Source organism: Gopherus flavomarginatus, chromosome 6 (genome assembly GCF_025201925.1).
Source record: "Gopherus flavomarginatus isolate rGopFla2 chromosome 6, rGopFla2.mat.asm, whole genome shotgun sequence".
In the NCBI taxonomy this organism is placed as follows: Eukaryota; Metazoa; Chordata; order Testudines; family Testudinidae; genus Gopherus; species Gopherus flavomarginatus.
The window spans coordinates 96,804,635-96,876,723 of record NC_066622.1 but is presented as its reverse complement, the minus strand read 5'-3'; the positions used below and the strand labels follow the sequence as shown (position 1 = coordinate 96,876,723).

The window sequence follows — 72,089 nt, the reverse complement described above, 5'->3', positions numbered from 1 at the left end:
ATGGCATAGGGGTTATTGACCATCTCATAGCAGCTTCAAAATTGGTTCTAATTTTGCCACATTGTTGGCATCTTATTGTTAGAGATGAGAAGAATGACCCAGACAAGGATTGAGTAAACAGGCTTCTTTATTACAGTACTTGTTTCCCTCGACCCAGTTGTTGAGTAAGCACTGAGTTAATCACATCACGTTCTTTTATCTAAGTTAATATGTAAATACCCACATTTACTACAACAACTCCAAAACCCTTATTTAGTAATATAAATGCTCATATAATGAATATTAATAACTATATATTGAATATAATTATACCCGCCCCTGTTTACTGTATTAAGCATATTATATAGACATGTTTAACTTGAAGATACATTTCTTTGCAGTAATTGTAGCCACAAGTTCCCTTAATCCAGGGGTGAAAGTAACTTACAGGACTTACCGGTACTGCTGGAGTCCTGAGGGGGCACGGCCTCATCTCAAGATTTAAAGGCCCTGGGGAACCAGCTGTGGCTGGGAGAGCCAGAGCCTTTAAATCAACCAGGGACTCCCAGCTGCAGAGGTGGTTGGGAGCCCTCCGGCGCTCATGGGCAAATTAAAGAGCTCAGGGCTGTTGCCATCAGGGGGAGCCCCAAGCTTTGCAGGGCTGGGGCAGGGATTTAAAGGGCCCAGAGCTCCTGCCACTGAGGGAAGCCCGGAGCCCTTTAAGTCCTGGCCCCAGCCCGGCCGCCAGAGCTGTGGCTGAGATTCAAAGAGCTCTGGGCTGCCCACAGCGGCGAGGAGCTCTGAGCCCTTTAAATCCCGGCCCCAGCCCAGCCGCCAGAGCCACGGCCGGGATTTAAAGGGCTCTGGGCTGCCCACAGCAGCGGGCAGCCCAGAGCCCTTTCAATCCCCGCCGTGGAAGTCGATGCGGTCCAGCACGGTATACTGGCTCTTGCCAGTACGCAGTACCGGACCGTACTGGCTTACTTTCCCCTCTGCCTTAATCAGCAGTTCACAGGGGAGGGAGGAAGAGGCCATGACCCTGAGCTCATTTATGTAGCTGGGAAAGGAAGGGAGGGGGGAGATAACACTTCTTCTCTTAAAGGGTATCCCTCAGACAACCACATTTCTTATGCAACTGCAACACTTATCTATCCTTAACAAGCAGAAAGGGCGGGAAAAGGGTGGCAACTTTATCTATCAAGCGAAGGGATAGTGCCTGACTGTGCCTTCCTCCCTATGGGGGTTAGCCAAGTTTTTACTTAACCCTTACATACTCCAACACTTATATATAGAGCTATATCTATGACTATATATATACACATTAAATATTTGAAAATACATACATTTAAAGTGTGTATTTAAGAATATGTATGAAAAGTGTATTTTCATATGCTGAATATAAATGTCTGGGCAAAGTGTAAGATCAAATATAAGATCTATGAGCTAAAATCAAGTGTAAGTAGTCTCTTGGCCTATCCAAGGCCGTGATCAAGTGTCTTGATGTTTTTGGTCTTTTGGCCTCAAGATGAAAACCTTGTCTGTGTCTCTGGGACCTTGAGGTAAAAATATACTTCCACAGCAAGTATTAGGATTTAGTAGCGATTTAAAAATAAATGTATAATATTAGTAGTATAATAGCAGCTAGAGCCCCAGCTGAGATCAAAGCCCCATTGCGCTAGGCACAGTACAGACAAACTGCAAGAGACAGCTCTGCCTCAACGGTCTTCAAAACTAAATGGACAAGACAGACAAAGGGCAGGAGAAAGGAGGATTAACACCATTTTGCCAATGTAAAACTGAGCAAGATTAAGGGACTTGCCTGAAGTCATACAGAAATTTTGGCATAGTTAGGAACCAAATCCAGATTTCTCAAGTCTCCAGTCCAGGGTCTTAACTATATAACTATTGTTCGTCTTAATTTAGCTTGAAAATATATACTTTAGCCATACATACATGAGGCAGGCCTTCTAATATACTAGTATATATTAAACTAAGTAAAAATAACAACTGATCTGTTAGATTTTTTAAATGCAAAACTGCTGTGACTTCAATGGAAGCTGTGTACACGTAAGGACTAAATGGATGATACTAACTTTCTTTAGAAAAAAAGCAAAGAAACTGAATCTAATAACAATACTTTCTTGTCTATAATACATTTAATCTTAAAGATTTCCAAAGTGCTTTACAAACTATGGCAAACATTTTCAGAGGTCGAGGCCTAAGGTTTGGCACCTAAATCCATAGGGAAGTACTTAAGTGACAGGTCTGATTTTCAGGGCTTGAGCATTCACAGATCCAACTGAAACCTAAGTTTAGGAACTCAGGTCTGAAATATTGGACTGTGAACATCCAGTACCACTGAAATGCAGCTATTTCTGGGGTGGAAGGTATTAGACAATAGTATAACGCACAACAGCAAAGAAAGAAGACAATTTAGGCAAAAACACCTGGACAAACTTCTACTCTCATAAAAAGAGATGTGGGATCTTTAATATCCACACATAGCAGACTGGACCTGAGTCTTAAGAGTCTCATCCTGAAGAACCTCTCACAGTAAAGTGAGTGGCACTCAGTTTGTCTACACTGAAAGGATAGTTCCAGAAAGCTCACCTTGCAAGACTATTTGTGAAACAGAGACCCCTTGGCAAAGGGTTCCCTGTTCCTTGCACACAGCTCTCATCTCAGACCTGGCATACTCACTATACCAAACACATGTCTTACAAGATACTTATCCATAAAGAGTAACACTTAAGGTATCTATAGAAAGCTCAGAACTTTTCAAGACTCATAATCATTGCAAGATGTATGGATGGATAATATTTAAGGAATAATGTATTTATATTAAAAGCATGCTTTATGGACTTGGAGTAGAAATTAGTCACTAGTACAGAGGTGGGCAAACTGTGGCCCGCGGGACCGCCCTGCCTGACCCCTGAGCTCCTGGCTGGCCCCTGCCCCTCCCCTGCTGTCCACTTTCCCCCACAGCCTCAGCTCGCCATGCTAGCAGCACTGCGACGTGGCTGGCTCCAGCTGAGTGGCGTGGTTCAGGGGCAGATTTACAAGTGAAAACAGGGTGCCCTGACACGGGTCCCCCAACAACAGGGGGACCCAGGGCTGGGCACTCAGGCAGCTCAGCACCAATGAACCCCCTGTGATGGGAGGGGCTGCGCTGCACAGGGAGGGGAGCAGGCGGGCAGTGCGACTGATGGGAGCACGGGGAACGTGGGCAGAGGACTCAGGAGGAGCACCAGGCAGCCGTGCAGGCGGCAGGAGAGAAGCAGCACTTTGAAGAGGAACCCACTGCTTCTCTCCAGCTGCGCAGCCACCCTTGCTCCTCCTGAGTCCTCTGCCCATGTTCACAGGGCCACATTCTGAAAGGGGCTGGGGGGGCGGTGAGTAGCTGGTGAGGTCTCAAGGGGGAAGGCAGTTAGGGATGGGGGTCCCAGAATGGGCAGTCAGAGGACGGGGGCGGGGGATTGGATAGGGAGCGGGGTCCTGGGGGGGCAATTAGGGACAGGGGGTCCTGGGAGGGGGCGATCAGGGGACAGGGAGCGGGGGGTTGGATAGGGGGTGGGGTCCCAGGGGGCGGTTAGGAGCAGGGATCCCAGGAGGGCGCAGTCAGGGGACAAGGAGCAGGGGAGTTGGACGGGTTGGGGGTTCTGAGGGGGACAATCGGGGCAGGAAGTGGGAGGGGGCAGATAGGGGGCTGGAGGCAGGCTGTTTCGGGGGGGAGCACAGCCTTCCCTACCTGGCCCTCCATACCATTTCACAACCCTGATGTGGCCCTTGGGCCAAAAAGTTTGCCCACCCCTGCACTAATAGGTGATATGCCTCTGTGATGACCCATTCAAGCAAAAGTCCATTGTCACCCCTCCCAAATCAGCTGGACAGGTAATGCAAGATTCTATTGTCTACTCTTGCCACAGCTAAGGGAAAACCATCAGAGAAAATGTGAAACAATCCCAACCACTTAAAGGTAGGAATGAAACTCTACAAGGCAGGGGTTCTCCCTGTCAGTGAATAAACACAAAAAACTGTTTTCAGTATAACAGAGCATAGGGAAAGGCATTCTGGATGCATTCACTGAGGAAACCCCCAGTTGAACGGGTGCTTTCCTGAATATTTGGCTCCTTGTTCTGAGAAACCAGCCAGCTCTGAAACAGACTGAACTTTGGGGGGGAAATCTACTTTATAGGCAGGAAAGATAACTATTGATAACTGTAGACCCAGGTTCATGTTTTATGTTTTTGGTTTGTATTGTAACCACTTGTTTCCACTGCTCTCTCATTAATTTTTATTCTTTCTTAAATAAACCTTCTTTTGTTTAATTTTAAGTGCTCACAAGTGCTGTGTGATTTACAGGAGTGGGGATTTAAGGTAAAACTGGTGAACTGGGGTATGCTGCATGTTTGGGTATAGAGGTTCTGAGAAGCCAGTGTCAGGGGCTGAATATCACAGGGAACTCAAAGGGACTCAAGGATTGGCATGCACCTAGTGTTAACCTATCTGGCAAAGAAAGGGCTGGCATAAGCCCAAAGGAGGGTGCTTGACTGGCCAAAGCACTGGCAGTGTGAGGGAGTTGACACCCAGATACCACAAGAAAGACTCACTCTCATTGGAGATAGAGGGGTAACAAGGTGAATCACAGTCCTGGGTGCCCCAACAACTGATACACTACCCTTCCTGTGGCGTGTGAAGAATCCTCAAATTATACACGACTTTACTCTGAAAAACATCTGAATGAAAATGGTATCTCTTTACTTACTGGATGTGCTCTTTGTGTGTCAATTCAGAGTCACATCTGCTGATTCTAGTGTCAAACGTACATTTTTAGTACCTTTAGTTAGCCCTGCAGAGCAAAGAAAGCTAAGAAGGAGTGAGCTGAATTCTGTTCCATCTTCTGCATCATCAACAAAACTGGCTGCTAAATTCCAGTGATAGATATAAACAGTTACCCTGGTGCAGCTGTAGAACTGATAAATGAAATTGTTTTTAATTGTTCACTTTATTAATGTAACTTCTGTTCACCATTCACTACACTTGCCTATACTGTAACTTCTGCTCCATATTGTAATTCAAACCCCATTTTAAAACACTCACTCCATTTTGTAAAAGCTTCCTCCAACCTTCATTTTTGCAAACCCTGCTGTAATCTTATTAGTTTAGTTTAGATGTGTGAATGAGGTATGTATGAATGACAGAATCAACCTCCAGCCCCAGCCTGTCCTGATGAGATAAAGTTCAAATACCAATGGCTGAAGACCTAGACAACAGCCCTAAACAAAGTAAGAAGAAAAGGACAACAGAACAACAGAAGGAAGATCAAAGCCAGGTTTAAGGCTGAAAGTCAAGCCTGCAATTGATGAGTGATCAATCTAAACCCAGAGGCAGCATGACACAGCAAGACCTATAGACTTTGAATCCAAACTAAAAGCCTATAAAAAAGAAGGGTGAGATGAGAGACTCTGGGTAACATTCTGCTGCCAACATGGAAAGACATCAGTGCCTGCCCAACAGAGATCCAGCTTGTCCTTCTGCCTGGCTTTCCTGGCCAGTTAGCCGCCACAAGCTACGAACCCAAGCTACAAAATCAAGCTATGAACTTAAGCTATCTTCAGGACTGGTAACTATGCAGCAGCTGCAGAACATCTGATGGATGTGTGTGTGTGTGTATGAATGTGTGTGTGTGTGTGTGTGTGTGTGTGTATAGGTATTAGGTATAATGTGTGTGTATAAGAATTAAGATATTAGTTATTAGTCATAAATCAAATTGTTATAATAATAAATGTGGCATCTTTGTCTTGTCCCCTTTAATAAGATCCTGCTGGTTTTTACTGGTCTAATATAATTGGTAAAACACAGCCCCAAAGAAGGCAAACAGAGATTGCACAGTTGTCTGTGAAGGTATAATCTAAAGATAATGGGGTTACATAGATACCATTTGGCCTCCAAAATCTTTATTACTGGTGATAATATATAAGAAGAAAAGAAACTGTTTGATTCTCAAATCCCAGGGTGAGTTTGTAGGGTTGGCAATTAGACAAGGAAATGCATTTTATTGCAAACTGAGAACATTTGATATGGAAATTATTGAGAGACAGTAAACCTGGAACCCATGATAGTACTTTCAATGAGTCGCTTTTCAGAGCAGAACTGCACTTTAAACTTAAACACGTTAAATTCTTCTTTTTCTTCATTCTGACCAGAACTGAAATTGGATGTCTATCATTTCCATATCCATAAGCTTCTACACCATACACAGAAAGACAAGTCTTCATCATATTACTGAGAACTGATCAGCATTCAAAAGATAGCTATCATGGGCTGTGCACAAAAATGTGCTTGTCTAGTTTGTTCCTGCCACTATCGCAGTTATGCACACAAATGGTGAGTTAGGTATCTAACTGGTCATTTGCACATGGATTTGTGGTAATCAGCTCTTTGCTGCTGAACTTGTGAAAATCTAGTATAGCTGATATGTTAAGCCACTAATGAATTTCAATTTTCAGTGCATGTTATGAAAGGCTATAACTCAGAAGAAAATTGACATATTTGTATCATTTAGTCCCAGTTATTTTTTCCATCACCAACATGTCCTAAACTCTGACACACCATTCTGAAATGTTTGCTGCATTTGTCCATCATGAGGAACACTGAACTGTTTCATCTGAACTTTGTATGCGTCTATGTTTGGTTGGTGTGGTAGCCATCCTTCTGAACTGCTGTGAGCCTATGATATATGTCTTATATTTTCTTCTGTGTGAATGCCAAAAATTCTGTTGTGTATGGAAAACACAAGCAAACCTTGCTTACAAAATTAAGTTTCAAGAAACACAGGGTTAGTATTATTTTTACTCACCTAAATCATCAGGTTGTTTTCAACCATGTAATTTTGAGCCTAGCTAAGTTTTCCCCACAGACTGACTCACAGCCATGGTGGGTTTGCTTCTGTGTCACATGGCTTTCCAATGTTCCTGATGAGCTGTTAAACTGTCGACCACTGATACAAACTAGGGGAGCAGATACGGAGTAAAAAAATTCAATGAATTTGCAATGAATATCTTGAAAACATAAAGTACTCAACTGGCAGCTCTGAAATCCTCTATTTACCCACCAAAATGTATACTACAGGGAGCAACCATGGAGCATGACCCTACACTTCAAGTTTTCAAACCTGCTTCACTCCAGATCTGGACAGAACTCCCCTAAAGACAAGAAAATAGTTCCCTCCTGTCTTCATTCACTTTTTGAGCTCTTTGATGAAACTGCCAATAAGGCAGCCAGCTGTGATATGGACAGCTCTCCACTAGCAGAAGAACGGAGACCACCAACTAATTTTAAACAAGCCACTGAGCAGCATGAAATGCTAAATGATTTGCTGTCACTACTGATTTGGGCTGAGTTTGGACTAGTGACAGGTCCTATAGCTCATTACCAAATCCCAGCTATCTGGCCTGACTTTTTCCAAGTGACTATCTCCACAGCCAGACTACCATCCACCATAAATATAAAAGCCAGAAGTGACCACATGCTCAGGACAACCATAAACTTCAGTGACAGAAGCCAGGAGGGAAGCTGAGTGGATTACTCCAACTGCCCTGTTCTGTACACTACCCTGAAGTTCTGGCATTCACCACTGTCGGAGACAGGATACTGGACTAGATGGACCATTGGTCTGACCCAGTGTGGCCGTTCTTATGACTTTAAAGTGAATGAAAAAGTAGGGAAGAACTGAATTTAATCTACACTGCATTTTTATGTATACAATATTTATAAATGCAGTATATTAACCCTGTACTATCATGTAACATCAAAAAGCCTTTTAAGGAAAGTACAGAGTGAGGACTATTTGGATGTATATAAACTGTTCTGCTATCCTATGCAGTCGGTATGGAATACAGGTTCCTGTATCTGGACAAATTCATGCAGTAGCTTGGATAGGATTAAATACCAGTTGGGTAAGGGTTAATTTAAAAACAGCCAGCACTTTTAAAAATAAAACTGAGTGATGTTGCAGACACATCATCAGCTTGGACCAAGTGCAGGTATCCAGAGCTCCAGCTAGATAATTGGAATCAGCTGGGGTCCCTTCTCACACAAGACCCAAGCATTCCAGTTTCTGAAACAACTTGTTCCCCATGCCTCTCATCTGATGTAATTCTTGGAGGGCATTGCTTTGGAATGTAGTAGGGACCGTAGCTGGGATAAGGAGGTGTGATGCCTGGAAATAAAGCCCGTAAACCTGCTTTCTGGGCTTTGGGGAGATTTTATGTTTGAATCCAGACTCCAAGAACACAGTTCCTGCAGGAACTGAAAGATGATCACTTTATCAGGGACACTGAAGGCTTGTCCAGCAGAGCGGAGAGCTGTTGTTCTCATTTGAAGGCTGAGTAGTTTAGGAAAGGAGTATGATGTAGTGGCTAGAATAGGACAGTAGAAATCCAAACTCCTGTGCTCTTTTCTCAGTGCTAGCCAGCCCTAATCTACTTTTTGGAAAAATCACTTAAGCCTCCTGGGCTTCAGTTTACTCATCAGTAAAATGGGGGAAGTTATGTCACAGGGGGGATTGCTAGACTTAAAACATGTTTGTAAAGTACTATAAGATCCTCAGAAAGAGGGTTCTATAAATGGGAAGATAATTGTTATTTTTGTGACTGAAAATACATTGAGAAGAGGCTTGCTCTCAGTATTTCCATATTAAGTGAGTTGAAATCTGGCAAGAATTGTGCAGATTTAAAAGTGAAATAAAGCAAGGGCACGCATTCTGACCTAACAGAACCTGAGCTCCAAAAGATTTTGGCTCTCCTTCAACTCCCCACATATACTGCTACTACTGTTGATAGTGTACTAAAAGCCTACACAGGCCATCACTCTCAGATAACATGCGTGGCCAATTACAGACCCTCTTCCTTCTGCATTCATTTAAAAATTATAATAATTTTAAAATATATATTTTGATTAGAATCTTTAACCACAACATATACGACATATCCCCTTGTTACAATGGAAACAATAAGAGAGAAGTTCAAAAATCCTGCAAGTTTAACTATGTCTAGAAATCACATACAAATTCCAATGGTGTGCAGTCAATCCAGATAACCATCATTTTTAACATATATCTAATTTCATTATTTACGTAGACCCAATCCTGCAAGCCTTCTGTATAACTCCCACTTGATTCAATGGGAACACTATACATAAAAGGCTTACAGGATCAGGCCACATATGTCTTTCATTCTTTAAATATAAACCTACAAAGATATAGTCCGTCTCTCTCACTCTCCCCACCAGCAGTCTGTACAAGACTCTGATGACTGCATAGTGTCCAACCACACCATTACAGTACCAGAATTTTATTTGTGCACCATATCTAACTGCAATGTCATTCAATACGAACATTTTGGCTCCTTGGTTTGAACTGAAGATGAAGAAAGCAAAATAATATAACCAGTAGTAGGTTCACTGGTCCAACAAGGTGGGTGTGACATGAATGAAGAGGCAGGGTCTAAGAAAACAGCACTGGCTGTAATGTAGACAGGAAGGGTAAAGAAGCCAAGCTAAGAAGCAGGTGGTTGTTAGAGGATGTGGAAATATCTTGATGCTTTCCATCTAATACAACAAACCCTTTCCCTAACATGCTCCCCATTACCTGAATCCATTAAACAGCCTTTTTTTGTGGAAGACAAGGCTAGTGAGCTGCTAATAACCAACCAGCACTAATAGGTGGAGACTGTAACCTGACACGCAGTATGCTGAGGCTTGTCATATACACACTCGCACATTATTATGTATGCACTCACCAACCATCTATGCAGACACCCGTGTATACCTCCATGTAGAAACACACAAACCTAAACACATACCTAAAGACACCTTCATAGTGCACACTGTTCCTAAAGGCACACATGCTTACATTAAACACACATACACACAAACATAGATTTTATCAGCCTGAGTTTGGGATGGGTGCCCTACCCAGGAGTAGCAAAACCACTAGTAAATTATGCTGTTCATCCCAAATGAATGCCAGTAAAACCTTCATTCCGCTCCACGCTATTAGGTACATGCATTCTGCATATGCCATGTGTGTTACAGAAAAAATATTTTAGGAATGTTAAAGAGTGCTTAAATTTTTTACTGGGACTATATGTTGTATCCCTCTCTCTATAAAGCCAGATGCCTTATTTACCATGGGTCCAATCATACAGGGTTCAGAGGGAGCTCGTTAAACAAGATCTAAAATGCCTTTTTTATACAAAGAAACATTGGAGCTTTAAAGTCTGATATTTTGTGGCTCTGCAAGGCTAGAAATGAGTGCTGTACCCCCATTAGTAAGCTGGGAATCTCTCTTTCTCCCTGTGGGGCTGCAACATTTTTATGTACAGAAAAGCTGTCACTGGCTCAGGACTTAATCTAGCCTGTCCTAGGCCTCAGGCTGGAGTACTTTGCGTGGAGGAAGCAGAGAACATTCTTGTGGCACATGGATTTAAAAAAAAAAGAAGTTGTTAGCAACTGTTCAAGGCGTTGGATGTTAGAATAAATCCTGGGGAAGATAGATTAGTGGGCAGACGGCAGGTAATGCAGCCCTAAGTGAATGATAACTAAATGTATCATGTCTGTGCTATTTATCACACATATATATATACCAAAACCACACATTCACATACACACTTGCACAAATACACACACTTGCATACTACTCGTGCACACATACATATGCAGTTACAAACTCGTTTATGTATACACCCCCCCCACAAAGATATGCTCACACATACACACACATTCCATGTGCATAACTGTGAACATATACAAAGCAGTGTACGCATATAAAGCTGCATATGAATTAACACCCACATAAAGTCTCATACAATCTCATTTACAGTGAGAAACTGATGCAGCGATTTCAGAAAAAATATTACCATACAATATGTTTCAGCAGCTTGCTTAGCTTCTGCATTTGGAGCCAGAAGCCAATTTAAATAGGAGCTAGGGAGATAAATTGAATTTCCTGACCTCCTGGTGGAGCAGTTTTCCATGTGGTTTATTTATTTATTTATGTGAGGATCTCACCTCATTGTGTTTGCAGACTGAGTTTACAGTAAAAGGAGGGGAGAGTGGCAGCGAGTTTACAATCTCTGGAGGGTTTTTACAAAAAACTACAAGGATTTGAGGCTCATGCATTTGCTGAATCTTTGGCGTACACCCAGCTGTTCCAGAATAACTGACTTGCTGCAGTGTCACACAAACAAATTCCATCTCACACAGGTATTGGTGATCTGAATGCTGCTTTGTAGTTTATAATGTAATCTGAATGCTCAAGTGGAATTAAAGTTGCGCATACATGGTTATATACCTATTAGTGTTATCCCCTTAAGTCTTTCAATAAATGGGGTGAATATACCTTATAGTGCTAGGAGTATAATGTGACAATGCAAGATATTTTTAATAACTACAGGATTTGGGTCACCACATCAGTAACAACTAAAAATGGCCCTGAATCTAAACTCTGTCTCTAAATGTCCATCAACTCTGGGATGTTTGAAATTCAGATCTGCATCCTGCATCTGCTCCGTCCAGGTATTAGACTAAAACCACACCTGAGTGCAAGGAAGTGTCTCTTCCAAGAGCAGTTGCTGATCTAACACCCTGCACTCCACTGGAAAAAAAGAACTTTCACAGTACTGTATCTGATCCTCTTGCTCTGGAATGGAAACAGTGGAAGCATTATCACCATGAATTGCCAAAAGTTGAGCAAGAAGGGCTACAATTCAGTCCATCATCTATAATCAAAAGAGCCCAGGAGCAACAGAAAATACACAATAATGAAAATACGAAATAAAACCCAGCCACACTAATATGGAAACTGTTTAGTCACAAATGCTCTTTCCTTAAAAAAAGAGAGACGACAATTTCCCCCTTTTACTTCTATGTAACCTCTTTCCCTTTGTGCATGCTACAGAGAGAAGGGCGTCAAATCCCACCCATAATCCGTGCGCAAAATTACCATTGATACAATTGCAACAAATGGGGTAGACAACGGCCTTGGAATATTCAGATTGAAAAGGAGCTTGAAATCTGTTCTGCTACAGTGGGAAGTCACGATCCGAGTGACTTCAGAGATTTGGCTCTCATCGACGTGCGATTTCCTCCTAAATTATTTCCTCGCTTGCAGAGGGGAGGGCTAATGAAATCAGAAGTGCGGAGATAACACAGATGGAGTCTGTCCTGTCCTTTCGCTCCATCCTCCCCACCCCCCTTGTCGTCCCCTCCTCCCCCCACGTTTCCTTTCGTGCAGCCACTGCACCCCCTGCCTCTCTGGCCAGACGCGCACTCGGCCATCTCTGCCAGCGCGGAGCGCAGCTTTCCGCCTGGCAAGCACCAAGCGCACGACCTCCCCGAGAGCCGGCAAGCGGCAGAGACGCGAAGGGCGGCGTTGCGCGGAGTGTCTCGAACAAAGCCAACAGAAGGGTCCTTGTTAGCGGGCTGCTCCCAGGAGGGGGCGAGCGGAGCGGAGCGGCGAGGCGAGGGGGCGGGGCAGGCGGCGCTCCCTTCCCCCGTCTCCTCCCCTAGCCCGCCGCAGCGGGACCCGCTGGTGACTTTGGCTCACTTGAGAACTCTCCTGCGCCGCCCGTCGCGGGCTCGCCCGCTACCTCCGGCCCAGCAGCGACTTTCCGAGCGGCCGGGGTGCAGGCGGCGGCGTGAGGCGCGTGTGCCGGTGCCGGGGGGAGGCCAGCTCACTCCTCCGCCCCCGGGGGCTGCTCTGAAACCGGCCCGACCCCCCCGTCCATTGCACCGCCCGGCCCCCAGCCCAGTGCCCGCCAGGGGCGAGAGCCCGGCCGCCGGCTGCGGGGGCGGGGGCAGCGAACCCCAGCCTGGCACGGGGAAGCGGCGGCGCTTTCCCCGGAGCAGGCGCTGCGCCGCTGGAGGAGCGAGCGCGGATGGTGCCCTGGCCGCAGCCCGTCCCGCCGGGCAGAGCTCCCCGCGGCCGTCCCCGGAGGAGCGAGCCGGGTAAGGCAACCGGTCGCGTGCACGGTCCCGGCGCCGCCGCTTTTGTTCTTTGGCGGGGCGGGGGGACCCTTCGTGCGCTGATGCCCGCGGCGCGCTCAGCCCCAGCCGGTACCCTGCGCCCTGAGCAGGGCAGGAAACGTGCCCCGAGGAGCGCGGCTGGGCCCCTTGCACCCCCCCTCCAGACACGCCCAGGGGTCGTGACAAGAGCGAGCACAGGCCGGGCGCGGTGGGCCGGGGAGAGCCGGGCTGCGCCGGCTGGGGGCAATCCGGGGGGCGCGCGGCCCCTGCTCTGTCTGTAAGTCCCGCGGCGCTCCGCGTGCTCCTAGCGTCCCCCTAGGGACGGACCAGACGGCCAGAAGGAAGGGAGAGGACAGAGCCCAAGAGCAAGCTAGACACGGTGGGTCCGGGGAGCAACTAGCCGGATTTTGGCTTTGCAAAGGCCACGCTGCAAAAAGGAATAAGCTGCATGAAACAGAAAGAGGAGAAGATAAACAGCCCTTCACCCCAAAGCCAGGCTGCGAGTTGGAGGGTCAGGCTCTCCTGCAAAGCCAGGAGCAGTGGTTGCAGCCCGCGCCGGGCAAGAGTCATTGCATTAATTGTCCTTCCAACTTTGGGATACAATCCGGGAAAACTTGTGTGTGTGCTGTGCAACGCGGCCTGTTCAGATGGAAGTTTTAGGGAATGATTCATGGAACCTCCTTCCAGAATGTAAATTGCCAGCAGATTTAAAATGAAGCAGCATTGCTGGGAGTGAAAGGCAGTTCAGAGCCCAGGCTAAAATGCTTGTCTTGAATATGCTGGGTCAGCACAGAGCTATGCTAGTTACACCAGCTGAGGATCTGGCCAGTTAAGGAATTAAGGAAGATCCACACATCCAGGTAGGTGGAAACAAAGAGACCGGTGCCAAGTATGGTTTCTTTTTCCATGACATGAAGATCAAGGAAGTGCAGCTAGATCAGAAACCCAGCAGTCCATTTATCTACAGTAGTGTAATATCCTTTTTTTGGCAATGGGCAGATGCTTTAGAGGAAGGTGTAAAACCTCCTTAATGCATCATATAGTGTTATACAGGGAGAGGGAGAAGGGATTTCTTCCTGATTTCAGCAGAAAAATTGGTGATCTTTGTAACTATATCGTAGCTAGGGTAGCTGCAGATGTGATTCCTATTTAATATTGATAGCTAAAACATTGTATTTTCCCGCTTAAGTCTTTACTTTCTTCAGTTTCTATCATGGGCTCACCCACCTCTGCCAATTCACTTCAGTCTTTAGTTGCATCTTTCCTGGTCCTGGCTACTATAGACAGCTTTGACAGTCTGCCTCAGACAATCCACCTCAGGTAGGGCATGTAGCACCCTCTGATAATTCCTGGACTTCTCATGGGCAGAGAATGTAAGCTGCCCTAAACCACATCTTGGTTTTGTAGACAAATGTCCACTGGGGATTTCCATTTCACTATTGGAGTTAGCTAGATCTGAATGCAGTTCTTCACAAGAGAAGATCTTGTTAGCCCAGGAACCTCCCACACCATGTAGTTCAGGGGTTCTCAAACTGGGGGTAGTGACCCCTCAGAGGGGACGCAAGGTTATTACATGGGGGGTTGCAAGCTGTCAGCCTCCACTTCCAAACCCCGCTTTGCCTCCAGCATTTATAATAGTGTTAAATACAAAAAAAAGTGTTTTTAATTTATAAGGGGGGTTGCACTCATGAGTTTGCTGTATGAAAGGGGTCACCATACAAAAGTTTGAAAAACACTGATGTAGTTCTTTTGGTTACTTTGTTAAAAATTAAGGACAGACAGTCCAGCTCTAACTGTGAGTTTCTGTCCAAAAAGAGCAATGTGTCTGGCTCTAGAAAAGGGGATTTACTCATAAGTATCTTGGAAATGCATCATTTTTCTTGTCAACCCTGTTTTCTTGCTCAGAGGTATGGAAAATTCTCCTCACTTACTTCTCTTTCCCTCTGGTGCAGACTGGGGCTGAGCACCAGTCCATGTCTGAAAGTTCCATCCAGAGAGTTCTGATGCAGAGTTGGCATTGGCAGGTCCACCGCAAATTATGCTAATTCCTCCATTTTAGACTTCAGCCACGGTGATTGGAAGCACTGACTCCTGTTGACTTAACTGATTGCTGTAGCCAAACTCCAAGATGGAGAAACAGACACATAGGTGTATTCTTCTGTCAGAGCACGTGAGGCTTTCTGTGGATAATTCCTGTTACTAGTCAGAGGTCTTATCCACATAAATCCCTCATTCATCAGTGGGAGAATAGATCCCTATATGTATAAACCACAGGATTTCATCTTGACTTACTTCATTTCCCCAAGGGATCTAAGTCCCTTTTTGCATTACTTGTCCTTTTCCACTAGGAACTGGAGTGATTTATGGGTCCAGAGCAGGGTGATGAAGAGATAATGATGTTAGTCAGTAACATACACACCTGACTTGTTGCTTTGGGGGGACACTATGTTTCCTGAAAATGTGCTATATGCACACAGCTGCATTCTGGGATATTCATTCCAATTCCCCAGGAGCACAACAACAGATTTATTTACTAGCTGAAATTCTCTGTTTCTTAACACTGCTTCTTGCTTCCTGTCCTATCTGCAGGAGCTTGGATAGTGGGATCAGGGTAACATACTGCTTTGTTTACACAATAAAACTGGAGCAAATGCAGGTCTCAGATTAGCCTGTTGAACAGGCACAGTGCTCAGCAGTTTCTCTGTTCGCTCAATGCAGGAATGGGTCAGGGGGATTATGAGAAATAGAAAAGGACATTCCATTCCCATAGAAGCTGGGCGATTGTCTAGAAGGGCATTTTCCCAGAGTGGGAGAGAGGGAACCTGAGTTGTGGGAGAGTTTGAAAGCAATACATAGAATACATATCCTTGAGAAAGAACTTACTGAGACAAAGACATATATTTGTTGTTCTAAATGTGTTCTGGGACAGAGCGGGAAGAGTGTACACACACCAGTCAACGTTATATCTTGTGCTATAGAGAAACAGCAGCAGCCAGGCACAACTCTTTCCCTCTTTACCTGCACATATGCTGGGGTGTAAGCCAGTAGTTCTCAGGCCTGCTCATGGTGCAGCAGTGCCCCCCTTAACCCTTCTTGGTAGTCTGTAGAGTGAACCACTTTGGTTTGGTGCTTGAGGGTTGGGCTGGGAGCAGAGATGGGTCCAGAAGATGATCTCTCTTACTAAGTAGTCTACAGAATAACTAGTAAAATATATACTAAATCGCTCTTTCCCCTTTCCAAACCATTTCCTGTATCATGCCCTTTTAGAGAAATCACATACCTGGATTATTTCTTCAGGGGTATATGGCCCAAGAGGTGGTCAGGAGAGGCAGCCTCCTGCTACCCTTGCTTTCTAATAGATAGAAGAGTAGAAATTGAAATGTTCATCAAGACTCCCAAACAACTCGCCATCTCATTCCCAGTCCATCCCTGCTGCTCTGTCTGCCCCACAAAGACCTCACAGTTGCAGGGAGTTACATTCTCTGTTAACTTGTGTGGTTTTCATTTCTCCTGCTTAAAAGCTATCTGATTGCAGAGCCCTTAGATTGATTGTGTCCAGGGCACTGAAGGGGTGAGGTAGGGTCTAGCTTTTCATATTTGTAAAACCAGGGGAAACCAAAGCCCTTAACTCTCAATCTCCCTCATCAATTTTTCTCCTATTAAAATTGTTTCCCAGCTCCCCTTACTCCTATTCCTTCTGAGTAAAGGGTTTCTGAGGGCATAATTACATTCCCTGGACTTGTAATGTTATAACATGAAATGACATGGGCAATGCATATAATGAGCTGGTAGGGCACACTGTGTTTTAGTGTTTCCTTTGTTCTGGAGTGGATTTGAGACATTGTGATCTCTTCCACAATTGCAGTTCTTTGTCAGAGCTTCCTGAACGTGAGGTACTTGGTCACTACATTTTTGGTTCCACTTTATACCAGGGTTATAACATAGTGTGTGTCTACACCAGAGGATTTTTAACTCCAATTGGTTGATTATATCAGTTAGCTTAAGTTAGCTAACAGTCTGGATGCTCCCTAAACCTTTGTTCCAGGACACAAACATTTGTTCTAGGATAAACCACAAACATCTGTGGTGTCCAGGCTGACATGCACAAATGTGTTTGCTAACTTGAGTTAATTGGTAATGCTGATGAAGATGTAACCGGAGTGCAATCTGCTAAGGGCTGCCTCCTTTACACCAGTTGGAAGGTATTTACGGAGCCATGAGCAGGATGGAGGATTGGAGAGCAGCTATCAAAATGCGACCTGGAACAAGCCCTCTGTCTAGAGTTGATGTCGTTCCCTGAAAAGTCCATCTTCATTTAACTGTGGTTGAGTCAAGGGAGTATTTTTGGAAGCAGCAAAAATATCCAGTGAGGCACATTTCACTTATAGTCAGATCCAGCAAACTATAACAGGGTTCTGCTTCATTTCAACAGACTTTTTTGGCAAAAAGCCCAGTGGAGGCAACCATAAACGGGGGGCAGATGACAAGCCAAACAGATTTGTTAGAGAAAGCAAAACTGCTAGAGAAAGAAAGGAAAGACAGTTCCCCATCTCAGCTGTGCACCCTAAGTATGTCAGCACGGCATTTTGGAGCAAGCCTGCCAGCCCAGGTTGACAGACTTAGTGGGGCTCGCACTAGTGCTCTAAAAATAGCTATATAGACAGCACTTTGAACTTGTGTCTTGGGCTGGAGGCAGGGCTTGGAAACCCATCCCCTTCCTTAGTCTTCAGAGTCCCAGCTCCAGCCCCAGTTGCAACTTCACAGCGCTGTCTACACAGCTTGTTTTAGAGTGTTAGTGCGAGCCCTGGTAGCCCAGGTCTGTTATCAACTGAGAAAGGGCCAGCATCCTGCCATAGCACAGCACCTTATCAGACTGGCATACTTCTGCTGTAGAGGAAAGAAAACACACAGTGATCCATCTGAACTACAGAGTCATGGCACCACTACCATTATTAATGAAGTCCCTCACGTCTAAGTCATTGCTTAGTGAAGCCTTTTGGGATTCCATGAGTGTAAAAGGCACGATAGAAAAACAAATCTCATTCTGGTTATCAAAGCAATCAGTTCCTATTTCAAGGCAGACACAATAATAAATAATGGGCCTAGAAAGTCCATCTGTATGCTATATTTTCAAGTAAATACATAAAAAGATTGTTATAAAAATGCTAGTACAGATCTGCTGGCATCTACCAGCACTTTTCCCTGTTTCCCCAGTCTGTGCTGTGTTGGGAGCTAGAATGCAGCCTCTTTTCTTACAAATGCTCATCTCACTTGCTTTTCTTTTCTGCGTGGATGCTCCTGTACCCAGCACACTTAGTCAGTTTAACAGGGCAGTGGAAAACCTGTCCAGAGTGATCTGGAGGAGGACGGGGGGGCAAAACGAGGAAAATAAATAAGCAAGTCCCCAGCTTGACCTCCCACAAACCCCAGTGAGTAAACAGGCTAAGAAGAAAACCACTGGCATCTATTTTAAAATTAAGTATAATCCTTGTGCATTCTCTCTCTCTTTACATACACACACCCCCAGAGAAATTCTGGAGTCCTTACTTAGGCACTGAAGTCAATGGGATTTTACCTCCAGGATTTGATTCTTTATGTAACACACAACATAATAAATAATAATAACTACTAAATAGCAGTTTTCATCAGTAGGTCTCGAAGGGATTTACAAAGAAGGTGAATACTATTATCCCTGTGTTTTACAGATGGAGAAACTGAGCCACAAAGTATCAGAGGGGTAGCCGTGTTAGTCTGGATCTGTAAAAGCAGCAAAGAATCCTGTGGCACCTTATAGACTAACAGACGTTTTGGAGCATGAGCTTTCGTAGGTGAATACCCACTTCTTCAGATGCATGTGCCACAAAGAGGGAGGAAGTGACTTGCCACAGGTCACCCAGCAGACCAGTGGCAGAGCTAGAAATAGAACCCAGGCCTCCTGAGTCCCAGTTCAGTGCTCTATTCAGAAATTGTGGTATGCGAGTCAGAAACAAGTCCTTCCTTTTCTCTTTCTACACTCACCAGGGCCAGATGTGTTAGAATGGAGGAAGGGAGGAGGTGGGCTAAGGAGTGAGCCACAGAATGCCCATGCAATTTTCTGGGAAAGCTGCAAAGAGTCAGATGCTATTATGGAATATGGTTGGTTCATGGTTTTATTTGTGAGCTTCATTTCTTGCGGTATGAAAGGTACAATTGGATTATTTTAGTTCTGAGGAACCTTGCGATGTGTGCTCCCTCTCTCTCTCTGCAGGGTAATCTCAACTTTCTCTTCAAACAGCAGTTGATAGGATTTGGGAGCTTAACCAAGACAGGAAAATATTTAATTATTCTTTTCTGACATGTCTCTAAGACCTTCTTCAATTCTGTTGGGAGGGGATTTCCACTGCAAATTTAAAGCTGCTGAGAGTGGGACTTGTAATGTTCTTTTGTCAGCTTTTTCCATAGGCCTTTAAGAAGTCTGCAGTCTTTGTAAGGACAAGGGAGGGTCTGGTCTGCTCATGTAGCGAAGTAGGGGAGAGCAGTGGACAGTTTCTCCTGGTAGTACTGCTAGCATAACCACTAAAGAAAAGAGCAGCTATCAGAGAGGAGTGGGTGGGTAATAAAGACTCTGATGGTGCCTGTCATCTTTGGCCTGGCATGGGGTGCACCTGGAAGGAGAAGATGTCAGTAATGAGTGAGTGAGGAGCCTGGGCAAGGCCATAGCTAACAAGGAGGAGTGAGCCAGAATTTTTCTGTTCTTTTACCATCATAGAGTTTAATGCCTGAAAGGACCATTAGATCCTCTAGTCTGACCTCCTGTATAGCACAGGCCACCAACTCCACTCAGCAGCCACACACTAACCCAGCAACTGACATTAGATCAAAGTATTACTGCCACCAGGAGAATAGACAATTATGTCCCATAGGCAGAGAATAGGGTGGACCAAGGTGCATCAGTGCCTGAGGCTTTCAAAATGGCAGGGAAACAATCAAGATATACCCAGATAATCTTGGCAAGTAACGTGCTGCAGAGTCTGGTGAAAAGAGCCCAAGGTCTCTGCCAATCTGACCGGGGGTGGGGTGGGCTGGATTTCTTTTTGACCCCACATAAGGCGATCAAGTTAGACCCTGAGCATGTGACCAAGAACCGGCCAGCCAGCCAGCCAAGCACTTGAGAGAGGGAGAATGCTCAGTACCACCTCAAAGCATTGACCCACCCCATCCAGTGTCTCATCTCCTGCCATGGCCATCTCTGCTGTTTCAGAGGAATTCATTACAGAACTCCCAAGCAAAGAATTTCCACTTGGAAGGCTCTCTCCACAAGGAGAAGGGTTAGAAACTTATTGAAAAACAACAAAGAAAGCTGAAGTCTGCACCAGTCAACTGATAGCCCTTTACATTCTGTTGGAGCCTGACACCTCATGCTGACAGTCCTTACTTTGCCGGTGAATAGCTGACAAATATGTCTTTCCCTGTGTCAGATTTGGTCCTGCACACTAGACCTTGCCCAAAGCTTCTGAGTAAACTTCATCTGAAGTTTCTAGGAGAAGCTATTTCTGAGATAAGATGTGGCCCAGAGAAAAAAAAGGTTAGACATTTTTAAAAACAGGATTAAAAATTGATTGTCTGAGTTATGAATCTCAAAAACTAATGGCTCAAATCATCTCAAGTTTCAACAGAAATTGTCTGCTGACAATTGCACAGACCATGTACCAAGGTACAGGATGTGAAAACCGCTACCATGGAGTTTTAAAGCAGCTAATTATTATACATTGATAGAAGAAAAGACATGGATATTGGACTGGGCCTCAGGAGATCAGGATTCGATCCCCAGCTCTGCCCCAGACTTCCTGCCTGACTTTGGATAAATCCCAATCTCTCTGGGCCTCAACAGCCATCTGTGAAATAAAAGCCAGAACACGCCCCTTCTCTCACTTGAATTTTTCTTTTAACAATGGCTGCTGCAGTGTCCAGGGCTGTGGAAACCCTATTCAAAGTAGTCTTCCTGTCTCATCTATCCTTACACAATGTGTAAGATCTGTGGGGCATAGACTGTCTTTTGTTGTGTACACATATGGGTTCTAGCACAGCGGGGCTCTGATCTCAACAGGGGCCTCTAGCTGTTACCATAATGCAAATAATAATATTTGATATATTTACCCTAGCAAAATAATGGAACAAATATTAAAAGAGAGGGAAACAGCTGTTAGCCTGTAGTGGATGATAGGAAAATGAGCAGATGAGAAGAACAAGGCAAGCAATATCAAGGAATTAGTAGCTTTTAAAAAAATCTAGTTACAAAATGTATAAATAAATAGACTGCAACATGAGTGACTTGTAGAGCAGTTAATATTCTCTCAATAGTTTGCTTCTGCCCTTCAGAGTACTGCAGAGAATAAAGAGGAAGCAATGGTCCATTCTTCTCTTTTGTGGCCTTGCATGAACTACTTTTATTTGAAAACAAAGCCAAAAACAATGAAAGAAACAAAAAACCTGAACTTCCCCAGATGACAGAGAACCTAGAACTCACGAGAATTGTTAAGCTTTAAGAAAATTAGCAGCATAGAAAGAGGAAGTCAGACTGGTGCGGGGAAGATATGGAGAGAAGAAGGAGTTTTAAAGGTTCAGTTTCTTTTTCTGAGCTTGCTAATAGCAATTTAGAAGTGACAAAAGTCTGCCCGTATCAGACATCTGCTGTGCTCTCAACCCTGGGTGCACATATGCTGTCACTCATATATTGGGGGGGATAGCTTAGCGTTTTGTGCATTGGCCTGCTAAACCTAGAGTTGTGAGTTCAATCCTTGAGAGGTCCATTTGGGGCAAAAGTCTGTCTGAGGATTGGTCCTGCTTTGAGCAGGGAGTTGGACTAGATGACCTCCTGAGGTCCCTTCCAACCCTGATATTCTATCTCTACTAACAAGATTGCCTTTGATCATCCTTTATGCAAGGCCACTGCTGTGTGGCAGCATCCAGACAACTTGTACATTCCCACTCAACCCATCCCATCCACATATATGCCCACCTACATACTCCTTCTCTATATTCCTCTCCTATACATACATATTACCATCCAGCCCTCTAGATGGCTGGCAGCTAGGGAGATCCAAGTTCAACTCATCTCAAAGTTGGGTCAAAACAGAGGAGTCATTGAGAGTCTGAGGACTTACTCAGACTGGATCCTCTGACTCTTTGCTTACTGGAATCAATGCTGTAAATGATGTTTGGAAGTTGTGGGTGTGTGGTGTGGGTGTGTGTGTCTTGTTTGCTTGCGCTAGCCTATACAGAGATACGCCAGAATTCTTTTGCTCAGAGGAGAGATGATATAAATCCGTCCAGTTTCTCTCCCTGTATCAAGAGACTGCGTCAGAACCAAGTAGGAGAGAGAGTGAAAATGCTCTTAACCTAAAGTTACAGAGTCCTGGGAGTTTTCCAGGGATGTCACCTTGAAAATCCCTGAAAGTCAGTCCCCTATATCCATGCTGAGGAGTCATAGGTAGAGTGGGGCAGCAGTTATTTGTACACTCACTAGCTCCAACTTTTCTGCTCTGACTGAGGCTTTCCAGGGGAACACTGTCTACTTAATTTAGATGGGAGCTGGTCCTATTTCAGGAAGCTTTAAAATGTACAGTGAGACAACTTTCTTTTATTCACATACATACTCTTTGATTTTAATTTTTAAATAAAATTCTGCTTGGCCATCATCTTAAAAAAACAAAATGGTTGTGTCAGTCAAATGCAGCCCAAGGCTTTCATCCTGTGACCAAATGACGCTCGTCCCATGTTCATGCTGTTTCATGTTATGCATTTCCTAATGGGACCCCTTTTTGCATGGCTGTTTCCAGCTTAACTGGTAAGATGATGGCTACAGAGTAGATTGTCTGCCTAACTGTAAGAATGGCTTAAAGTGAATATAAATTCACACACACCACTCTCTCTATCTAGTGTTCCTATTTTGGGGGCATGTCGCCATATTTACATGCTTAGAATCCCTACGTCAAGCTGATATTTCTGAGGATGTGTTTTGAAAACAAGCTGTACAATCCACCCAGACTTTATTTTATTTTTACATCAGTAACATCATAACTTGAGAAAGTCTAGAGGCAGCATCAAAGTTTCACTTAGAGAAAGGGAGCGGGAAAAATTTGTCGTGTTTCTGAAGCCAGCGTAGGAGTTTGAACTACCACTAAAGTGGTTAATACAATACAGTCTGAAGAGGCAGTCAGGTTAGAAGCAACTTGTAGGCTACAAGATTTTCTTCAGACTGTGAACAAAAGTAGCACTAGAAACCACAGCTAAGACTACACTTCTTATCACACTATTTTCACAGTGTTTTTTCCTCATTAGCTCTTGTTATTTTTTTAATCTGATAAAGTAAAAAGATGAAATATATATATTATAAGCAACTGAAAACAGAGTATTATAGTGGAAGGAGTTGGTCAGCCTTAACTATTGCAGTGCTACCTGCAGCACTTATAATGTACAGCCAGGAATTAGAAACAAAGCAACTCCCACTTGGCAGGAATATCCTAGTCTATGTATTCTGTTCGATATGATTCTCTGAAGTGGGAATAAGTAGCACAGCGCTTAGTGTGCAAGACTTTCCTGTTGGTGTGCAAGGTTTAAATCCTATTTAGGCTTACAAATTAAATGTTTGCTGATTTCAGCGAATGTTTGCTCACAGCACAAAACTACCATCCAGTTTAGCACTATACATCAGTCTGGTGGTCTGTTTGGTGGAGGCCCAAGCATGAAATAGCAGGAATACTGAAAAAAAGATTGAGCTATGTGGGAGTTATTGCATTCTGCCTGGCTCTGGCTGCTACTAAGTCCTGGAAGAGTCCCCTCAAAAACTACATGCTGAAGGCAAGACCTTTGGGTTGGGGCAGCAGTTCCCTTTGTGGCTGGGTATGTGTTCTAATAAGCCCTCCAGTATACTCCTATTCAAGGGTATTCTTGCCTCAGGTCTTTGTTCCAGGAAATGAATCACATGCAGTCCACACAACTATAAATAGTCAATCCATCCATTAAATGGTCTGCTTTTTTGCCATTTATGGCATTAGGAGAGCCTGTCAAGTGAACTATGCTCTTGCAGTCACTTGAGGCTGTCTCTGAACTTATATATAATGTAAATATTTCCAGGAGCTGTAGCCGCAGTTCCAGTTTGACTGATGGGATGAAATTCAGACTTGGTTCAAGCAGGCTGCAGTTTCTCTGGAGTTACCCCTGTCTTACATGGGTCTGAATTTGGCTAATGTAGTCTGTAGTCAGCCAGTTCAGCTGTGGTTTGAAGAAATATCTCTACCCTGCACTAATCAAGCAATAAAACATCATTGACTATTTAGCCCCTGAGTGCTGCTTATCCCTGGAGAGAGTGTATGAGAGGAGTGGTAGAGATGGAGAATGGAAGGATGGAGAAGTGCACAGCAGAGGAGATGCGGAGTCTATGCAAAATGAACAAATAGAAACCTGTTCAAGATTTCTTATGCTAGATGAATTCCCATACTAAGATAATCCTCGGCCCAACTGACACCAAAGCAGATTCCATTACTCCAAGACAAGGGGAGCCTTCGCCCTGTCTGACACTGGAGTACTCTGATTCTAGAACATTAATACTCTACGGCAGCATTAACCAGCTGGTACCACAGTCAAGTTCAAAGAAATTGCACCAGAGCATTGGAGAGGAGTAATTAGTGCTACACATTCATTTCTATTGAGTTTGAATTTGTCTCCGACTACAGTCATAAAAGCAGGGGTTGGAGGTGAAAGAAAGGATGAATGAATAAAGGAATCCCATAAAGAACGGAGTGGGACCTAGAACTAGAGGCTCATAGTTCACACTCCAGGAGCTCTTTCACTGACCATTGAGTCATTTGGGGAAATGTGACTCCATTTATTCACACCTTCCACTGGTTTGCCCTAGTAATCTGAACTTTACATTTATTTCCATTCCTGTGTGATGTCTCCCATTTATTACTGCCCATAGTCTGCAACACGGAGGAATGGATGGATGAGCAAACTGCCTTTGACTGACTTTGGCAGATGGCTGGCCCATCCAGTCTCTCATTCCATACTTTTCTCCTTGACACCTTTATCTCCCTCCCTTTCCCTATATGACAGCAGTTCCAGCTGTGCATTTTGTGCTTACAAAGAATTACAAGTGATGCTAGTATATAATTGTGCTCAATTAGATGAGGTGGTGCCAGCAGACAGCTTCAAGAGAGAATAAATGAATTCCTCAGGGCTGTAATTATACTATTGGTGCAACCATTTGCTGTTCTGGCCGTAGGAAGAACAGCAGATGGGCTTTGCTGTAAAGTGCTGCTTTCAACCATCAAAAGAGCAGGGAGAACTCACCAAACTTCTTCAACTCTACTTGGTTTGGGGACTTCTTATTTACTGTTGTACTTCTCCCATCCCTTGACCCCCAGAGACACTCAGCACAGGGGAGGTTACGAGTGAGATGACACTGATGGTTGCACAGACAGGGTCAGTAGTGCTGCTGGCCTGTTTCCCCAGCCCAGGAAGGATTAACCACACCAGTGTCTTTCAGGCCCATCCCTCAGGGCACAGTTTATTAATTCACACACAAAACTAGCAAAGGAACCCAAACCAAAACTATTCCTCTGACTGGCACAGATTACAGGATCCTTTCATTCAGCTCCCCTTTCTCACAGAGGCCAACCTTCCTCCTCAACTCTCTCAGCCATTTATGGGTATCACCTGACTCCTTCAAAGTGGGGTCTGACACTCCAGCAGGGCTGGTTGGCCCCAGACCCCTGAAGGAGCAGACCATGCTGTTCCAGGGTCCATCAGCTGGGGTAGATGGAGTATGTGACAGTGAGTGTGCAGCTGCAGAGTAGTAAGTGAGGTGTGTGAATTCATGCATGACTGGGAGAGAGAAGGCAGAGAATCCTCTCCTGGAGCCCTGCCATTCCCAGCCAGGACACTCCACAGGCCTCAGTCCTTTGTCACATGCCACTGTTCCAGTTCTAGCCTCTGTTGCTCAACTGTGCCAATGCACCTCAGTCTTGACTTGCGGCATGCCCTGCAGTCCTGTGTCCCTCCTGAGTTGTACAAAATCATTTGCCACCTTCTGTGATGGGACAGCTGTGCACTGGGGACTCATTTTCACTTCTTACTGAAATGTGGTGCATCCCAGGTGATGCCAGTACATTCAGTATCCTCTATCACTCTTCTGCCAGTTCTTCCTTGGCCTTCCTCACTTTCTTTTTCCTCCTTTGAGTATCCAGTCAGTGCTTGCTTAGCAAATCTCCCATCTTCCACAGGGTATACATGTCCCAGCCACCTGAGCCATCTTTTTTTGATGATATTTTCCAGCATCTCCTGCTCTATCTGCTCCTTTATTTTCACATTTCTTATTGTCCTTCCATTAAATGTTTAGTATCTTCCTCAGCCATCTGTCACAGGCAGCCTCCAATCTCTTTTTATTAGCCACTGTCATTGGCCAAGTCTCTGCTCTATACAGTAGCCTACTCACTATAATCACATGGTATAGTCTGACCTTTAGTTTGATGTGGAGACCTCTGTTTTTTCATCCTTCCAAACATGGTGTTTACTTTCCCTTATCTTGTATGAATATCACAGCCACCTTCAAATGTCATCACACACACAGAGCAGCACACTTCTACCTGTTTCATTTATTTTCCATCCATGTACACGGTTGCATCGGTTGTCCAATTTCCTACATAATCTTGGGTTTCTTTGCATTTAGTTTCAATCCAATTTTTGCTGCGTCCTGTTCTCCCATGTAAGAGCAGTCATTCTGTTTCAGGTCATACTTAGAAAAGCGGTTACATCAGCAAAGTCAATCTTGTGTAATTTGTCTCCACTAACCCATTCTCTAAGGTGCCACCAGTACTCCTGTTCTTTTTGCGTATACAGACTAACATGGCTGCTACTCTGAAACCTGCCATTTTACACTGTCCGTTATACCTTTTGTTGCCTGCTTCATCACCCTGTCTATTGCTAATCCAAAGAGGATTAGTGGTAACACACACCCGTGTCTAACTCCAGCCCCAATATTGAACCACTCACTCAGGGCTGTATCTGTTCTTACTGTGCATCTGTTTCCATCATATACTCCTCATTTTATTGATCAGCTTGTTTGGTGTCTAGCAGTATTCCACAGTATGTGTCTGTGGATATTATCTAATGCTTTCATGAAGTCAATAAAGTTGATTAAGATGGGATTTTGCCAAGCAGTAGCTATTTCAACGATCTGTTAAAGAGTGTACATCTGTCCGCAATGTGATCTACCTGGACAGAACCCATCCAGTTCTTCTCGTAGTATTCCATCCACTGCCACCTTCTTTCTATTCAGTATAATCATAGCCAATACTTTGCCTGGGATTGATAGCAGTACAGTTAACGCACTGATGATGTCACCCTTTTTTGGCAATGCCACGATGATACCGTCTTTCCAGTCTTGTGACGCTTGTTCTTTCACTCATATTTTTTTTTTACAGAGTTTTGTTAGCCGCTCAGTTAGAATTTTGCCACCTGCATTTAGTACTTCTGCTTGAATTCTGTCAACCCAAAGAGCTTATCCCTTGTTTAAGGTCTCTGATGGCTGATTACATTTCACTGATGTTGTTGGTCCTTCTGTTTCTATCTTAGCGTTGTCATTTCTCTCAAGCTAGTACATAAGCCTCAGCTCTAGACAGTTTAATGTGGAATGGAAATGTTCTTTTAATTGGCTTGTTCTTCATCTGTTTCAACATCTGTTTGTGAGAGTCCCTAATGAGGATCACCTGTGACAGTCAGGCTCTTCCTGAGGGGTCTTTCATTATTCTGTAGGATTGCTTTAATCTCCCCTCTGTTCTGCTGCTTCTACCTTTGCAGCCTTTTCTTGAACTCAGGCATTTCTATCTGGCCTGCATCCCTTCTTTATTTCTTTGTCCTTTTCTCTGTATCTTCCATCCATCTCTAATTGTTCTGCCTTCATCATGCACTGTTCCTTTTTTCCCTTCAGAGTTTTCCACTCATCTATTGTTTTCTTTTAGTTTTACCTGCTGTCTTCTAGACTTTAATCAGCCTGGCTCTGTAAACCACTGGAATGGTTGCTAAGTTCAGTCTGGAATCTGATCTGCATTTCTTTGTCCTTGAACTTCTCTATTGCTATAAACACTCCTTTTGTCTGTCTTCGTGATTAAGTTTAAACTGTAGCATGGCCACTAAAATAAAATGATCGGAGGCAACATCTACTCCTCTTCTGACTCTGATGTCTCTCAAAGAAGATGCGCATCTTTTAGTCTGTGTGTATACTTGTCTTGTTAACAGTCACGTTGTCTGGTGATCTCCATGTGAGCTTGTGAGTCCGCTTGTGCTGGAAGAGCCTGTCTCCTGTCTCCGGGGGGTTTGTGCCACAGAGATTCAAGAGCTGTTTGCCATTATCAGCTTGGATGCCTTCCACTACTGTGCCCATGACTCCTTCCCAGCTAGTAGAATTTTTGCCAATATGTGAATTGAAGACACCTGGTTAGGCATGTCATCCTGACCTGCACCTGCTCATAGAATGTATCCTTTTCACTGTCACCTGCTGCATTTGTTGGTGCATATACTTGAATTATTGTACACTTGTCATGTCTTGTTTGCAGCATGACTTATGATTCTGTTGTTCATTGGCTCCTAAGCCAGCAGGGTTTTGATTGTGAAGTTATCCAGTATAATTCCTTCATTTCTTTCATGCATTGTTTCACCTGTGTATAAGATTGTAACAAAATCAGACATCATCATGCCACTCCCTGCCCATTTTGTTTCACTGACACCAAGTATATTCAGATGGTATTTTTTCATTTCTTGTGTAATCTGTGCTGGCTTTCATGTACTATACAACATGCATACATTCCGTGTGCCTACTCTTGTCACAGATTTGGTTGCCAGGATACTTGGTTTTGTGCTCCATCAGCACCTACCATCCTCAAGTTTCGGTTGCAGTATGGTTTTATCTGAGCGTGTTGCAAACCCAACTGCAGAACCCTTCTCTTTTATTCAGGCTTAGGAATGGCATGGCTTAGCTATTTTAAAATAAATAAAAAGCAGACAAAAAAAGAATCTCTACAAATCATTACGCTGTGTAGGCTGCTTAGAACAGTTCTGTAGGCCTGTCTGCAAAACTAAACTCTTCTCAGCCATGTGGATTCAGTGGAGTGGGGATCAGTGTAGACATTGGAGTTAGGGCTGGAGCTCGAGCTATGAACCCCCTCCCCCAGGCTTCAGAAGCCAAGCTCTAGCCCAAGCTTGAATGTATACACAGTTTTAGCACCATAGCGTGAGCCCAGCAAACACAAGTCTGTAGATCTGCACTTTGAGACTCACTGCCGTGGGTTTTAAAACACAGTGTAGACATAGCCTTAGATGCCCTATCATGCAGATGCCATTCTCTCTGAAGGAAGTTTCCCCGAATATGGTGGCAGGAATTCTCAGCTGGTACCATTTTGGCTTTTGTCTTCATGTTCCCATATCAGGAATTCAACTTATTCCTAGTGTAGACACTGCAGTGAAGTGTAAGGGTGGGATCTGGACAAATTGGAGGTGTGGTCATTCAGATCAGATGTTTGGCAAACGTTTTTTCAAGACATTGGCTCTAGCTGCTGTGCAGGTGGAAGCTGAAGAATTCCCAGCACTTTTCAGAAAGTAGAAGCATCGTCTTTGTGGGCAGCCTGGCCAAAATTCTCTCTTGTTAAGGGCCTGCACAGCTAAGACTCTCTAGGCACCTCTCAGGATCAGTCCCGTAAACTAGTTTTAGTATTCAAAGCAGCATGTGAGCCATCACTGAGCACCTAATAATGGGCACTGGTTGTGCCTGTATAGTCGCTGTATGCCCAGTGTCCTTTGTAAGATATTTGGAGGTATAAGAGGTGATCTAGAGGGGAAAAAAAGGTTTCGTTCTAACATTCTTTTTTTCCCCCCATATGTGGCTAAAACCAGTTACATCTGTTTCTTACTATCATCAGTATTATGTTCAGTGTCAACTCTGGCTGACAGCTTTCTAACCCCCAGAGACCTATGAAAGATTGTATGTTCTGGTGCCTGATGTAACCCTTCTCACGCCAACTCCTAGTAACCCATTCCATGGGCTTTTGTGATGATTTTGTTATATCTTTAGTAGTGAGTGTCAGTAATTTTCCACAATGACACTGTACCAGCCTACCCTTTTTTGCCTGGGGATGTATAGCTGTGTGTGTCCCTATCTGCAGGTTTGCTTGTAAGAATGGCATTCCTTTGACTAGGATTTATTAACCCCTTTTTATCTGTAAGTTTATCAAGTCTTGACCTTCTTGTCAATGTCAATTGTAAGAACCTGGGCCATAACTGAATAATATTTCCAGCTCTAGTTGTGGAGAGAGCAGCAGTCAGTAGATGGGTCAATCACAGGACCATCACAATCAGGGGAAAGCTCACCAAACCACCTGTACTTAGTGTTAGGGGATTTCTTTCTATTTCTAATGGTGTACGTTCCTTTTGTTTGCTCTGAGACACCTTGAATAACATGGTATGTGGCTGAGGAAAGCTAACAATGGCTGGATATTTGAGCTGTTGAAACAAAGACTGTCCAGGGGTGTAGTTGATGTGGCAGAAATATTTAACAGGGGTAGACAATGCTAGTTATTTCTGTTACCTTCCAGTAGTGTGAATATACATTTACTTCTGTTTTCAAAACATGAAAAATTCCTGTCATCTGCTAGTACAGAATACAGAGTCCATGTGTAGTTTGTTGCCTAGGGCTTTTGAAATCTTTCTGCTCTCAATGGTGACAGGGCCAAATACAAGGTGAATAAACGAATGTGTTTGCTGGAATCAGTTCATCTTTCCATCTGCCAGGATATCCAGTGAGCCCAAGGTAGTATTAAAAATGGCAAGAAACAAAATATCGGTGGCCTCTCGTTTCCGTGCAAGCAGATAATAGCAATTTTTCATGTATTTTTAATATAGGCACAAATAGAAGTAGAGTCACACCTATTGGAAGGTGATGAAAATAGTTTAGAAATTGGGTACCCTGAGATTAGTTTATACCTTGAAAGAGAAGAAAAGCACAATTCATCCCATTTATTATCCCCTTTTGGGTGCAGTTTGATATCTCTCAGACAGATTTGGGTTAGAAGCATTTAATCAAGTTAGATACAGCCATGTGGGTGCCCATCATTTTCCTTTTCCTGTGATCCCAGACTAGCCAGCCTCTGGGTTTTTACAGATTCACAAATCTGTTGCATTGCACCTCCAATCTGATTAAGCTACCAAGGCTGGCACCCCCACTCCTGAAGTACCAAATCCAAAACCTTCATCAGCAACACGAACTAACTTTGATTTGCAAGAAAACACAATCCTCCTCCACCCAGAAAACTTGAGTCTTGTGGATAAAACTGAGTTAGGAGGTTGAAAGTCAGCTGGAGTAACTTATCCGAGAGGGAAGTGTTAAATGTGCACAGAGACCCTCTCTGTTTCAGCTAACAATGGGCCATTTATGACTTCATTCTGTTTCGTCACCCAGCCGGCAGGCAGGCACACATGCTCAGGATTTACTTCCAGTACTGAAGAAGAGGAAATAAAAAGTTAGAGGGACAGAGTTGGGCCTTGCATTCTTTACTGAGGATGACTGTTAGGAAGACCATCTGTCCCTTGTACCTAGACTTTTCCCTTGGCCCCCTGTCCTCTGTTCTGTAATGAGGCCCCAGTATGCCAGTAATGAGCACAATCTTCTTTTCACCAGTTTTTCCCCCCAGACTACTTACTCATGTGTTGCCCAATCAGAATTTCACTCTCCTTTGTCTCCCCTTTGCATACTATCTACATAGGTATTTTTGCTATGCCGAGTAGGGGAGAAGAGCAGGAGAGCAAATTGTTACTCTTCTGTCTCTCCCCTGCAATCACAGGAACAGCAAGGCCCAGTCTGTGAATGATCATCACTGTGGCAATAGAGGGCTGACCTCTTGGTGCCTTGTGGCTGTGGCTGTCAGTGCAGACTTGTGGTTCATTGGGGCTCGCATCTCATATATATTGACATACAGTTTTCAGTGTCCTAGAAATAGGTGATGATGTAGTCATATTATACGATACCACTCTTTGCATTCCACTAGTGTCTCAGAATGATGTTAAACAGTGACTAAATAAAATATAAATATATGGAGATACACCTATCTCATAGAACGGGAAGGGAGCCTGAAAGATCCAGCCCCCTTCACTAGCAGGACCAAGTACTGATTTTGCCCCAGTTCCCTAAGTGGCCCCCTCAAGGATGGAACACACAACCCTGGGTTTAGCAGGCCTGTGCTCAAACCACTGAACTATCCCTCCACCCACTACTAACATTAGACATTTTAAAAATCAGCAGGTCCAGATAACTTGCATCCAAGAGTTTTTAAAGAGGTGGCTGTGGAGCTCACTCGACTGTTAATGTTGATTTTCATTAAGTTTTGGAACACTGGGGAATTTCCAGAAGACAGGAAGAAAGCTAATGTTGTATTAATATTTTTTAAAGGGTAAATGTGTTGACCTGGGTCATTATAGACCTGTCAGTCTGACATCAATCCTGGGCAAGATAATGGAAAAACTGATACAGGACTCAATAACAAATTAGAGGAGGGTAATATAATTAATGCCAGTCAACATGGATTAATGGAAATAGATCTTGTCAAACTATCTTGAGATCTTTTTTTGATGAAGTTACAAATTTGATTGATAATAGGCAATAATGTCAACATAATAGACTTATGTAAGGTGTGACTTGGTGCTGTAGGATATTTTGACTGAAAAACTCAAAAGATAAAATTAACGTGTCATACACACAGTGTATTAAAAGCTGGCTAACTGTTTCGTCTCACAATGTCATTGCAAATGGCGAATTATCATGTAATGGGTATGTTTCTAGTGAGATGCCATAGCATCAGTTCTTGGCCTTTTGCTATTTAACATTGGTATTAATGATCTGGAAGAAAACAAGATTATCACTGATAAAGTTTGCAGATGACACAAAAAGTAAGGGCGTGGTAAATAATGAAGAGAACAGATCACTGATACAGAGCAATTAGACCACTTGGTATGCTGGGGTCAACCAAATACATGCTTTTAGTATGACTAAATGTAAATGTGTACATCTAGAAACAAAGACTATAAGTCATACTTACATGATGGGGCACTCTGTCCTGGGAAGTAATGATTCTGAAGAAGATTCGGGGGTTATGGTGGACAGTCAGCTGAACATGAGCTGCCAATACAATGCTGTGGCCAAAAAGGCTAATGTGACATGCTGGATCAGAAAGAACACAGCCTGTTTGTGCTAAAAGCTCTTTATCTCTTGGTCTCTGGACAGACCAGTTTGAACCACCTGTGTGAAACCTAAGAATGATTCACATTAATCACAGCTCCCCTGCCCCATACAGAGTTTTAATTCCTATAGGAGCTGTGGTAGCCCTCCCCCATAGAGTAGAACACAATCATACATAAACCATTCATAAGCTATATACAGTATGGTCCCCAAAGATGTAACTTAGATAATTTTTTCACATCTTAGCTCATAGAGCCGAGAAGCAGTTTTAATAAGTGTCACAATCCCTACTCCTGGCAGAGATGACATGGGTGCTAAAAGAATACGAGAAGTCATGACTCTTCCTTTTTATATCTCATCTGGAAGAAAGTGTCTCAACTGTCACTTAATGTTTTCTGAAATTTAGCGCACACAAAGTATACAATGCTCTCCATCACACACGCGCACACACACACACACAATGCTACCAGTAACTATATACTCTGCTTTACTAGATCATTGGCCCATCCAAGCTTGTAGCCTGTCTCCAGAAGTGGTGGGCATCTGATTTTTCATGGCACAAACCATAATGCACTTGGACAGCTGTGTAACTGAGGGATTGAGAGTGGAGATTTCTTCCTGAAAACAAGCTCTATGTGTGTCTGGAATGGCTCCAGTTTCAAAAATTCTTCTGCTGCATATACAGAAAATGAGAGGGTCAGCAGTTCCATTCTAGAGTGAAGTAACATTGGTCCTGAGGCACAGCACTGCTTCCTGTTCTCTCTGGATCATCAACTATCTCAAATTTCTCTGTACAGTTAAAGCGAGGGGGCAATAGTCTACATAACTTTTCTCTCCCACAATACCTGACTCCTCATTCCTTTCCTGGGGTATCAGCATAATCTTCCTCCTGATGGATAGACTGGATGCATATTTTGTAGCAAATAATTTAATTATTGTTGCCTCTTTTTCAGTTTGTGACTTGTCTGTGAATACATCAGTTTTCCCAAACATAGTCATTATTTGAAATAGTTCACTGAATAATTTCAGTGAATAATTTTTGGCTGTGCCTTATTTGCAAGGAGTTTGCTGTGAGTATCAGAAGTTGAAGCATCGTTAATTAGTTTTGACTGTGCAACCAGGATTTATAGTAATGTTCAGTTCCCTGAGTGGATGAGTTTGACACTTAGAATCAAGTTTCTGGTGCAGATATCTGTGATTATGGGTTTGAAATTCATTTTATTTAAATACTCTCCCATATACACTTAGAATGCCCACAAAAACAGTGAATTCTCTGCCAATAAATGCATTTTCAGCAATATCCTCCACAGCAAACAAAAAAGTACCATAAACACAGTCACAGCAAATTTGATTATTTGAGCAACTATTTGCAAAAAATGCTTTTGTATTTGCTCAGCTCAACTGATGTGATGCTCCCCATGCTGCCCTTTGGCCTGCCCACCTAACCCTACCTGAGAAGACAGAAGGAATAAAGCACAGTGTACTTTTGCCCTGTCTTCTTGACTGCATTGGGCTCCTTAACTCCACAATGAGCTATTTTTATTTTTAATAACCTAATGGAAGGGAAAACAAAATTTCTCTCACAACAAAGAAATCGGAGGCTCAGAAGAGATTTTTAAGCCTTACTAAATTTAAGAGCAGAAATAGAGTTAAGGGGTTATTTGGAGAGGTTTTTTATATTTTATTCCTTTTTCAGTTGCTCAAATATTCTGTCAAGTTCTGTCATCACTTAGACACTGAGCAGAACATTGAAAGTTTTACTGTCTGGCTGAAACTGACTGGTGGCAACCTTAGAGTCTAGTAAACCAAAAGGCAGCTGTCCCAAACACACATTCCCTCTAAATGGTTTGCTGACAAATTAAACTAACAAAAGCTTTAAATATACAAACTGATGCATGATTCTTTCACTACTAGTCACCACAAAGGTAAAGCAACCAAAATTTCAGAAACCAAGTGGCAGACATGCACTGAGCTGCTCAATAGACTGCTTTATACGCATGGAACCAGGAAGTGGAAGCACTCTAACAACCTTTGGATCCAGTTCTGTTCAATTGACTAGTACGACCCAAAGTGAAATAACTGCGTATAGTTGTTTCTGCTGCAGCTCTTAAATGAAGTGTTTCTTGAAAGGGCCATGTATCACACTTGGCCAAGATTTGTGGATTGATTGATTATTGGGTAGTTGTGCTGTAGTCTTATGTTTGAAAACTAGAATGTGATTTCCATAAATCATTTGGGTGTATGGAGATCTTGTGCCTATATCAGGTGCCTGTATACTTAGAGCCACAAAGGCAGATTTGCCCTTCAAACAAAATTAATTGAATTAATGGGCTTTTACCACCAATGGAAATAGTTCGTTCATCAGTGATAGTATAAAACTGCACACATTTACACATCTTTGTCAAATCTGAAAATCTCCCAGAATTTCTCCAAAATATATGTGTATTAAGCTAAATATATTTTTGCCAGGCTCATTCTTTAACTGAAATACACTAAACCCAGTTATAGCTCTGATGCACAGCAAAAATCCTGAATTGTTCCCACACATTGCAATGTGTAAAACTACAATTGCAGGACACAGATCCTTCATTTATAGCAGGTTTGTTTTTACACTACTCGTAGCATAATATAAGCAAGCAACTTCCTCTGAGCCAATTGATATTCAAAAGGCTGTATGTAAATATAAACTTTAAACCCAGTAACAACAATCTGTGCAGTTCTGGTAGTTACAGAATACCCATCAGTCAATTTTCCCAAAATACATTGTGTGCACTGCTCCTTTCTTTGGAACAGCCAAACTTCCCATGGCATTAGAGCATCAGTTTATAATGACACAGATTCGTTGATTGATTTTGTGCCTTTCAGTCACAAGTGACAGCTATTTAAAAAGAAACTGAAAGCAAGGAATGGGTTGGGAATCAAAGGGCTCAATTCTCCTTTCACCTGCACCAGTGACTTTGGTCGAGTATGCCGGTTTTATACTAGCACAAGAAGAGAATGGTTTTGGATCTGGGTAGAAAGACAGATACTTGGCTCTGCTTACACAGGATATTATGCCTTGTGCATAAAACTGAACAGTGATGGGAAAAGGATGGGGTGAAACTTGTTGGACCGGGGGAAAAAATGTCCACAAAAATAGTTATTTGCATTCCCCAAAGTTATTTAGTAGACAATCCTTTTGCACAATGGAAAACAAATACTTTACCAGGCATCACACATCTGGTTTGAGAAAAGTTGCCTCCCAGAAGGGAGAACTTCTAATCTCAATTGCTATGCAAATCTTTTTCTTTTGATTAAAATACAAACTGACTATTATATGAATTTTCTTATGTTACAACGGGCTTTCCACCACTGACTTTATTTTGAGAGGAAAGTGTCTGTGTTTTTGTTTTGTTCTGCTTGCCATCCTCAGTTTTCTGTTTACTTCTTCATTACTGAGTAGGGACCTGCTCATGCTTTCTATTCAGTTCAGTGGGAAATCTCCCATTGACTTCACTCATGGTGAACCAAGCCTCTAACACAGTAAATCCTCATGTCTGTCTTTGAAGGTTCTTCTGTAGAGAACAAGGAATCTCCGCTGTTCTGGAGAATTGCAGTTGGTGAATGAACCTTTGTTCTTTCTGCAGCAGCTCAAAATATATCTGTCTTTGTGTTGCCTTTTTTGTGACCTTAAAAAAATATTGCTGTCTTCTAGGAATAGCTCTTTTGCACTGTCCCTTACCTAAGGGTATATATTCACTACCAATGTCAGCGCTTTAACGTAGCTGTGTAGTCACAGCACCAGCTCTGGGAGAGCTAGTGAAAAACAATTCCCACGAAGGGAGTAGCTCACCAGTGCTGGGAGTCATGCCAGAGAGCTTTACAGCTCTGAAACTTGCAGTGCTCTGGGGGGTTCAAACCCCTGAGTGAGAAAGTTTCAGCTCTGTAAAGTGGCAGTGTAGACAAGGCCTGAGTCAGTCTTAACTCTCTTCTTACATTCCTCTCCATCTGACCCTTTGCTCTTTGTTCTCTGCATTGTTTTCTTTCTCTGTTGTTTCTCCTTGACAGCAGAAAGGGTATATAGTGAGTGACAGCTGATATACAATGCCAGAAATGTATTTTTTTGGCTTTAAGACCAAGTACAAGTGTTTTCTGGCCTGATGCAATGTCTAGTAGAGTTTTTTAGTTCACATTCTGCTGCAGGACACAGTCAAACAATAACTATAATACAGGCTTGGTCCTTCCTCTGCTAGATAATGGAAATAACTTATATCCAGTTGCACTATTTCATAAGTGATGACAATATAAACCACAAGGGTAAAGCTCAAATCATTAGAACCTTGAGGTGAAATTGAAGCCATATGTTATATTCATTTTGTATGTGTAACCTTATTTATAATATTTTGTGTAAACAAAACACAGAGAAAGAAAAATGCAATTTTTTTTTATTTAGAGAAGTTAAGGGAAGATTTTCAAACATGTAATGGGAGTGCAAGTCCCATTACAAATCATTGGGACTTAAGCACCTAAGGGAGTTAGGAGCACTAGAAAATCACACCAGTTATATAATATGGTATCTTAGTGTATTTATGTTTCTTTGCTCATCTACACATCTTTCCCTTCCCTTTCCTTCCCCCCAATCTGCCCTCTCCCTCTTGAGAAAAAGTGCTAAATCTGGAGATATTTGAAGATGTTTTATAAAAACTAACTGCACACATATGTAGCACTTTTAATATCAGGGATGCCAAAGCACTTTACAAACCAGAAAAAGCCTCACTGAACTCCACCTGTCTCTGGGGTGGGAGGGGATATTTTGCTACAGCAGAGTGACTGAAATTAGAAACTATTAATAGCCTTAGGAAATACTTGTTGCTTGGGGCATCTGAAACTAGACTGAACAGAGCACAAGAAGTACACTAGGGAGAAATCCTGCCTTGGAAAGGGATGAAATAGATGGTCTTTCCCATTTCTAGAATTTCTGATCCTCATGTAGAATACTGTTTAGAACTACATGATGTGCTAATTATGACATCCTTTTCTGTATCAATTTGTTGCTTTTACAAACTGCAAGCGTGTCACTCAAATCTGCTTTTATAGATATAGATTTCATGAGGTTTTGTAGTCATAGAAACTGGACTCTGTAAATAACTTCTTGGATATGTGTTAGATTGACACACTGTATGACGTTATTCTGTATTGCTGAAGTCCTGCCTGATAAATCAATTCTTCTTTCTTTTGCAACAATTGCTATTTTGCTTCACAGATTGTCTTGATTGTTAACGGAGACTTAGCTTTGTCCCTCCTGTCAGCTGCTGTATCCTGGCATTTTATCTGCATCTCTTCAAAAGGGTCAGATTGTGATACAGAGAAGCATAGTTAATCAGGGGAGTGCAGAGATACAGTATCTCCTTCTGAGCATGTTGGTAGTGATACATTGGTGGAGCTGTGAAAAGGAACTGGAGAATCTGTGTGCAGACTCCTCCCAGAAAGGAACAGTTATAGCTCAGGGCCATTGGAGGAGCAACATGAGCAGAGCTGCATGAACATGGAGAATGAATCTCCTCTGACCACAGCAGAGGATAGCTATTGAATCGTGGGGTCCTTGACTAGTACAACAAAAAGACATGTGAGATTCTCAGAGTCAGTGCTGGAATTTGCCTATTTCTGGACACAGAACTGCTGACAAAACTGGGAATTTTGTTCAGCTGCCACTCCTCTGTGTCCAAATATTTTAAAATACGGTCAGAGGAACAACGGCCTAGGGAAGGTTCTTTCTGGTCACTTGCCCTTGACTTCCTCTTTTTCCTAGGAGAAAAGCTGTTTGGAGGCACATCCTCAAGAAGAGCCTCAAATTAAACTGCAGATCATGTTGCTTTATGAGCCACTGCAGACTTTTAACGATCCATAGTAAAACTCATAAACAGAAATATGACTTTTAAAAGGAGGCCTGTGGTGAGACAGAGGTCAGAGAGGCTAGGCTGCTTTTCTGTGAAACCCTGTCCTGAAACAACAGACCAGGCCAGAAGGATGGGGGCAGAGAGGCGAGTCCAGTTTAAAAGCTTTGGCAAGGTGAGGGGTAGCTAATTTCCTCATGATATGTTCTCTACTCTCTAGAGCTCAGTACTTCACTTTTGACTTGCAAACTTCCCAGCCAACCACAGCTATTGTTTTCCCAAGCTGAGTAAGATATTTATCACTCTGATTTATAAGGAGACCTGAGTTTGGAATTCATCTTCTAGCCATGGCACTTTGTATATGTTACCTGGGTTAGACTTCTTATATGCTACCCATGTTAGACATGTTCTGGCAAGACTGTGAATGGAAAGAAGCAAAACATTCTTGCTGATTGGTTTTTTGTTCCATCCTTAGAGCTGTTCTCTGAAGCAAAGCAGAAGGCCAGAGTTAATTAAAATCAAACTCACCATGAACAACCTGTCTCACCTTAAATTTGTCCTCATTTCAACCGTGACACATGGGATGTTAACTAGCCCCTCTCCCTGCATTAGAGGGAAATTGAGGCTCCATGTTCATTCAGTTCTAGTGTTCTCTCCAGCCCCTGCTGTTGGGGATTTAATCTTTATGCTATCATATCCCTGAATTTCTCATACTACAAGTGTACAATTGAATCTACAAGCCACTGTCCTCTGAGTCTTTCCCCACCTCTCTCTGACACAAAACACTTCCCTCTGAAAATCAATGTAGTCAAAGCAAAGAGTGACTGTCACACTTTTCTAGTCTTTTTGGTTGATCTCTTGCAGGTTTACCAGGTCCGTGTTAGGATTAAGGAAGGACAATATTTTTATTGATTCATTAGATATTTTGAGTGAACCTGGAGAGTATTGAAAAGGCGGCGTGTGTGCATGTGAGAGAGAGAGCTGGGGCACCAAGGAAACTTGCTCTCTATTTTTCAATGATAAAGAGCAGAACACAGGGCAACACAGAGTGTGTTGTACGAGTGAAAATCTGAAATAAGAAACTTAACATTTCAGTCCCTCTCTTTTGCTTTTTAAATGACTTTGTATTCATGGCTATTGTGTGTAACATTGTCTCTGAGACACTAGACAGTGCAAAGCCAAGCAAGTTGCCAAAAGAGACTACTGAATTTGATGTCTCTGTGCTACTTTCTAGATGTTTGTTCTAGGGCCAGGCTATGTCATGTTATCAACAGCAAAAGCTCAGCCTGGGGAGAGAGAGTACAAACACAATGTACAGGACAAGATGTGTGAGCATAATTAGTAAGGAGAGGCTACACATATTATATGGGTGAAAATTGCATTTGTGGTGTTCAGTATAAACAGTTCACGATGTTTGACACATCCTCTTAAGGGTTTTATTTTCTTGTGCAAAAGTCCCTATTTTAGAGATGAAATTATACCCATTATGCTTGTGATTCCAAATAGTGGGTTTTGACTTCATTGTGGATTTCACCGCGGTTTGTTTTGTCTTTTCCTCAGGCTATCAGGAACACCTGGAATTCATTTCAAGTGCATGCACAAAACTGTTACTGCAACCTTAAGGTTGAGATCTTAGGCCTGATCTACACTAGTGGGGGGGGATTGGCCTAAGATACGCAACTTCAGCTATAAGAATAGCGTAGCTGAAGTCGACGTATCTTAGGTCGACTTACCTCACGTCCTCATGGCACGGGGTCGACTGCCACTGTTCCCCCGTCTGCTTCCTCCTCTCGCTACAGTGGAGTACATGAGTCGACGGTAGAGAGATTGGGGATAGATTTATTGCATTTACACTAGACGCAATAAATCGTTCCCCAATAGATCAATCGATACCGGTTGATCCAGCGGGTAGTGTAGACGTACCCTTAGTAGCACAGTAGCCAGAGTAGTCAGAGCCATGGTTTTCACAGCAATTAGAACTCTGTATCCTTGCTTATGTTCTGTACAACAGACTCTTTCACTACTGGAGTTGGTTATGTCATCGTCACAGGCCGGGTGACTAATTAGAAGGCTAAAAGTTGGTTCTCATTGAAAGTCATGCTTAGCAGAATATGGAGGGGCCTCAAGGCTAACACCCTGGTTGTTGATTTGTTGTTCATTTCTTTGTTTTTTAAATCAATACCGTTATTTTAGTTTGAAAATGAGTTTCCCAGCCCTATCTCTGCTTGATGGTTGAGGCAGAGGCTGGAATTGTGCAGTTCTGATTATAGCTGGGCCAGGAAATCAGAGTAGCATCCAGGAGGGGAAAGGCAATCTGGGTCCGGTGTGGGAAGGGGCAGACAAGGCTGCTTTAACCATTAGCAATTTCAGCCTAAAGATAAGTTTCTGAGAAAGTTGTAGGTGATTGGAAAGATAGGATTTAGAATGGAAGTGCCATTGCACTCATAACTAGAGCGCAGCTCCTGAGATGCTGTAATAGCAAGTATATCATTCACTTACTAACTGTAGCAGAAATAACTGTGCATTAGTAATCAGGTGCCTTACGCCAGAATTTCAGTCTTTACAACCAGACCCTTCAGCTTTTAAGTAAACCAGTCTTGGCCCTGTCTCAGCTCACGTTCAGTCCTTACTGAAAAGGGCTTTAGAATTTAATAGGCATAAAAATCAATAATGCAATATAGACTTTAATAAAGAACAATATCCTTCCCATAGGTTTTTTAACCATCCTGTGTAATTTTATAGCAGAGATGTAATTCTCTGTTAAATTCTATCAGATTAATAGAGAGCGATAAACTTTCTGTAGGTTTGGGAATAAATTCCAGACAAGTATTATCAAAAACAGTTTGCAGCAGTTTACAGAATCCAAACGGACTGAAAAATGTCTTCATTATAGAAAATGTGCTACCATTATAACCCAGCCTCCTTGCCATTTTAATGAATATATAGTTCATTTGAAAAGATAATTGAAATGAAATTATTTGAACCTCACAGAATCATAACTGGAATGGTCAGAAGGAATTTCTTTTATTATCTGCTGCAACCCCCTGCCTCAGAACATATGTAAGGTTTTTTGCCTTCCTCTGTAGCATGGGGCAGGGTCACTTGCAGGTTTAAACAAGTGTACATGGTGGATTCGCTGTAACTTCAGGTCTTTAAACCATGATTTAAGGACTTCAGTAACTCAGAGGTTGTGGGTCTATTACAGGAGTGGGTGGGTGAGGTTCTGTGGCTGGCGACATGCAGGAGATCAGACTAGATGATCATGAATAGTCCCTTCTGATCTTAAAGTCTATGAGTCTCTGTGTCATTTTCTCCAGCAAACATATCTAACTTTTATTTAAAGATGGCTAGTGATTGACTCTCTTAGGCAAACTGTTCCACTCTTTGTCCCTGACACACTTACTCCTTTTCTTTTAGTTTTAAACACTGAGGGTGTGATTCTCAGTTGCTCTGTGTAGGCATGGTGCATAGGTAGATGCAAAATACCAACCATTCCAATTTGGCAGCAGTTTATATCCACTTTTCATTTATGCTGCACTGGTGTGAACAGGGCAATGGAGAATCAAGCCTAAATAAATAAATAAATCTAGGTGACATTTACCCCCAGAACATAGAGGGGCAAATGTTTTTTCCATGTACTGTCAATAATTATTTTATTAATTATTTGTTTATGGAGTAGAAAAGGGGAATAAAAATACTGTGTGAAAAACAGTATCAAATAAAATGTACCGAGAGATTTTAATTTGTCTATACCCCTCCTCCACCACAACCAAAGCTACTGCATAAAACTAAGTGCCTTTGCTCTTAGGCACTACCCAAATAGAAACATTTCCTGTAACTGAGGTGTATCATCATAGCTGCACAATATGAAAAACTGACAGAAATCTATAGGCTGGGGGGAGGGAGGAAGCAGCTGTGCTCTAACTAGTGGGAAATTGAAAGTGTGTTGCTGGCAGACAGTTTGTACTGTGGAAACAGACACCCATATATAAAAAAAGAAAAGAAACTAAATGATTTTCAGAGTCCAACAGCAAAACAAAAGTCTTTGTGACACTATAATTGCAGGTGGCTCCCTGGTCTGTGCAGTTGTGTAGCAGGACAAAGCAGAGTCTCTACAAAGCAGTGTGCGTGATCTTCCCAGGTATCAGTTTCATAATCGCATTTGTAGGGACAGTGACACAAATGCACATTTCTGGGCTGTGCTCTTCATGAGTCTCTCCTGCTCTTACCTAATGGAGAGAGACTGAGTGCAAAAAACAAATCGGACACCCCGAAACACTTTTATGCAAACAAAAGCCAAGGAAAAAATGCCCCAGGCTGCTGTAGGTTGGTTTGATGACTGAGATGCTCACCCTAACTGCCCTGTATTCACACTGACAGACAATGTACAAGCAAAGACAAAAGGAGGGTGGATTAAATCTGAAAGAACACATCGGGGAACTGCAAAGAAACCTGTAACTTAGGGGGCGCCAGATGGGTGGGTAGTGATCAATCTATCAGGGATTGATTTATCTCATCTAGTATAGACATGATAAATCAATCCCTGATCGCTCTGCTGTCGACTCCTGTACGCCACCGCAGCGAGAGGCGGAAGCAGAGTCGACAGGGGAGCGGCAGCAGTCGACCCCGCGCCGTGAGGACACGAGGTAACTTGACCTAAGATACGTCGACTTCAGCGACGCTATTCTCATAGCTGAAGTTGCATATCTTAGGTTGATCCCTTCCCCCGTGTAGACCAGGCCTAAGGTGCCAGTTCTAAAGAGAGGAGCAGTCTGTTTTATTGATGCAGGAGGATCATGTCTATAAATGGTAATTGCCCTTAACTATCCATATAGGAACTTACATTGCCCTCATCCCTGTAGTATCTGAGGAGCACCTCACAGACATCAACGAATTGGGAGGTTACATTATAAGACAGGGAGGTATTATCCCCTTTTACTCATGAACTGAGGCATAGAGTGATTATGTGACTTACCCAGGTCACATAGGAAATCTGTGGGAAAGCAAGGAACTGAATTTTGATCTCCTGCATTCTAGTCCCGTGCCTTAATCACAAGACTATCTTTACTCCTTCTTCCTCACCTTCTCGTAATAAGGATACTTTGCACCTACATCATGTAGTGCCTTTCATCTTCAGAATGGTTTACAAATATAGTGCAATCTAAACTCACCTTTGTAATAGTTAAGAATTATTATCCCCATTTTGCAGCTGAGAAAACAGAGGCAGCAAGATTAAGTGACTTGCCCATGGCAACAAATGGAATAATTATTAGAGCTAAGATTAATATGGAGAAGTTCCTGGTCCCTGTCAAATGACCTGAGCGAAGGACAACACTGCACTGCAAAGATTTAACTGCTATTCATGTCAATGGCAAGACTCCCATTGACTTAAATGGGAGTTGACTAAGCTATATGAGAGACTGGACAGTTCACAGCTTGCCTGGATATTTGCCTTTTTTAAATGTGACAATACCATTAGGAACATTTGGGGAACAGAATAATCTCGGGCATAAGAAAATATTAGATGGCTTCCACATAAGTAAAATGGAAAAACACTATTACAATTTTTATATGAATACCACCAAAACAAGAAGCTGCTGTTACTTAAGAAAAAGTCTCCTTTAAATCTGCTAAGCACATGGCTATGACCTGCAAGATAAACACATGTGTTAGGCCTACCCTACAGTATGCCTTGTTCCCAGTAGATGAACATGCTGTGTCCACAGCATTTGTGTATAACTTTTTAAGAAATACTTTTAATCCAAAGCAGGAACCATGTACCGTGTAACTTCATACTTGTGATCATATGGATCTGTAGCTTGGAATCACAATTGGAGCTGTGCACACATTTGTACTGAAACACAAACCCAAGCCAAATCTGCCAAGAGTGGGGGTTTCATTACTAAACCAGTACTTGGGCCAGCATTCACTGAAAAGTTTGCTGCATCTCACAAACCTCTTGGTGAGCCTAGGCAGAGTTCTGTTGAACTGGAGCCATAGAAAAGGTATCTGAAGTCTTGGCAACAGAGAGAAGTCATACACAGCTCCAGTCAAAACAGTTTAAATTTGGACATGTGGAATTACGACCCCTGTACAGGTACTGAGTTCTAAATTAGCAAAAAAGCATTTTTAAATTATCACTTAGAAAAAATAAAACCCCAAAAGGAACTTGTCTATACAACAGGCAAAGAACTGGTGAAATTTCTTGGGAAGTGAGAATGCAGTTTGTGTTCTAGGAAATCAAGAGAGAAGGATAGAACAGAAAATTTCGATTCTCCACATTGTTTCCTTTTAATAGCTGGAAATCTGTAAAACTCCTTTCCAAAAATATATTGCCCCCATGCTGGGTCCTGAGCATAAAACAGCATCAGGCTGGAATGGTGACTAATGTAAAAGGAATTCCATTTCCACAAAACCTGTCAAGAGATGGCACTTTCAGGTGCTCTCTCTTTCCCAGGGCTAGTCCTGGCAGGCAAGCGTGAAGGGAACAGGGCCTTTACTTGAACACAGAATGTGTTGGATCTGGAACTGTTCCAACAAATCAGAGTGAGCAATGGCTGTTGTCCATTGGCAGGATGAAGGAGAATAGGGCTGCCTCCCTTTGCCTGTTTCATTCTGGGATTCCCCTTTTGTGTCATCCTGCCCCCCTTCTCCAGCCCTTCATTAGTGGTTCACAAGGAAGCCTGTAGGGCACAGCAATTGAACAGCTGGTGGGGTGGAAAGCTGTGCTTGTAAAATGTAGGTGGTTGTATTCAGTTCTGGGAACTGAGACTCTGATGGGGGCAGGGGAGGGATTCTGCCAGAGGGGAAGTGCAGCAAGGGGTCTCACAAGATTTATTTTGGGAACGGAGATATGAGGGGCAGAGATTGGTGGATGCTCTCAACAGCTGTTCCTCCCAAGCAGGATGGAGGTTATAAAGAGAAGCAGGCCCTTTGCATTTTTATTGCTCTCATTGTTAGTTATAATTTTGTTCATCTAGGAGAAGGAAATTGTTTACAGGCCCTTAACACCAGCTCTCCAGATGTTGAGAGCAGCAGATGTTTTCCTGGTTGTTGGAGCAGTTCCCTCCAGGGACTAAACGGAGGAGTATGTTTCCAAAACATCAAGTCCTGACATTTTTGATTCACTTATAACTAGGGTATCCCCCTTCCCACCTTCCTCTCTACTGCAGTATGACAGTCATCCTCAGGTGACAGGAAGCATTATTGGTGCACTGCAATGCTGTCTCTGCTTCCCCAGATTTGAGGCCCAGAGATGCTTTTCATTTTTCTGACCTCTGCTTTCTATCTGTTAATGTAAGATTCATAGACTCATAGACTTCAAGGTCAGAAGGGACCACTATGATCATCTAGTCTGACCTCCTGCACAATGCAGGCCACAGAATCTCACCTACCTACTCCTGTATCAAACCTGTGTCTGAGCCATTAAAGTCCTGAAATCATGGATTAAAGACTTCAAGGTGCAGACAATCTTCCAGCAAGTGACACATGCCCCACGCTGCAGAGGAAGGCAAAAAAAAACAACAAAAAACAGGGCTTCTGCCAGTCTACCCTGCAGGAAAATTCCTTCCCGACCCCAAATATGACGATCAGCTAAACCCTGAGCATGTGGGCAAGACTCACCAGCCAGACACCCAGGAAAGAATTCTCTGTAGTAACTCAGATCCCACCCCATCTAACATCCCATCACAGACCATTGGGCCTATTTACCACTAGTAGTCAAAGACGAATTAATTGCCAAAATTAGGCTATCCCATCATACCATCCCCTCCATAAACTTACCAAGCTTAGTCTTGAAGCCAGATTTGTCTTTTGGCCCCTTGGAAGGCTGTTCCAGAACTTCACTTCTCTGATGGTTAGAAACCTTTGTCTAATTTCAAGTCTAAACTTCCTGATAGCCAGTTTAGATGTGTAGAGTACTTCAGCCAATCCATGCCTACAATTCAGTGAAGATACAGCAGGGGGTAATTTGGCCCCTTGCATTTAAGGTCTGTGTTTAGAGAAAGGCCAGTCCTTATAGGAAAAGATGAAGATCCCCTACGGCTGCATTTGATAAATGCCAAACTGCAAAAGTAAAGTAAATCCACTGGAACAAGCATTACAGTTGCACTGGAAGGACTTGATGTTTCTCAGGAAAGGTGTCACAGCGAGAGGCACTGCATAGTCACAGTAGTGCAAGCTGTCACACATGGGTTGGACAATGTCCTGCAAACCTGACCTGAAAGGCCTGTGCTCAGGGCTGAGGGAGTGGCTATGGGGAGTGAATTATTCAGAATCCTTGGCTCCTATGCTGAGACTGTCTGGAAGGGTGCTACTTAGTACAAGTTGTGTTGGTGGGTTTTTGATGCAGACCTCCTGCTCACTGATGGGAGACTGCCAGTTGTTATCCAGAAAAGCTAAGCAGCTGTGCTGGTGCAGTGATTTCTGACATTACTGACCTGATCCAAATTTGCCCCCAGGTGATCCTCAGTCACCTGAGCCAGCTAGTCCTACTTCTATTTAAAACTACTGAGAAACAGTCAGGGCAGGAGAGATGAAAGTGAGGACAAGAACTCTAATAGCTAAAGGCCATATCTTTGATTGACGGCTTGATGCCAGGGAAAGATTCTAGAGAAGTGAATATGAATCCTGTGCCCCTCTTGACTATCTAAAATGTATTACATGTTATCATTATTCACAAGCACTGACTGGTCACTCACGGCTCTGTAAGACACAGAAGATGACATATTGGCCTGATAATTAACTGGGTGAAACTGGTGTGAGGTCAGAGATTTCAGTGGAATTGCTCCTGATTTACACAAGTGTGAGACCAAAATTAAGCCCACAGTTGCAGTCCTGAGAAGCACACAGTCTACTGTAAACAGAGACAGACAACATTAGGGATGTTTTACTGCCTTGGGAAGGGGCGAGGGACTATTTTTGACTGCAGTGGGTAGCATTTGTGGGCTTGACAGGAGTGAGTTTTTATTTAAATTGAGAATTGCCAATTATAATCAGTGTTACTTGAAATCCTATTCTTACAGTGCAATGGGATCATGACCAGGCCCTTGATGTAGAGCCCTGCTCTCTCGCTCTTTAATTCCTGAGAGGGTAAAGAGATGCTTTATTGACTGTCCGAGTCAGCAGTGGGTGAGAGGGAGGAAAAGTGCTTTCTGTTTGTGTGGTGCAGTCCTATTAAAGCCTCTGAGCAGATACTGGAGAAAATATCACACTGATTGGGTGGGGGGTCAATCTCAATGGAGATTTCCTTGGGTCAGCATTTTGTGTAACTCTTGAAATCTATGTAAAGCATCCACCATATGAAAGATGCTGACCCTGCGATAGTTAAGTTCTTAAATTGGTTTATTCCAGGCAACCCATCTTCTCATTCCCAGCACTAACACTTCCCCTTTTCTCTCTCTGTGCAGGCAAGGGTGTCACCTGTCTGATCAAGAAGTATTAAAACTGGACAATGCCTTCTAGATAGCTGAAGAGCACAAGGAGCGGGGGAAGGTGCTCCTTTATTCTCCTTCGCTGGGGAGAGACTTTGAGGCAAAACGTTGGACTCCCCAGTCTCTCCCCATGGATAAAGGACACGCTTTACCCCAGGATATCCGGGACCTGCGGCACTGCCTGAGAATGAAGAGCAAGTATGCCATTCTCCTGGTGTTTGTTGTAGCTCTTGTCATTATCGAGAAGGAAAACAATATCATATCGAGGTAGGAAAAAAGAGAGAGCAAGCTCTTGCTATATTGGGGATTGGAGATTGGGGATGATTTCTCTTCATTCTTGATGTAGCCTTCACCTCACCTTTCTGCACCCAGCCTTCCAGCCATGTACAACTAGATACATTTCTCCCTCGTGGATTGTGAAACCCATTAATGCCTATCACCTTCTTTCCATTACAATCCCAGTCAGTCACTACAACTGGCTACAGTGAAAGGCCTTGTTCTCAGCAGTTCTTAGCATTGGTTCTTCCAGTTCTTTCCCCACTTTCAGTAAACAGCCTGCCCAATCAACCAAATTTTTTTATGCCTTAGTTTCCTGGTTATCTCCAGTGAGCCCCAGGATAGTTGGATTAATATGTAAGTCTCATGCTTTGAGAATGTGCAAGACAAATACACTGGAGATGGGCATCATAGAAGATCATAGCCAGGTAGACTGTGACAAGTGAGGAGATGCCAAAGTGTCTAGCTGAAGCTGCCTACTTGCCCATACTGAGGGAATGAAGAGGGTTTTTATTTAGGCCATGTCTACACTTAAAATGCTACTGTGGCACACCCACACTGGTGCAGCTGCAGCAGCGTTTCAGTGCAAACACTCACTGTAGTGACAGGAGAGTTCTCCCTTCACTGTAGTTAATTCACTTCCCTGAGAGGCAGTGGCTAGGTCCACGGAAGACTTTTTCTGGCCACAGTGCTGTCTATATTGGGTTAGGTCAGCTTAACTATGTCTCTCAGAGGTGTGGATTTTTCCCACCCCGGAGAGATGTTGCTATGCCTATGTAAGTTTCCAGTGTAGACCTGCCTTAGGGCTTTTCTTTTTTAAAAGCTGATAAATGTTAGCAGTTGAGAAAATGAAGGCTGAATAGAGTGGACATATTCTGTGCAAATGTCCCTTAAGCAGTTACGCCAAAAGCACCTCAGTCCTGACCTGCAGCATGTCCTGCTGTTCTACTCCTGGGTTCCCTTACAGCCCCGCCACTGCCCATTAATCCCCACCTGCAGTTTACTGCTACTCCAAAACTGGACCTCTCCTGAAGAGACTGCCAGTTGTGCCAGTCTGTGTTGGCTTTGCAGTATGGACAGAGGGGTACAAGAGAGTAAATTGAAACTACTGAACTTGTTAGGCCTCAGGTGAAATAAGATGAACTCAGGTGCTTAGAGGTGAAAATCTAAATGTCCCCCTTTTTAACTACTGCCTCATTTGTGGTTTTGTTCTCTTTATTTGCAGGGTATCAGACAAGCTGAAGCAAGCCCCACAATCTCCGATGGAGGTCAACAGCACAAACCCTGGCCTAGTGCTGTCAGAAAATGGGTCCCTCTTGTCCCTCAGCGAGCTGGACTCTGCCTTTTCTCAGCTCAAGAGCCGGCTTCAGAATGTCACCTTGCAGCTGGGAGGGACCAGGGACCCTACTGTGGCACAGGGACCCCGGAGACATGTGCTCCTAATGGCCACCACCCGCACAGGTTCCTCCTTTGTGGGAGAGTTCTTCAACCAACAGGGCAACATTTTCTATCTCTTTGAGCCATTGTGGCACATCGAGAGGACAGTGTCCTTCGAGCCAGGCGGAGCAAACGCGGTGGGATCGGCCCTCGTCTACCGAGATGTCTTGAAGCAGCTGTTACTCTGTGACCTCTACATCCTGGAGAATTTCATCACCCCATTCCCTGAGGAGCACCTGACCCCATATATGTTCCGGCGGGGCTCAAGCCGCTCCCTGTGTGAGGACCCTGTTTGCACCCCTTTTGTCAAGAAGGTCTTTGAGAAGTACCACTGCAAGAACCGCCGCTGTGGCCCCCTCAACATTACCCTCGCTGCAGAAGCCTGCTTGCACAAGAATCACATGGCACTCAAGACAGTGCGAATTCGGCAGCTGGAGTTCTTACGACCCTTGGTTGAAGACCCTCGCCTAGACATGAGGATCATCCAGCTGGTGCGGGACCCCCGGGCAGTGCTGGCGTCTCGCATTGTGGCCTTCTCAGGCAAGTATGAAACCTGGAAGAAATGGGCTTCAGAAGGAGCAGCTCCCCTCAATGAGGATGAGGTGCAGAGGCTGCGGGGGAACTGTGAGAGCATCCGCCTCTCGGCTGAACTTGGCCTGAGACAGCCAGCCTGGCTGCGAGGCCGCTACATGCTGATCCGCTATGAGGATATTGCCAGGTCACCCCTCCAAAATGCCAAGGAGATGTACAGGTTTGCTGGCATCAGCCTCACCCCACAGGTGGAGGAATGGATCCAGAAGAACACCCAGGCACCTCAGGACAGCAATGGCATCTACTCCACCCAAAAGAACTCCTCGGAGCAGTTCGAGAAGTGGCGCTTCAGCATCCCCTTCAAGTTGGCCCAGGTGGTGCAGAGCGTCTGCGGCCCAGCCATGAGTCTGTTTGGCTACAAACTGGCCAGTGACCAAGAGACCCTCACAAACAGATCCATCAGTTTGCTAGAGGAAAGAAGAGCCTTCTGGATCACGTAAGAGCTCTCATTGCTGGGTTTCTGTATGGAAACATACGGTTAGACTGAAAAAAGAAAAACCTGAGCACAAGAACAGCTGGGGAAGCAGGAAAGGGGCCACTGTCCCTTGCTAACATGCATCACACCCTCTTTTATAAGGCTTGTGTTTGCTATGCGCTCCTCATCCTAGCGAGGTGCTTTCTGAATCTCCAATGGACAGCAGGGGGAATGCAGTAACAGCCAGGAGCTCTGGCTCGTCTAGATGGATTATAATGTGGCCACCCTTTGAAACTAAATGGAGCTCAGAAGCTGGCAGTGGGGAGAACCAAAGCAGTAGGTACTAGCTTCCATACCTCACCTCTTAGCTTTCTTCTCTGCACAAGCGCCACCCTTCTTTCAAAGGACATTTCTGCACTAAACCTCCAAAGAGAGAATTGTATGTTTTAAAAATCTTCGTACACTTTAAAATCCCTCATCTCGCCGAGCATGAGCGAGGAGGTGAGAAGAGCCGAGGGTTGCACTGATATTGCTTTGGGCAAACTTAGAGACTTCGCTAAACTGTATTTGGTTGGGTTGACGGAACTGTCAGAAAGGGACTTGGTTGGGGTTTGTTGCCAAGAAATCTCTTAGTAAATCCCCAGTGAGAGGATCTGGGAGACTCTCTCCTCCCATCCTGACTGCTGCTGCCTTATACTGACAAACACTCACTGTCAGACACTTTGTGCATGTCTGCAGACCTTTAAATATACCAACAGCCTGTTAAACCTTGAGAGATGTGACTGAGTCCTACAAGGGTGAGCACACTCCCTCAGACCATGCTCTTGGAAGAGCAAAATGCCAGGACATCGGGAAAACATGTAGCAGAGCCAGCAAACAGCCACACCATGATCTCTGGCACTGATGCAGCATTTTCCACCTCAGCTGCTTGTTATCAAGTGCACCAAAGCCGCAGCTAAGAGATGTCCTGGAGACAATGAAAACACTATTTAAGAGAGAGAGAGAGAGACTTAGAGAGAGAAAGTGAAAGCAATGCTCTCTGTCTCTGGGGATTCAACTGGTCTCCTTCCAAGGTGCCATCAGTTGTTTTGTTTTCCACCACCTTGGAAGCTGGATTCCTCAGTGATCATTTGCTGGTCTAGAGATCGATACTGAAAGCGTTCTTGGCTGGTGGTGGCAGGGTGTTTCTGTAATAGTATTTATATTTTGTCCTTGCTATTGTTTGTATATCTTTGGAAGTGCTGGTTGGAGGCTGCCAGCAATTCTCCTGCCCAAAGCAAAAGGGAGTAGTTTGTACCAATTAGCTTTTTGTGGCAGGAGAGGGGGGAGGAGAGAGACTGGGATGCAGGCAAGTGGGAACTCATCCAAAATTAGGCAATAGGAATCGTTTCCATAACAGAAAGAGATGGTCTCAGATTGCAACAAACAAATTCCTAGCCTGTGCTGCCCCTTGTCCAATCCACAGTTAGGTTAGGTTTTTGCTTCCTGGAGTTTGATCTCTTCCTGGGGCAACCCAGAGACTACTCCAGAAGAGGTCTTCAGACTCCTTTTCAGCCCCATCATTATTCTGAGATACCCACTAAGTCCCCTTCACCCTTAAATACATCCTCAGGGAAGAAACATGGAACAAGATCTGAGCTGGGTGTGTTGTTTTGTTTTGTTTTGTTTTTTAGTAATTTTTGAAGGGGCAGCATCAGGTTTTTGTTTTAAATCATATTTAAAGGGATGCTGTCAACACAGCAAATTTCTCTCTGAAACTTATCTTTACTTTCTGTTGTCACAGATTATTCAAATTTAGAGAGATGGCAAGAGACATTTCTCTGTTTTTCAGTGTGTTTACTTTGTGCATTTATCAGTACTTTAGGCAGTCAGTTTCATCCATGGTTGGATTCACTTCCTAATCTCATGCACTAGCATGAGAGAATATCAGAATTCTCATGCACAAGGGTGGGGGCAGGCACAGCTGGACAGGGGAGCAGTCCCCCTAATCTCCTATGGATCCATGGACATGGCCTGCGAGCACTGGTAAACTGGAGCTGGACAGCAGGTAGACAGAGTAAGCTGTTGCTGACATGGGTGATCAGCAGAGGGGACACGCTAATGCAGGAGGGGGTTCCAGGCACATCCTGTTTATGGCCATTGTTGTGCCGGAGCACACTCCTGTTTGAGCAACGGAAAGAGAAACACAAAAATAAATGCAGGATAATGGCTGAAATTCTCAGCCTCGGTGTACTTTAACAAAGTATATGCCCCCAACCTACACCCATGGAAAAAAAAGAAAAAATTGACAGTGTCCCTGTCACAAGGAGAGCTAGGTGGCACCTCTTCCTGGTCACTCTGGGGAACAGCTCTGTCCAACTCTGGTGTCCCCTTCCGCTGCTCACTGCATGCTCTGCTGTCTCTGACTCTCTGTGACTCAAGGGGCTCTGTTTTTGTGGTTTGGCCCTCCGGCGAGATCACTATAGTCCTCCCCTTCCAGGATAACAAAATAAATCTCCAATCCAGCTGTCCAGAGCTCCTCTCCAGGGCTTCTGTGCCACTTCTCAATGAGGTTGATAGGAGAACCCAGGCCTGCACTCTCCACTGGGTTCCAGCCCAGAAACCCTGTAACAAGCAGCCAAGGTCTGCATGGTCCTACCCCTTGCTGCTGTTTTCCCTGGGCTTCTTCCCACCTAGCTCTCTCAGGCTTCCTTTCCCCACAACTCCTCTGGGGTTGACCCTTGTTCTAGGGTTAGAATCCTGGTGCTTATTCTCCCTCTTGGGTTTTTATCTCCCCTCCTCTGTGCTCCCAGAGAGCAATCTCAGAGTCTCCCTGCAGTCCCCTTCTCCAGCAAACTTCTGGCTTTATAATCCAGCCTGCTCCAGCCCAGCTGAGTCTCTTGTTCAGTTAAGCCTGGCTTTCCCTCCAGGTACAGCCAGGTACCCTAACTGGTCCCTCGGGCCCACATTAACCCTTTCAGGGCCTGTGTGGAGTACATACCCCATCACAGTTCTCTTTTTAAAAAAGAGCAACAATCCACATCTCCCTCCCAGGGTTACTAACAACACCTTATATTGTTAAACTGAAATAGTTTTTTAAATATATGAATTTATTTTATGCAGTTTGTCCAAACTGAGATGCAGAAAGTAACCAATGAAAACAGACCAGGCGGCAGAGGTGCTGGAACAATTTTTATAGTGGGGCTGCTGAAAGCCATTGAACCAAACTGTAAATGATGGAAACCTCTTCAAGCCAGTGAGTGCAGCAGCACCCCCAGTTCTAGCACTTATGCCAGGCAGTTTCACTTTTCAGCTCCCTTGTACTAGCACAATTCTTTCTGCAGTGTTTGGGTTGCAGATATTGCAAAGAGAATGTTGATGCAAAAAGTTGGAAACTGTTTCCAGTTGAGCTTAAAAATAATCATGAAAAGATTGACTAATAGCAGGTTTTGTAAAAAAAACAAAACAAAACAAAAACATTTATTTTTCTATCCCTAAATTTTGGGCCTAAACTATCTTTACAGTTTTTCAAGGAATTACTTATGTCTAAATAAGTGGTCCTCAACCTTTTCGTCTTGCGGGCGCCAGACGAAGGACTGTAGCGGCGGTCGAGCATCCGCCAAAATGCTGCCGAATTTCGGCGGCATTTCAGTGTTGCCGCCTCTTGATGAAGTCGCTTGTCGGCGGCAAGCGGCGTCATCGAGAGGCCTCACTGCCAAAATGCCGCCGATTTCGGCAGATGCTTGACCGCCTGCCAGGACGCGAGCGCATTTATATGCCCGGCACCTACGGGCACTGCGTTGGGGACCCCTGGTGAAAAGAAAAGTGAAAAGAAATTAACAAATATATGCTTCAAAGAGGGCTTTTCTATGTATGCCCTTGCAACTCACGTGTGGAGTTGTTTGTGAAACTCAAACTCTGCACCCACTGAAGAGCACATTTTAAATTACTACCTTTAGGTATATAAACCATAAAGGGCAAATATACAACAGCTTCCTCCTTCAAGCTCACAGACCCTCTGGTGCAAACAATCATTTTTGACCTCTCTTTCTTTAATATTCACATTCTGTCCTCTAACTGCCTCATCCTATATTATAATTTGTTTACCTTTGGAGCAGACTTAGGCCTCAATTCAGGAAAGCACTTAAGCATGGCATAACTTTAAGCACACCTTAATGTTAAGCATATGCATAAAAGCTGTCCTGAACAGAGGTGCTTTCCAGAATAAGGGCCTTAATGCATACTGGAGCATTTCTTCTATATACTCAAGACAAAAAGAGCTATCGGTACAGCATGAGGGGCCCTATTTCCAGTTGACTTCTACCTTGTGTCATCATTTGCATCAGTATAAAGTGGCCGTAAATGGTCCCCAAAACAAAACGGAAATAGTTTACACAATATGACCACCCAGTGAACCTGAGCCAAGGCCCATTTAAATCAATGGAAAGACTCCCACTGACTTTGACCGATTTTGGATCAGCACCAAGGTGCAGGGTAACCATGAATCAGATCCATACTGCTCTTTAATCAAACTTACTTTGCCAGCTCCAGCAGGAAGCCCCCAGTGGAAACAATTCTGGTGCAGTCAGTAGGGGAGAGTATGTTTATCTGGAGCTCCAACCAGCACTTTGGTTCTGAGAAGTGAGGTGTTATTATTGCTATTGTTTGTTTTGTTTGTGCTTTTCAAAAGTTTATTTTTATTTTTATTTTTTGTCTACAAGGGCTGCAGTCCGGCAGGAAAGAGGCTGCCACTTCCTGCAACATGTGGAACCGTTCAGAGAATGGAGGGTTTAATATTGTAAACTGCAAGGGGAATTTATTTATTTATTATATGAAAAAGAGGGGAAATATTTTATTAGCAGGGAGTCTGAGCTACACCCAAAACCAGGCAGACAATAAATATCGCAAGAAATGGAAAAAAGATAAACAATTAAACTCAGAGCAGCACAGATATGATTTCAAACAAAATGCTGTTGTTTTGAGAAGTCTATTTTTCTTAACACCCAGAAACAAACAAAAATCACACTTCTGTCTCGAAACTGCTAACTGCTGTTGTTACAAGTAACACCTCCACACTCTATAACTGAACCAGATTAGGTTCACTGTTCCCTGTTATTGGGAGAGTCAGGGGGCTTTGCACAGCAACAGGAAGGAGGAAAATGCCCTTTTAATTTTTTAAGGGACGCATGGTTGAAAAAAATCTCAAAAATTCGCGAACTCAGGCTGTGTAGGACATGAAACTCTTTGTAGCACTTTTAAAATGACAGCCTTTCAAATGGCCCATATCACAAGCTGCGAGCTTGTTGACACTGTGTTATGGTGGTAGAAGTTATCTTGCTCAGGGGTGTGAATAAGCCACCCCCTGTACGTAACTTATAATGACCTAAGCGCCATCCCTTGTAGACGGGGTTTTATCGTGTTGACGAGAGAGCATCTTCACCAGACATGCTACAGTGGCACAGCTGCATCAGTGCAGCTGTAGCATTCTCGTGTAGCCTAGCCCTGAGACACACAATAAATCCCAGACAGGACAAAGGCTTTGGATATAATTTTATGGCCTGGGAAAACACAGAAATGCACAGGAAGTGAAAGGGTACATACCGCAGTGGCATAAAAGAATGGCTGTTGCCTCTGGGGAGCCCATCTGGAATCAGACCTGTGCATAATAAGAAGTTAATATGGGGGTTTCAATCCCAGCCCTCAGGTGGGAGCTGATACCAGGTCCCCTCATCCCAAGAGATGGAGAGAAAAGTTGCAATACTCAGAGCTGAGGTTACTTGGTAGATGAACGTGGGATATGTGATTAAATATGGAAGGCCAAATCCTGCCATGATTTACACCTTTTGCAATCACACATGACTTCAGTGGGTCTTAAATCAGGCTAGGATTTGGCCTAGAGGCTGGAATTCTGTCTCATTGCTGGAGCAGTCCCTCAGGGCAGGGCTGAATTCATTAGCAGCTCCTGGGAGTCATGCTGGATGGCTACCTTCTCTGTACGTAGCCCTGGGATAGACAGAGGGAGTCAGTTCTCTGCTCAGCCAGTCACTTGACCTTCCCAAGCACAAGAGAGTCATTCACCAGTTATTTGTTTATTTAAATCTTCAGGCTGGGGGAGAGAGACAGTCTCTGACCTTGGCACATAAAAGGACTATTCCTCTGTGTTCCAGTTATTAGACATGAGGCAAATTTCTAACATCACATTCTTTCTCTGGTGTGTTCGATAGAGCTACACATTCTCTCTCTCTTCTCTGTCCTATAGGACAGGGACCAGGCTTAGGTGCTAGAACAAAGCAGTGCATGCACTCAGCCTGTCGTGCTCTCCTGAACCCGAACTCCCTTGTGGTACTGCAGCATAGTAACCTCCAGCTATCAGGCTAGTTCGTGGGGGGAGGGCCTTTCACTCACTAATCTTTCGGGTGGGGAGAAGTGTGAAGAAAGAGTAGGAGCTGGCAGCAGGGTCTGAATGGAGCCTTTGACTTGCAGCTATGCTGCATGTCACCCCAGCAGGGCAGAGAGAGGAAGGCTCACAACTGCCATCTGTGCTTCTAAGGCTGTAAAATGGAGAGCTGCTTTATTACTTCAGCTGTTTTCTTCCTTCCCTTCTTCCTCCTCTGATCCGTCTTTGCTTGTCAGCTCAAAGGGAGGAATCTCAGGCATCTGGCCCTCTTCAGTGGCTGACATCACACAGCCCAGGAGTTTAAAATCAGAGCACCTGCCTCCAGGAAAGCAGATGTAAGTTCAGCTGCAGGGGCTCTCCGCATTGTCGGGGAAAATCCAAGGGGACAGGAGGCAAGGGAGGGTCGGCCCCGGCATCAGGCAAGCTTCAAAGGGAAATGCACTGGTCCCTTGGGCAGCTGGAAGTGTGCACCTAAGGGAGTCCAGCATCCCTCGTTTATTTATCTGGATGGGGAGAGCTCTCTGCTGCCACCTAGGAGTTTTTTACAAAACTAAATTAACAGCTTAACTAATGTCCAGATATTTTCTTACTGGCCCTGTGTTAAGGGTTTGGCTTAAAGGCCTGCCTGGCTGCATAGCAGTGATGTTACACAGGGTTTTTTACACTCCCGGAGCCACTGTGGTCTGCCAGCCCCTGGAAGTGCTGACAGACACATCCTCTGAGGAGAGTACTCAGTACTCTAGTTTGAATCTTCCATGCACAGAAATGAATGTGAACCTTGTAACCAGTTAGAAGATGGTTGACTTGACTTATTTAATTAAAAACACAATGGAGCAGAATCCAAAAAGGCATCTCCTGTCTCTCTAGCATTTATTCACTTGTTATTTTTGGCAGCAGCAGAAGTGTAGACATTAACAGCAGCAGATGCAACAGCTGGTAAGAGTCTTTGTGTAACATGCTCCCCCGGGGCAGTGACTTGCTCTCCTTATCCGTGTAGCAGCAGCAACGGCGCTCAGTCAACACATTGGAAGATGCTCAGGAAAATAAGATCTGGGGATGAAAAAGGAAACCACTGTGCTGACAAGAATTTAAATGAGCTAGTTGCCCTCCCCTACCCCAGTGTTGCTGAGCACTCAACTTCCATTCGCTCTAATGGAATTTGCAGGTGCTCATTTCCAATCAGGAGAGCTGTGCAGCCGCTGTTTAGCAAACCTTGGTAGCAGAGTGGTGTGCACAAGGGCTGGTGCTATCTCCAATACCACAGAGATGGAGAGAAAAGTTGGTTTCAAATCCATCAGAAATATAGAGTGGAATGTTACCACCCATCAAAGGGAAAAGAAAAGGCTAAAATCAATGTGGGAAATATCATCTTCAGGAACCTACGAGGACTTAAACCACAGAGGAGCATTGGGCTCCACCCTGTTTCTTTTCCTCACCCATAATCAGGCATCCATGGTGGGACTCACTGCAGCTCAGAGGCAGTGGGAGGAAGGCAGCCCGGGTTATTCTGGGTAAATGATGGGATGGAGACAGCCACTGGTTCAGTCTCACTTTTTCTCACGGTCTTGCATACCTATAGCCAGCCCTGGAGCTGGTGTAGGAAGATGCTGCAGTGAAGTGTTGGAACCTACCCATCCCCAGCAAGCATCTAGCTGGAGGAACACTATTAATTCTGGATTTTTAATGAGGCTGTTTCTCTTAGCTCCAAAATGTCCTGCCCAAGTATCCAGTCATTTGTGAAATAGCTATGTTCTGGGATGTTGCTGCCTCGATTTCAGGTACAAGTGTTTTACTGCTAAAATTGTGCAGGCTAGAGTCTGAGGACACTGCCCCCTTTGTCCTGCCAGGCTCCAGGGTGGAAAGAAAAGAGGCTTCTTTGGGTCATGAGGTCTTAGCTTTAGGCATCTTTCAGCTGCAAATCTTGTCACACTTGGAGTGGCTCACGAGCAGGAGTGCTGACCTCAGGGCTGACAGGTAAAATCAGAGCAGACACACCTAGCTAATGGTATGTTCTGTAATTAAATTTCACCAGCCCAAGAACAAATGTGAACTCCTGGATCGCTGTAACAATCTTACTTCAGAGTTAGACAGTCCCTTCATGCTCTCCAGTCTACCTTGCCACCCAGGCAAGATGGACTAACTGATAAATGGTCACTTACACCAAGAATCACAAAATATTCAGGTTTCTCCCAGTTCCAAGAGACCAGTCGCTTACCCCAGATCAACTTGTATCTTAGTTCTCACACCAAAGACAATGCCTGTAGCCAACCCTCTAATAAGTTAATTAAAGGTTTATTAACTAGGGAAAAGAAATGAGACAGTTATTTACAGGTTAAAGCAAGCAAGCATATACACATAAATGCATTACCATCTATGGCTCCTAAAGATGACAGATGTAGTAATCTGTCAATTTGAAATGTCTTTCAAGGTGGACCCAGGGGTAACCCCTGGGGATCTCTGCCTTAATTTAGCATCTCTGGCCCTGCGAAAGTTCAAACAGCAAAGAAAGGAAAACATTTCTTATGATTCTGTTTTATCTTTTACATTTAACCTTCCAGTCTATGGGCTGGTGTGCACTACACAGTCAGGTCAACCTAAGAGCAGGGGGAGACAAGAAATCTGGTTAGCAAGAGTCCAGCTGCCCCCGGCTCCCCTGGAGAGCCAGGGAGAGAATGGCCCTTGATCCTGGCTGGGAGCAGGGGTGAGAAGCCTAGGTGGTATTACCGCCCCACCCCCGACTCCCAGCTGGGAACATTAGCTGTCTTGTCAATTTCACAGCTGCCTGGCTCCCAGCTGGGAGCGGATGGGCTGGAGGGTGAGAAGCCAGGGCAACTAGACCCCGCTCCCTGGGGCAAGAAAACCCAGGCAGCTTCCACTCCCAGCAGGGACCAGGGAGGTGATAAGCCCTGGGCAGCTTCCTCCCCACTCCCAGTGGAGAATGGGAAGGCGAGAAGCCCTGTGCAGCCTCCCTAGCTCCCAGCGGGGAATAGGGAGCAGGGGGGAGGACAGTCCACTGGGTGCCTATGTGACAGCTGGTAGGGAACTGCCAGCAGAGCTGAGAGACCAGACTTTCAATTCCCCACACTACCCCTCTTAGATCGATGGAAGCACTCCTGGTGAGGGCTCGCAGTACTGATCCAAGGAGGGTAATATGGATGTGCATCACCACAGTAATTACTGCAATGGCTATAAATCGACCTAATATAAGTCGACTTACGTTTCCAGTGTAGACATACCTATGAGATGAGCTTCTTTGCATGTAGCATTTCCAAGGTGTGGTGGGGCCATTCACCAATCCTTTGTATCTTTATGGCCTGTTTAAACTTGATAGGCCTCCTTAATGGGTGGGGAAGGGGGGAAGAAATGATTCACATGCCTGGGTTCACAAGTTCAGTGCAAACATTTTCAAAGTTATACAGCAAAACTTAAATTTGTTGTTCTATCACAGACTTACAAGTGAGATTAATGCATGCAGCAACCTACGAGCATTTCATAGAATCTAAACACTAAATACATTCTTACAAAACTAATACCTATGTTGAACAAAACTAACATACAGAGAGCTGGTTTGTTTTCCAACTATGAGTTTGTTAGTTCTTCGCTAACGTCTATGGCCTTGGCAGTTGGTTTACCAAGGTCACAGGCAGATTTCCCAAAATGAATTAGGGCTCAGCAGAAAGGTTAACATGAGCTCTTTCCTCTAGAGTATTTTGGCCTCATCTCACAAATGCAACAGCAAACACAACAGAAATGGACTAGTTTTTTTTAGAGAAAGGGTAATTTTTTTTGCCCAGGGAATGGGAAAATTTACGCGTTCCTGTCTTTTCATTGCTAACATAGCCACTTTACAAACATTATCAATAAAATTGAGCCACAATGAGACACCAGTGAAAGTGTTTGTGCCAAACTTTGTGAAACAACAATTGTGAATTTCACACAGATATATTAATGAGCTTGTATACAAATGCTTGTAAAGGGTATACATTTCAAAATGGCTGGACACAGGCTCCAAATAGTAAACGGATCCCCTGGAGGTGTAATCTTTTAATAGCTAGTAAAAGACTTGCTAAATGCAGCCCTTCAGTTTATAGAGAGAACAGGCAGGTAGTAAAAGCTCAGCAGGACAAGGTTTACCCAAGTGCTTATGGCTTGGAGAAGAAAGGACGAGCAGGTCTCATTCACTGGGACAGGTGGACAAGGGATGGCTGTGTATGACTGCACTCCTTGAAAGAGTTTGTTCAGGTTTGTTCAGGTGCATGCATGTTTGTGTCTGTCAGGCACCACTAGAGAGGGTGTAGGGGTCGGCAGGGAGGGGACTTACTGGGCATATAGCGCTGGAAGGCCAAGATAGCAAACCCAGTGTGGCTGCCTTGCTTTTTAAAAAGAACAGTTAGGCCACATTGAAAGGAGATCAGAACAGTGCCACAAATAAAACCAATACCTTAAACAAGGACCAGGGAATTCTTCCAAAGCCCGGGCTGGCTCCTGTGCCAAGGCTGACCACCATTCCTTCCTAATAACAATGAGACCCATCCTTGAGCAGTTCAGCCTTGTGGCCCCCTAATCAAGTCCAGTCTGATCCAAAAGTCCCTCTGAATCCCTTCCACTGTTTGTCCCGAAACACAGTATCTAAAAGTAGGAACAGCCACCAGTGGGGCATCTGGCGACAGTCAGGCAGCCTGAAAGATGGAGCCGGGGCAGCAGAACGGGGGTTGGGTTTCCACTGGATTGCCTGCAAAGCCCTCCATACTACAAAGGGGCCTCAGAAAGAGAACGAGAAGCCATTGACTCTGAGGGGTTAAGGAAACACATTAACGTCCATTAGTGAGAGAGGCTTTGCTGACTGCCTAATGGAGGGTTAACATAAGAAGCAGCCAAGAGAAGAGGCCGAGGAGGAGCAAGGGGCAAGAATAACACTATTACCAAAAAGTGTGAAAATACATGACTGGGAATCGGGCCTGGGTTTTAACCACTCACGTGCTGCTGTTTCCCTCGTGTAAGACAGAGCTCCTGCATTGATTGTATTCCCTGCTAGCCAGTCTGAATCCCTCCCAGGGAACTCCATGTTATTTTCTGAATGCTGAAATTGTAGATGCTATACACACGGGGGCTGAGATTTTCAGAAATGAACCTGGCCCACATGGAGTGTTGCCAGCAGAGTTTGAAACATTTTTACAAGGGCAATTTTCCAAATAAGCTGAGTGTCCTCAGTCTCAGATGCTGGATAGGTCTTGGCTGCAGTCAGGTGACTTTTAGATGATTGTTATAAAAATGCAGGGCTGCCAACTCTTGCAATTTTATAGAGAGTCTCACAAGATGTGGTGTTTTTCTTAAAGCCCCACCTTCTGGATCCATGTGAATGAGTCAGAATCTCAGCTTTCATTGAAAATAAACCCCCAAAGTTCCTAGTAGAGAACTCCTCACAGTTGCAGAACAAAGCTGGAAAATGTGAGCTGAGTGCACACTACAAATTCAAAAACCAGAAGGTAAATAAAAAACACCCAACTTTTTTCAGAGGTAGCAACCGTGTTAGTCTGTATCCACAAATCTCTTTATTTGAGACTACTAAATATTTGCCAGTTCCCCTTACTTTAGTTTATCCAGGCTGAACTACCTCAAGCACAGAGATGATCCTTTCAGGTTACAGCTGAGGAGCATGAGCAGAAAAGCGCAGGGATCCTTTCATGCTCCCCGGTGAACCAAGAGGGAGCTTCATTTTCCAGGGCTGAAAATCCAGCGTGTTTCAGCAGAACTGAACTCCTCATTTATACAGCGTCATAGGCATGAATGATTACATTCAGTCATCATCCATTTTTCTGCCCATCAAAGAGAATCCCTTTAACATACACACATCACATTAGAGTGACTGTGACTATGAGTGGACGTTTTGTTTTGATGCTCTAGGGGTTAGAAAATGCCAGACCAAACCATGTGATTCAATAGCACAGATTGCTCAGAGCAGGGGAGACTGTCTACTCATGGAAAAAAGCATCTTTGGCCGCCATAAGATCTACCAGCAGGATGCAAATTTCAGTAGAAACCTGCAAGGAATGACTGGGAGTAACTGGAACTTGCCGTCTCAGCTGTAGGCCAGGAACAGCTGCTGAGGCTTTCTGTGCAGGTCGTGGAATACCAACAAGGAGATATTGATCTTGATCCAGCACAGAGTCCCGGGAGTTTTCTGGGTCCCTAGCTATGAAAACACAGCACATTAAAGAGGCATTACAGTGCATAATAGTGTGCCAGAGCACAAGGCATTTGCTGGTTGTCTGCTGTTCCTGCCAGAGCACAAGGTACTGACTGGTTGGCTGCTGTTTTGCCTTCTAGGTCCCAGTCCTGCAGATCTTTACTTACTAAGTCCCCTTGAAATAATTGTATGAGAAGGTTTTGTAGGATCAGCTCCTTAATGGTTCATTTTGAAAATACACCTAATAACTCTGTTTGTCTAGCATCAAGGCCCCTCCAATATTACAGATTTGAAAATTTAATTGACACTTAGTTATTATTAGGGTCCCATTTCACCTTAGAGAAACTATGAAAAAAGGAGCAGAGAGGTGACAGAGAAAACTAAAATCCAATGAAAAAACATGGTGAAAAACAGATCAGCAAATGGGCAGAGTGCAAAACAAATCAAGAGACTGAAAGAAGGAGCAGAGAAGGGGAGGAGAGAACAATGCAATGGAAGAGCTGATCTAATCAGGGTCAGATTTTCTAAAGGGCTCAACTACCAGTGAGACACCTAAATGAAGTCTAGATTTTCATGCTGAGCTTTCTTGGCTATCTGGCTCTGGAAACGCCACTTGTGTCTTCTTTCACGCCAATCAAGAAACTCATGCTTCCCTTTAGCAGAGGTGCTGAACAACTCCAACAACCTCTGGGAACTACGGGTGCTGGGAATCTTTGAAAATCAGGACACTTCCTGTCAGGTGACTAGACATGGATTTAGGAGGCAGTTTTAGGCACCCAGGTTTGAACCTCTTGGCTTTTATTTCTTCAGAGCTCATTGGCTCTTGCTGTTTATTCCACACCTCAGATAATCCCCTCTTTGTGACTTCGTGAACATTTCCTCAGAAGCTAATTGTGACAAAGGCTTTAGTTAACTAAAGCCACAGGAAAAGTTGAACTTTCAAGAGCAGACTGTCTATTTACACTGACGGATGAAAGAAGAGAAAAATCTAATATGCTCTATATATGAACACCCTGTCCGAATCACTGCCCGTCCTAGGACCCCCTCTTCCATGCTGTCTATAGTAAACTGCTTAATGACGCTGACTTGGCAGGTGGCCAGTTAGTGATTCATTCATATCTTTCCCACCTAACTTATAAAAAACAAACGTTTATGCCTCCAATTTGCACGCTTAGCTAAGAACATAGTCAAGCTTGTGTTCCTCTTGCACTCACCTTTGTCTCCCCTCTTTCTCCGTCCATTGTATTCTACTCCTCTTGTTGTCTCTTGACTGTATTTAGGCCCTGGTCTTGCAAACGCTTGCACACATGCTTCACTTTAAGGACTTCAGTGAGACTATTCACATGCTTTAAATTAGCCCTGGGCATAAAACTTTCCAGGCTCATGGCTTTTGATTGCAAACTTCTTGAGACAAGGATTGTTTTTTATTGCATGTTTGTACAACACGCAGCACAATGAGGCCCCAGTCCTGAGTGGGACCTTTGAGCACTACTGTGGGACAAATAATGAATTTCAATATTGTGAAGGGTTGTTTCTCTATATTTCAGTTTTCTACAAGGCGTCTTTAAGCAACTACATTTTTAGCACCTTCCTTCCAGTCCTTGCCCACTCTTCCTGCCATGCAGCTGTAAGACTCGCACTTGAGGTCACTGCTCAATGGTGTTTTTCACTCCAAGATGCAAACAGCTCAGTTTCAAATTTCTGGAGAAAGGGTCATTAAATACAAAATTTGTACACACTCCACATCCCATATTTTCTGAATACTCCATATCCACTCTAAGGAAACGCAATGTGTTCTCACAGCATGGGCTTCTGTAGTGAGCGGGGGTTTGAGCGAGACCTGGAAGTTTAAACAAAAATGTAAAAGCAGCAAAGAATCCTGTGGCACCTTATAGACTAACAGACGTTTTGGAGCATGAGCTTTCGTGGGTGAATACCCAGTTCTTCAGATGCAAAAATGTATTTTAGCAAAGTGGGATTGAATGGGTAAGCAGGAAGACTAGAAGAGGTACTGAAGAGCTGCAGGGAGAGCTGGGTGGGAAAAGTAAACCAAAATATATAGAAGGCTATCCTGTCATTCCTGTTCGATTTTTCTCCTCCTCCTTTTTAACCATGACCACCTCATTTGTTGTGGAGCATCTGTTCTCAATATGTGATTGATTTTAATAAATTCAAGACTTCATCTTTAATCTGGAAGGTTTGAAAGATATCACAGACAGAGCTTTCTCTTTGTATTTAACTGTGTGAGAGTTAACATCTTGTCTGTCTAGGTTTCTATCTTAGGTACTTACATTGTTTCTATTATCACAGTATCTGAGCACAAACAATCATTAATATATTTAGCCTCACAATACCCCTGTTATTATTCTCATATTACAGATGGGGAGCTGGGACACTGGGAGGCTAAATGACTCAGCCAGCATCACATAGGAAGTCTGTAAAAGAGCAGGGAACTGAAATCACACCTCCTACACTCTTAAGTGGTTATCAACCTATTTACCATTGTGGGCCGCATCCAATACTACCTGTATGGCCCTCAGTATGTCACATGGGCCACAGCTGTTTGCTGATTGGGCCGCAAGTGGCCCATGGGCCACTGATTCGGAAACACTACTCTAAAGTAATGCTCCGGTCACTGGATCATCCTTCCCCTGCTCACTCTTCTGGAAGACTACAGCAGCTCCTCAGCTGATGTCAATCAGCATAATATCCCTGAATTGATCTGTGTTGATTTAGGCTCTAGGTCTTGGAATCTGTAGAAATATTTACTTTTAGAATCGTGAAAGAGCTCAGATACCACTCTGACAAGGGCAGTAACAATGGATAGATAAATAGATATCTCTTGTACCATGGTCTTGGATTGTTAAAGTTAACTCCTTTTGTTGTTTGATTTCATTGTTTATTTTGTTTGCACAATAACTCTTCTGCACTCACACACGCAGCCTTGACTTTGTCCTGAAAAGACAAGCAGCCATTCCAAAGCACAGCTTGCTTCTCAAGTTTTTGTTTTTAACTATCCTACTAGGGAAGCGGAAATGTCATTGAATTCAGCTGGATATCCCACAGATGTGTTCAGGGATGGGAAGAATTTGTAAATATGTCATTTGAAATCTCTTTAGCTATCATGAGGGGGGAAACACTGTTAACCCCAGAACAATACTTGTAGAAAATACAGGATATGAATCACATACAAAGAATGAAAAAAAAAAAAAGAGGGACACCCCAGAGACAAAAAACAGATATAGATCCCAGAATAGAAATAGGGTTCTACATCTCAAGACTAAAAATTGGCAGCATAACTTCTCCAAACAATGCTTAAAAAATGTGGCTAAATCCTCCAGTGGTAAAGGATTTGTATAAACAAATCGCATAACAACAAAGGCACTGATCTTCCCGATCTTCCCCTGCACTCCAGCTGCAGAGCAAGAAGCTGGAAGGCCAGTTTTACTGGTCCTCAGAAGATTCCAGGGCAGCTCTTCCAGGCATACAAGGCATGGTCAGGGTATTCCTGCTCTCTGTCAAACTCCAGCCACCAAAATTGCCCTTGTGGGTTGAACTTAGAGCAGACCTGATTACAGGTGCCTGAAACCCCCAGTACAGAAATGTAAATACCAGTTCAAGAGCAATGGAAAGAAGAGGAACACACTCCCAAACCCTGAGGTAAAAGCGGTGACCAAACTCCTCCTTGTTCAGAACAGGCCTGATGATATGTGAACTGAGGTGCAACACTGCTGGCAGTGACAACCCCACCACAGACCTCCCAGACAAGTACTGTAGATGTGCCAGGTGTTGTAGAGCCTTGTGGGTCTCCACCACTTGGTGGGGTCAGCAGGAGAAGCTGGAGCCATCAACAAAAAGGACCCTTTATCCTTAGCCTGGCAGAGTTAAGGTACGAGTCCTGAGCTAACAAGCAGGTAAATGCATGGGACCAAAGCATTTACACTATACAAACTTCAGTGACCATTAAACAGACACTTAACCTTTGCACCTTGTGTCTTGACCAGGCTTGAGCACACCTGGTGCAACCAGGGCCGGATCTAGGCACCAGCGTTCCGAGCATGTGCTTGGGGCAGCACTTCTCAAGGAGCGGCATTCCAGCCCTTTGGAGGTGGCTCTTTTCAAGGGGTGGGATACTGGTTTTTTTTGTTTGGTTTAATTCTGACCTCCTAGCATTGTAGAAATACAGCCAGACCCTTGCATAATAGCCAGGGAATTAATTAAGGACAATTGGTTTCAGAGCCAGACAACCCATTACTTGCAGGGAGAGTTTCACAAATCGAGAGTATTTGCAACCTTTGACAGTAGCAAATGTTCACACACCCCTCAGGTTTCAAAAAACAGCGGCTTTCTCTGTTGTGTCTCTCCTCCCCCATCCCTGAGTTTATTCTACAGTTTTTTAGACTTATTCCATCACCTTGTGATTTGTCGCCTCTGAATACAGTTGTGGGATGGTGTGATAATTGAAGGAGGTGGGGAGCTCCCTTTTATGGATATCCAGTTAGCTATAAAATCCCTCTTGGTGGTTGTTCTCTGCTTGCTTTACCTATAAAGAGTTAATAAAGTCCCTTAGGTAAAGAAAAGGGCACCCGACCAAAAGAGCCAATGGGAAGGCTAGAACTTTTTAAAATTGTGAAAGAAGCTTTCCCTTTGTGTCTGTGGTTGTTCTCTGGAGAGCAGAGACACAGAGCACCAATGTTGTAAGCTGCTTTAAGCCAGGTATGATCATAAATCATCATATCATACCTAGAACTACTTATCTGGAACTTCCAAATGTGTAAGTAGATCAGGAATGTTTAGAAAGATGCAATTAGGGCTATTTCTGTTTATATCTTATGGCTAATGGACTCCTCTGTGCTAACCTCAGATGCTTTTGTTTGCAATGAACTCCTGTCATAGTATAATTCCCAATTCTGAACCTTAGCGTCCAAAATATGGGTACTAGCATGAATTCCCCTAAGCTTAATTACCAGCTTAGATCCTGTAGTGCTGCCACCAATCAGGACTTAGAGTAGAGTGCCTGATAAACTCTGGTCTCCCCCAAAACCTTCCCTGGGGACCCCCAAGACCCAAATTCCTTGAGTCTTACAACAAAGGAATAAGCCATTTCCCTTCTTCCTCCTCCCCTCCAGGTGTTCCCTCCCTGGGCTCCTGGAGAGATATACAGATTCAAGCTCAGTGAATCTAAACAAAGGGATTCCCCCTTCTCCTTTCTTCCTCCCAGATCTTTCCCGCCCTGGGTACACTAGGAGATCACCGTGATTCAAACTCCTTGAATCACAACACAGAGAAATCAGGTGGGTTCCCCCCCCCTTTCTCTCCCCCCCCCCCTTCTCCTTCCCTGTTAAGTACAGACTCAATTCCCTTGAGCCTCAACAAGGGGAAAAATCAGACAGGTCTTAAAAGCAAAACTTTTAATAAAAGAAAAAAAATAAATTCAAGATGGGATATTACAGGGTCTGTCAGCTTATAGAAACTGGAGAAAAAAACCTCCTCCAGCAGAAATACAATTTAAAATACTTTTAGCCAAATACACATTAGACCCCTACCAGCCAGATACACATTTGCAAATAAAGCAAAAACAATCAAAAAGACTAAACTGCCTTTCTACCTTTTGTACTTACTAAATTGGAATAGAAGATTAGAGAGCCTGTAGGTACATGCAGTCAATCTCAGAGCCCAGAGAGAACAAAGCAAAACCCAAAAAACACAAACAAAGGCTTCCCTACATCGAGATTTGAAAGTATCTTGTCTCCTGATTGGTCCCTTGGTCAGATGTTTGTTTCCCTGTTTGTTAACCCTTTACAGGTAAAAGAGACATTAACCCTTAACTATCTGTTTATGACCACTCCCAAGAAAGCTATTTTGGGTGCTTAATTTTTGGAGTTGCTCTTTTAAAATCTAGCAAAAGCCTAAGTTCCAGATGTATTTTCTTTCTTTTTTATTTTTAATAAAATTTACCTTTTTTAAAAACAGAATTGAATTTTTGGTGTCCTCAGAAGTTTGTGCATGTTGTTTGATTAGCTGGTAGCAACAGCTAATTTCCTTTGTTTTCTTTCTCAGATCTTTCCTGGGGGAGGAGGGAAGGGAAGTGAAAGGGCTTGAGGGCACTCCACAGGAAGGAGTTCCCTTCCTGGGTCCAAAGGGTTTTTTGCACTTGAGTGGTGGCAGTGTTTACCAAGCCACGGTCAGAGAAAAGCTGTAACCTTGGGAGTTTAATACAAGCCTGGAGTGGCCAGTATTAATTTTTAAAATCCTTGTAGGCCCCTACCTTCTGCACTCGAAGTGCCAGAGTGGGGATTCAGCCTTGACAGATGGTGTTATGCCTTTGCTGTGGCTGAGCACAACTTGATGGGACTAGCTAGAGACGCTGAAGCTGCCTGTGAATTTTAGGCTCACAGGATTAATTGTTCTCCTAGAAGCTGTTACTAGGTTTGCCCATTACTTTGGGGTATGCTCATTTATTGGGGTTACTCTTCTGCGGGGGCGGTGTTCTGTAATTCTACCAATGTACTGCTTGTCTCACTTGTGTTTTCATATGGAGCTCTACCTCTTCCTCCTGCAAGTCCCCTCCCAATGGAGCTATGCTGCAGGACCTAGGTTCCCTAGGGCTGGGTTTCTCCAGCCCAGAACTGGATGAGCATACACCCACTCGCCCATACATTAGCAGAGCAAGTCTGAGCGGATCGGGTCAATCAGCACTGTCAAGCTGCCATCCTTATGCGTCCCAGATTCAGCACGTCCCTCTCCCCACTCTCACACCACAATTGTACTGGCAGTAACCTACTTGATGAGCAACCCCACAGTATTATTGGCACTGCAGGGATCTTTAGCTTGGGTAAAACAAGTGTTGCTGCAGAGTGAAAGGGAGAAGCCAAAAACACAAAAGAGTAAAGTTCAGCAAGAGAGAGAGAAGCAACCAACTTAACCATAAAAGTTATTTATTGAATCATAGTGATAACTCCACAAAGAGGCTAACCCAACATAACCTACATTATTAAAGGGCAATGCCTAGGGTAGAAAGGAAAGCACAGAGAGAGAGAGAAAGAGAAGGGGATCTCACCGCTTCCTGAAGCTTGAACTGGTCAGGGTTCCCAGGTGATGGTGGTAGTTCAGGGTGGTAGATGAGGGCAGGAGACAGGCAGAGCCCCCAGCATGATCAGTCAGGAGAATAGAGTCCCAGTGGAACTGATGCATAGTTTGGATCTAAGCATCAGAACCCTGACTGGAGGATGAATAGGGATTTTTGTAGAGAAAATACAATGGTTCAAGGGAGAACACTAGATTTGTTTATGGGTAAACTAATGACTCAAGGGTTTTCTTTAGGCTAGACAATGGGAGCTGATCACACTTGGCTATGGGTGGTGTTTTCTTCCGGGGAGCTCACAATGCAACTAGGCTGCTTCAGTATTTTGGATATCAATCAAGGATTCATTACTAGAATTGGTCTGATAACTGCTGGGCTGGGTGTGTGCAGGTGTAGGTTCATTAGCATCTGGAGCAGAGATTCCCATGATGCAGTACTTCCCTGCTTTTTCTGGTCCCAGAGTGCAGTGCAGTTCTCTGTTCTCCATTCTGTATGCAAACTGAGGGCTTGTCTACATCACAAAGTTGCAGCGCTGGTGAGGGGGTTACAGCGCTGCAGCTTAGGAGGTGTACACATCTGCAGGGCATCACCAGCGCTGCAACTCCCTGTTTGCAGCGCTGGTCGTACTCCCGTTTTGTCTCGGGTGTAGAGGATCCAGCGCTGGTGATCCAGCGCTGGTAATCAAGTGTAGACACTTACCAGCGCTTTTCTTGACCTCCGTGGAATAAGCAGGTATCTCAGCATACCTGAGGAAGCCTCTCTGGTAATCAAGCAGGTCTCCTTCCCCGGTTTGCTCTCGCGTTCCCCGAACCCCTGAGCAAGCAGGTCTCCTTCCCTGCGGTTTGCAGGGGGGTTCGGGGAATGCAAGAGCAAACCGTGGGGAAGCTGGTCTCCTTCCCCGGTTTGCTCTCGCGTTCCCCGAACCCCCGAGCAAGCAGGTCTCCTTCCCTGCGGTTTGCTCTCGCGTTCCCCGAACCCCAGTGCAAGCAGGTCTCCTTCCCTGCGGTTTGCTCTCGCCTTCCCCGAACCCCCGTGCAAGCAGGTCTCCTTCCCTGCGGTTTGCAGGAGGTTTCGGGGAACGTGAGAGCAAACCGCGGGGAAGCTGGTCTCCTTCCCCGGTTTGCTCTCGCGTTCCCCGAACCCCCCTTGAAGCC

General features: G+C 44.0%; 1 protein-coding gene across 2 annotated transcripts; it reads left to right on the top strand.

Moving 5' to 3' along the window:
- Positions 1 to 12,908: 12,908 nt before the first annotated feature.
- On the top strand, positions 12,909 to 51,408 carry CHST3 (carbohydrate sulfotransferase 3). Of its 2 annotated transcripts, none has more exons than XM_050959534.1 (3): positions 12,909 to 12,987; positions 48,546 to 48,836; positions 50,071 to 51,408. In XM_050959534.1, the coding sequence occupies exons 2-3, from the start codon at positions 48,700 to 48,702 to the stop codon at positions 51,311 to 51,313; spliced, it is 1,380 nt and encodes a 459-aa protein (XP_050815491.1). In that variant the 5' UTR covers positions 12,909 to 12,987; positions 48,546 to 48,699; the 3' UTR covers positions 51,314 to 51,408. The 2 variants fall into 2 exon arrangements, with proteins under 2 accessions (XP_050815491.1, XP_050815492.1); XM_050959535.1 differs by lacking the exon at positions 12,909 to 12,987 and adding an exon at positions 13,796 to 13,865.
- Positions 51,409 to 72,089: the final 20,681 nt, after the last annotated feature.

What these genes read in the sequence shown, in the direction of transcription:
- CHST3 (XM_050959534.1), top strand. Translation starts at nt 48,700, where the DNA reads ATGGATAAAGGACACGCTTTACCCCAGGATATCCGGGACCTGCGGCAC. An exon ending in GAAAACAATATCATATCGAG is followed by an intron (nt 48,837 to 50,070) that starts GTAGGAAAAAAG and finishes CTTTATTTGCAG; the next exon opens with GGTATCAGACAAGCTGAAGC.